Source organism: Lithobates pipiens, unplaced genomic scaffold, assembly GCF_037356315.1.
Source record: "Lithobates pipiens isolate NorthernLeopardFrog02 unplaced genomic scaffold, aLitPip1_a1.2 Scaffold_25, whole genome shotgun sequence".
Lineage (NCBI taxonomy): Eukaryota > Metazoa > Chordata > Amphibia > Anura > Ranidae > Lithobates > Lithobates pipiens.
Genome location: NW_027507787.1, coordinates 76,578,777 through 76,650,865, shown reverse-complemented (window position 1 = coordinate 76,650,865; position 72,089 = coordinate 76,578,777).

Sequence of the window (72,089 nt, the reverse complement as noted above, 5' to 3'; positions counted from 1 at the left end):
AGCACATTGACACAGGTACATACACTGTTGATTCTGGGGTACAAGAATAAAACAGTACAGTAGTTTCATCACCAGCTGTCACTAAAGTGCTCAAGAAGACATAGCAAATCTCAGGAGAGAAGTAGGAGTGTGTGGGATATGCCTTAGATGATCTTGCACTGCAGAGTTTTAGACACTGTGACATGGCAGTAAGTACACTACAACTTCATGGCACAGGCTATACATTTTAGGCCAGTGGTCATCAACCCTGTCCCAGGGCCCACCAACAGTCCAGGTTTACAAGATAACTGAAATAGATCACAGGTGATATCATTTTCTGCTCAGTGATTGAAGTATTCTAGTCTGCATCTCCCCAAGGTAATACATAAAACCTGGCCTGTTAGTGGGCCCTGAGGACAGGGTTGATGACAACTGTTTTAGGAAAAAACTTTTCCACAATTATAATTATATATATTTTTTTTTAAGTCAGCCTATCTTCATTCTTTTGAGTATAGGCCAAATAAACATACTATGTATAGGAAACAAACTACTAAAAACTTGAGACCTGTGTTTAAATTTGGCTCAGAAAATTAAAAGTTTTTTAGCTTTATTTAGAATCATATCTTTTTACTTTAAAATTACATAACAGGATCACTAGTCCCAGCCTCAAATTGCCTTTTCTAAGCCATCTGCTTAGCGTTGACAGGATGATAGTACTGTCACTGCGTGTACCAAGCATCTGCTTTTATCTCTTCAGCTAACAATGTAAATTTGGACTGTAAATTATTCAAATCGGTATGGGGATACTAGACCTGTAAACCTGAACAAACGTGCTACAGTATATGATTTATTGTCCTAAATGCTACTTTTGTTTTTCTGGCTGATGTCAAACAGTTAGGCTAAAATGGCATCGTGGAGAAATTGTGCGTAGTCAGTAGCATGGTCACTGTGAAGTTCCTAAGTAACTGAATCCTTTTGGAAACTAAAAATAATGAAGGGCATAAACGGTCTTTATCTAGTTGTATTGCTTTATTTTTAGAGCATAACTCCACTTCAAAATCATCTCCCTGTCAGTTATATGTATTTTAAGCATTTTTACAAATATCAATACCCTATCTTATGTCTGGCTGATTGTTTAAAAACTTATACCTACATAACTTCATTCCATTCAATACATCTATGTACTGATGAAAAAATAAGAACTGTTATTAACCACTTGGCTCCAAATCATATACCTATTTATCATTTGGCTTCAAGTGGTTGTACCAGAGTGATGCCTGCAGCTACTGTCATCACCCCATTACCATTGTTTAGAGCTGACGGTTGGCTCTCTTGTAATAACAACTGATGTGGCTAAGCAGCGGCTTGATTTTTATTACAGCCTTCCGTTGCTTGCCTGGGTCTCCCATCCAGTATAAAGGAGGGATTTGAGCAGGGGCGGCCCATGCATTGTGGGTGCACTGGCGCTACCCCCCTAATCCCTGCCACCACCTACCGATCCATGCACCTGGCCCCTTTCAGGACGCCAGATGCATTCACTCCTATGGCAGTGTGGGCGGGGGTGGTTATTTTTGAAGCACCTGATTAGAGCCTGAGGCTCTAATAGGCTTCAAAAAAGGGTGGGCTCTCTGCGCCCTGATCTCACCCTACTATCTGACCATAGTAATCACATTTTCACTATTTTTACACCCTAGTGCCTCCCCGCCAATCAGAAAGTAGCTCAGTGAGACCTGTTTCCCGATTGGCCTAAGCGGCAAAGCTTTAACAGAAAAGACACACTCACAGGGGAGGAAGCTGGAGGATCGGACTCCTCCACTGCCGCCGCTGACACAGGAGGAGAGGATGAGGACACAACAACCCAGGACTGGAATGGAGAAGGAGATGCATGGAATGCAAGAACCTATGCCTGCCCATCCCCCAGCTCGTTGCCCCCACCTGGATGGGGTAAGTGCCGATCTGATAGTGGGTAAGCGGGGGGCTTGTCACAGTGGTCTGATGGCATCATCCGTATTTCTTTCTTTTCAACCAATGATATCCTGTAATGTAAAAGCTATCCTAGCACATGATTATATGCTGGATTGCTTTTACAGGCAGCAGGAGGAGACACCCCCTCCCGCTACTCACCGGTGCCTTCCCGGGATCTCCCGGATGATCAGAGAGCCCGGGATCCAATCCGGTGGGGGTGGCAGGTTACCACAGATGGTATGGTTACCAGCCATCTCTATGATCCTGGAAGGACCAGAAGCGACTTCAGGATATCACTTCCAGCTATGGCAGATGAAAACACTGCCATTTTTTCCCTGCAATGCAGAGATCAAGGTTTTTATATCTCATGCTTTCCAGGGTAGAGGAGAGATCTGGGGTGTTATAGACCCCATATGTAAAGATGACCTGTCATGCCACTGGGGATGTTTATATTTCTTGTGATTGGAATAAAAGTGATTCAAAAATTGAAGGGACAATGTAAAAATGAAAATAAAATAAATAATACTAATAAAATCCTTGTGCACAGAAGCGCACATATACATAGGTCACACCCGCATATATAAACGCTGTTTGCACCACGCGTTAGGTATCGCCACAGACATTATAGTGAGAGCAATAATTCTAGCACTAGATCTCCTCTGTAACTCTAAACTGGGAACTTTAAAAAAAAATTAAACTGTCGCCTATGGAGATTTTTTAGTACTGTAGTTTAGCGCCATTCCATGAGCGTGCACAATTTTAAAGTATGACATGCTAGATATTTGCTCTGCGTTACATCATCTTTTACATTTTAATGGGTTACAAAAAAAAATGGGTTACATATTGTGTTATTTTGCATTCATATTCATCAAAGTGTATTTTCCCCAAATAATTACATTTGAAAAATCACTGTGCAGCGGGCGTGTGTGGATATAGCTGCCTAGTCCCTGCATTCCGTGCCGCCCGGCCACTACATAGTCGGCTAACAGAGCACTATTCACCCACAGACACAAACAGCCAGGCTCCCAAGCTTAAAGAGCTAGGCCACCGCACAAACCAGCTAGAACAGAGAATGGATTAAACCACCACAGTGCTGGAGGGCCATGAAGATGAAGTTGATAAACTCAATGTTGAGCTGGAAAGCCTGCGTGACAAATTAGAGGACTCTGAAAAAAGGGCCCACAGGCACAATCTTAGCCCCTGTACACACGGTCGGAGATTTTGACAACCAAATCCGTCGGATTTTGTCCGTCGGATCTTGTCCGAAACTGTTGCATACACACGGTCCGACTACGTTGTCGAAAAATCCAATCTTTCAGAACGTGATGACGTAATTTCGTTACGATGGGACTAGATTCAAGCTAGTCGCCAATAGATTTGATGTAGGAATTTGATCTGAGCATGCGTGGCACTTGGTCCGATCAAAATTCTCTACACATGATCGGATTACGTCCGACCGGCCCAGTTGGTCGGGAAATATTTTCAACATGTTGGAAAATTGGGTCAGACAGAGATTCGAACGGAATCAGTCCGATGCATACCACACACAGTCGGATTATCTGACGACATGGTCCGATAAGACGCATTCCGACAGATTCTCTGACCGTGCGTACGCGGCATTAGAATCCGCGAGATTCCAGAGGTCATAACTAACTTGCAAGGCAATGCCACTGCTTTCTTCCAGGAGCTGGCCCTTGAGATTCCCCTAGAGCATCTGGAATTCGACTGCATCCATAGGTCCCTTGTCTTAAACCTATGGAGGGCCCACTACGGGATGTCATTGTAAAGCTACATTTTTATTGCAACTAAAGTGAGACTCATACAAGTAGCAAGGGAACGCCCAGATCTCTCCTTTTGAAATGATTCCCTTCAACTGTTCACAGATCTATCCCCGGTCACGATCGCAAAATCTACAAACTTGAAACCCTACCTTCAAATTCTGCAAACCCAAGGTATTAAATACAGGTGGGGGTTCCCCTTTAAGCGGCCTTTTCCCACCGGGGTCGCCAAGACCAGGCATCCTCCCTGCCCGACCTGTGATGCCATTTTCAGGACCTACAGTTGGACCTTCCTCCATCCCAAGATGAACCATCCTCATCGTCATCCAGCTCGCGGCTGGTACAGCCTCCACCCAAATCAACACAGGCTTCCCAACAAGGATGAGGAACTGAACCACTCTATACTCAAGATCTCCACTTCACCAGGGGCCTGAGCTATGTCTCCGAAGTTTTTTCACAATTGTGACCTACTTTGACCAAGACTATGGAAGACAACTAAATTTCCCGCGGTCTTGGAGCTGCTCTCCACAGCCATGTTACTGGTATCAAACCTTTCATTGCCTTTTTTTTATTTGTTTGATTGTTTTCAGGTTCCTTGTTTTACATTTTCTGTGGCCTGCCCTGTCGGGTGCGGGCCCGCCACCCTAGGTCGCCCAAGTAAATGGATGGGGTGGTGGGTGGCCTGTAGTTAGGAGGCAGGTTGATGTCCTGGAGCCATTCATGGCCAGTTGTCACTCACACGGTTTAGAGGCCTGCCCGGTGCTCATTATGGGCAGCGGGGTACGCTCGTATCCCCTATGGCTCCCATGTATGGTCTCTGACAATTCAGATAGTGTACATTTATCATTGGTTATTATGGTTTGATACACCATGTTTTCTAACTGGTAGCTGACTTCAGCGCTAGAACTGCTTATGTTCTATGCCAAGTGCCTTCCCCGGGCCCTTCCTGGACTTTTCCGGGAAGCCCGTGAGAGGACTGTCCAAACGTTTGCCTGAACTAAAGGTACTATTTGTTTGTTGATTGTTCGTGTTGGTACTTTGTTTTTACGTTGGATGGCGGCACTGTATGCCACCTCTAAGGCTAAAATTAAATATTATGGTTTTGAATCCTCTATTTTCCCTATTCGGAGGGGCACCCGGCAGGGCTGTCCACTTTCACCACTCTTGTTTGTCCTGGCTATGGAACCGTTGGCAGAGGCAATTCGTTCACATCCAGATATAAAAGGTAGTGAAGTGGCAGGCTCTGTTCACAAAATCTCCTTATTCACGGATGATATTCTATTGACAATGATATCATCTAGAATCTCATTACCTAACCTTTTCTCCCTATTGGAGACCTTTGTGTCTCTTTCGTGTCTACAGGTTAACCCTACTAAATCAAAAGTTATGTCTGTAAACCTTTCCCCACCGGAATTATCCTCTATAAAAGAAAACTTCCCATTTCAATGGCTCCCCTCGTTGTTCTATATAGGCATACGCCTCATGCCTAAATATGATGTCTTGTATCCCTTACAAAGAGCTCTAGGAATGTTCTTACTCTAGAAAATGCATACAAGGTGTTCTATAGATGGTATTACACGCCTGTGAGGATAGCTCGATTCATCCCTTCCTACTCTCCTCATTGTTTCCAGGGTTGCTTGCTAGAAGGTACCATGGCACATATTTGGTGGACATGTCCAAAGGTATGTAGGCAATGGATCAAAGTTTATACTCTTTTACGCAATATGTTCCACTCCAACCTGAGGAGGGACCATTATGAAGCTCTTCTATGTAAACCGATCCTTGAACTTCTCTGCCCGGAACGTTAATTAGCCCTACACCTTTTTAATGCAACCAAGCTGACCATTGCACGGTTTGGAAAACCCATGTACTTAGCTTTGAGGCAGCGAAAAATCGAATGAATGATATAATGATTAATGAGAAGCTAACATCTTTGGCTTCTGAAACGCACAGTAAATTTCTTATGCCGCGTACACACGATCGGAATTTCTGCCAGCAAAACACAGATGAGAGCTTTTCATTGGAAAATGTGACCATGTGTATGCTCCATTGGAATTTAGTTGGCCGAATTACTGCCAAATTTGATAGCATGTTCTCAATTTTCCCGATGGAAAAACTTTCTATCAGAAATTCTGATCGTGTGTATGCAATTCCGACACGCAAAAACTCACGCATGCTCAGATTCAAGATGGCAGCTATTGGCTACTAGGTATTGAACGTCCTTTTTCTAGTCCCGTCATACGTGTTGTACGTCACCGCATTGTTGGCGGTCGGAATTTGGTGTGACCGTGTGCAGGCGAGACAAAACCATTAGAGCTTTTTCCGACGATAATTCCAATCGTGTGTACGTGGCATAAGAGTCTGGCAACCATGGATATCATACAATCAACCCTCTAGATTCAATAATCAGCTTTTATCAATCTAAAAGCCTCCGGATGCACCCCCCTCACAATGGACTCTCCCCCCTTTCCTTTTCTTTCTCTCTTTCTCTCTTTTGCCTCTTTTTTCTGCCTCTTTTCTTTTTCTTTTATATTCTCCCCATCTTCGCTGCTGTCAAACCATTCTCTTCTTTTCGTCTTTTTTATGTATTCTTCTCTATGATTCTTGCTATTAAGGAATCAATTCACTACTGATGGTTACAGTGCTGCGGGACAAACAAATTTGACAGACTGGAATATTCTCTTACATACATACATAATCAATTTGCGGTTGATATACGAATGTACGCACCCTCTTATGTTGCTTGCTCCCCCTTTATTATTTACTTTACAAATGCACACAACAAACAACATGTTCTGGGACATTATTTGAACTTTATTATTAAACATTGCAATTGTTTTTTTTCTGTTTTACTATCTTTTTATTTTTCTATAATTTTGTATGGATGAACATTGTACCTCATATATAACATCCCTCTGTTGGGATTCTCTTTTTCATTTCATGTCCAATGTAACCATCACACTGTTGCATATACTTGTATTCAATTTCTCTATCAATAAAACTTTTGTAAAAGAAAAATCACTGTGCAAATACTGTGTGACATAAAAAATTGCAACTGTCATTTTATTTTCTAGCATCTCTACTAAAAAAAATATAATGTTTGGGGTTCTGAGTAATTTTCTAGCAAAAAAAAGATTTTTACACGTAGGAGAGAAATGCCAGAATTAACCTAGGCTGGAAGTGTTAAGGTTGGAGAAATAAATATGGGGTGGTTTTGAATTTCCACTATTTATTATAAATATGTATTCTCTTGTCTATTCCCATAGTTAGCTACTAATAAAAGACTGCAGAGCATATAAAACAAAAGAACATGCATGATACTTTATGTAAAGGTGTACTCTTTATTCTGTGTCTCAGCTATGGTCAATGCAAAAGAGAGAAAGAGGCAGACCTGGTCTTCTCAGACACAGAATACTCAAACACCCTCTGCCCGCCTGTGTAGTGCTCTGTCCACTGAGAATCCATAAGAGGTCATCCTTCAAACTTCTTGACCCAGGTCAGCACTCCAGCAACAGTTGGCCTTTGATGTCATGAGTGCAGGCCAGGCAAATAGGCACTTTAATCTTCTCATTACCAGGTAGTCCAAAGCAGAGCTCATCAGTCCCCATATTTCACCACCAGGGGGTATGCCTGAATCCTTTATTCCAGGTGAAGGTTCTGATATGCATTCTTTAGTCACACACACCCTACCGGGTAAACCCACTTTACTGGCATCCAAGGCTACCCCCAACAGTATCCAGGCTAGATGCAACCAGATTTCACAGTTCAGAAGCATCTGATATTAGAAAAAAAAAACATTTTGCCATCCAACAGACGGAAAGAGCATTCAGCTGGGACATGTATTGCATCTGTGTAGAGTGATTGCTTTACTGGTTCCTGAGTGTAACTGAACCTGTTGCTGAACTTTTTACTGAGTGCTACTGAATCTACCACAAAAAGGGATACGGCATCTGTGCAGGATAAAGCTGTACTCCGCAAGTATAAACCCCCATACACACTATCAGATTTTCTGCAGATTTTTTCCTTCAGATTTACCAAAACCATATAATATGAGGTCAAACCTTAGGAGTTTCAATTTGCATGCAATCAGGCATGCCCTTAAGTGTTATTGGTAGAACTGCATTCAACTAAAAACAATACTGTGAATCTTCCTGGGGGTCTGAGTGTTCTGCTTCTTCATGCTGGGTACTATACTGCTGGCCCTGCACACAAGCATGCCACAACACACAGTGAGTGCACTGTAATGCATATATTTGTACAAGTTGATCATATCATATCCCCCCTAAGCTCCTCTTCTCAGAATAAATTCAGTATCTCCAATTATTCCTCATAGCTGAGCTCCTCCATGTCTCCTATTAGTTTGGTTGTACTTTCTCCAGTTCACCAATATCCCTTTTGAGAATTGTTACCCAAAACTGAACTGTGTATTCCATATGAGGTCTTACTAATGATTTTTACAGGGGCAAAATTATATCTCTCTTTCTGGAGTCCATACCTCTCTTAAAGCGGAGGTCCACCCTAAAATGGACCTTCCGCTCATCGGAATCCTCCCCCCCTCCGGCGCCACAATTGGCACCTTTCAGGGGGGAGGGGGGTGCAGTTACCTGGATAATCCAGGTAACTGCACCCACTTCCGGGATAGCTCTCTGCGGAAAAGGGTGTAGATTACGCCCCTTTCCGCAAGTGCCCGCCCCCTTCCGCAAGTCCCCCGCTGCCTGCTGGGAAACACACAGATCCCAGAGGCAGCGGGGACCGTTCTTATTGCGCAGCGCGACTCGTACATGCGCAGTAGGGAACCGGGAAATGAAGCCGAAAGGCTCCATTTCCTGATTCCCATACCCAAGATGGCGGCGGCAGCACCCGAGTGACGATCTAGAGATCGGCTTCGGGTGCCGACATCGCGGGCGCGCTGGACAGGTAAGTGTCACTATTTTAAAAGTCAGCAGCTGCAGTATTTGTAGCTGCTGGCTTTAAAAAAAAAAAAACGCGGAGTCCCGGCGGACTCCCGCTTTAATACAAAAAAGGACATTGCTCACTTTGGAAACTGCAGTGTGGCAATGCATGCTATTATTAAGCTTATTATCTACCAAAACCCCAGATCTTTCTCCACTATGGATTCCCCCAGTTGTACTCCGCCTAGTATGTATGATGCTTGCACATTCTTAGCCTCCAAGTGCATAACTTTACATTTATCAATAGGGATGGGCGAACGGTTTGGCCGCTAGAACACCGTTAAAGTTTATGGGACACTAACATGAAAAATCAGAAGTGCTCATTTTAAAGGTTTATATGCAAGTTATTGTCATAAAAAGTTAGGGGACCTGGGTCCTACCCCAGGGGACATATAGCAATGCATTTTTTTTTTAAACTGATGTTTTTACAACAGTACCACAGCAAAATGACATTTCTAAAGGAAAAATTGTCATTCAAAACTGATCGCAGCTGTAATGAATTGTCAGGTCTCGGCAATATAGATAAAACTCATTGAAAAAAGAGCATGGGTTCCTCCCAGACCATTACCAGACCCGATCAGTTTTAAATGACAATTTCTCCTTTAGAAATATAATTTTGCTGCGGTACTGTTCTAAACACGGGAACAATGCGCCACTTTACAGGCATACTATAGACACCCCCCAGGCACAATAATTAAAGAAATATTTCATTTTTATTGTTTCACTTTAACCACTGGCCACTTAAACACCCTTAATAACCAGACCAATTTTCAGCTTTCTGTGCTCTCACATTTTGAATGACAATTACTCAGTCATGCAACACTGTACCCATATGAATTTGTTGTCCTTTTTTTCACACAATAGAGCTTTCTTTTAGAGGTATTTAATCACCGCTGGGTTGTTTATTTTTTGTGCTATAAAAGAAAAAAGACAGAAAATTCTGTAAAAAAATGAATTTTTCTTCGTTTCTGTTATAAAATTTAGCAGATTAGTAATTTTTCTTCATAAATTTTGGCCAAAATGTATACTACTGCATAGCTTTGGTAAAAATAAGTACAAATTGGTGGATATTATTTAGTCTTTGTGAAAGTTATAGAGTCTACAAGCTATGGTGCCAATATCTGGTATCTGTGATGAAAATTGATCACACCTGAATGACTGATGGCCTATTTCAATTCTTGAGACCCTAACATGCCATAAAAGTACAAATACCCCCCAAATTACCCCTTTTTTGAAAGAAGACATTCCAAGGTATTTCGTAAGAGGCATGATGAGTTTTTTGAAGTTGTCATTTTTTCCCCACAATTCTTTGCAAAATCAAGATTTTTTTCCTTTTTTTTCACAAAATTGTCATAATATCAGTTTATTTCTCACACACAGCATACACCCCAAAACACATTCTGCTATTACTCCCGAGTATGAAAATACCACATGTGTGAGACTTTTAGACAGCGTGGCCACATACAGAGGCCCAACATGCAGGAAGCACCATAAGGCGTTCTGGAGCACCCAGGCCAATTCTGACATTTCTCTCCTACATGTAAAAATCATCATTTATTTGCTAGAAAATTACATAGAACCCCAGAACATTATATATGTTTTTTTTTTTTTTTTTTAGCAAAGACCCTAGAGAATACAATGGTGGTCGTTGCAACTTTTTATCTCGCATGGTATTTGCGCAGCAATTTTTTGAACGCTTTTTTTGGAAAAAAAACAGTTTTGTGCTAAAAAAAAAAAACAGTAAAGTTAGCCCAATGTTTTTGCATAATGTGAAAGATGAAGTTACAACGAGTAAATAGATACCTAACATGTCACTCTTCAAAATTGCACACCGTCGTGGAATGGCACCAAACGTCACTACTTAAAAATCCCCATAGGCGACGTTTTGATTTTTTTTACTGGTTACATGTTTTGAGTTACAGAGGAGATTTAGGGCTAGAATTATTGCTCTCGCTCTAATGTTCACAGTGATACCTCACATCTGTGGTTTGAACACCGTTTTCATATGTGGGCGGGACTTACGTATGCGTTCGCCTCTGCATGAGAGCACATGGGGACAGAGACGCTTTAATTATTATTATTTTTTTATTGTTCATTTTACTTTATTTTAGTTTGCCTTTTTTTCCCCATAAATAAATTTTTTGATCACTTTTATTCCTATTACAAGGAATGTAAATATCCCTTGTAATAGGAATATGGCATGACAGGTCCTCTTTGCAGTGAGATATGGGGTCAATAAGACCCCGCATCTCACCTCTAGGCTGGGAAGCCTGAAATAAAAAAATAAAAAATAAAAAAAGATTCTGGCTTCGATCGTATTGGCGAGTCGGTGAAGCACTGGAGGGCGGCGGGAGGGGGGGACGTCCCCTCTGGCCTCCTGTAAGCCCTTGTACACACGGTCGGAGATTTCGACACCCAAATCCGTTGGATTTTGTCCGACGGATCTTGTCCGAAACTGTTGCATACACACCGTCGGACAAAGTTGTCGGAAAATCCGATCGTTCAGAACGTGATGACGTAATTTAGTTACGATGGGTCTACGTTCAGGCTAGTAGCCAATAGCTTTGATGTAGGAATTTGATCTGAGCATGCATGGCACTTGGTCCGATCGGAATTCTCTACACATGATCGGAGTATGTCCGATCGGACCAGTTTGTCAGAAAATATTTCCAGCGAGTTGGAAAATTTGGTCCGGCGGATATTCCAACGGAAACAATCCGATGCATACCACACACAGTCGGATTATCCGACAAAACGGTCTGATATGACACATTCCGACGGATTCTCCGACCGTGTGTACAAGGGCTAAGAACGATCAAGCAGCAGAACAGCTGCTATGATTGTTCTTACGGTGTAGGGAATCGCCGGCTGAAAAATCTGATATCTGAATGATGCCTGTAGCTACACCCATCATTCAGATATCCCCGCACAAATTCAAGGACATCATATGACGGCTGGCTGGGTATTGCAGGATATCACTGACTATGGCTGGGTATTGCAAGGTATAACCGACTATTGCTGGGTATTGCAGAGTATCGCCAAGTATGGCTGGGTATTGCAGGGTATCACCAAGTATGGCTGGGTATTGCAGGATATCACCGACTATGGCTGGGTATTGCAGTGTATCACCGAGTATGGCTTGGTATTGCAGAGTATGGCTGGGTATTGCAGGGTATCTCTGAGTATGGCTGGGTATCTCGGAGTATGGCTGGGTATTGCAGGGTATCTCCGAGTATGGCTGGGTATGGCAATTTATGGCAGAGTATTGACAGGGTATTGCAGAGTATTGGCAGAGTATTGCAGAGTATTGGCAGGGTATTGCAGAGTATTGACAGGGTATTGCAGAGTATTGCAGAGTATTGGCGGGCATTGCAGAGTATTGGCAGGTCTTGCAGAGTATTGGCGGGTCTTGCAGAGTATTGGCGGGTCTTGCAGAGTATTGTCGGGTATTGCAGAGTATTGGCGGGCATTGCAGAGTATAGGCGGGCATTGCAGAGTATTGGCGGGTCTTGCAGAGTATTGGTGGGTCTTTCAGAGTATTGCAACATATTGGCGGGTATTGCAGAGTATTGCAGGGTATTGGTGGGTATTGCAGAAAAAGAAAAGAAGAAGGGGGCGCCTCTGGGTGTAGATTTTTAAAAAGCAATTTATTCACAGGTAAAACAAAAGGATTATGCACTCACATTTTCCAAGGCATAAAAAGGCATGTAGAATAAAAGGGGGGGTTTTTCATCTGATTCGTCCGTCACTTAAGATCCGGTCCGCAGGTGTCATCTTGTCCTCTCCTGGCGTTACCACAAGTTTGTTGTTTTAAAAGAGCCGGCTTGGTGGACGCAGGGGATGTATTTCCAAAGCGAGGCTTGGTTAGCTGTGACACGCGGGTCGCGGGGTTGTGACGTCACGGCGGGCGACGCGTTTCCTGAGCGTTCGGGTCGAGGTGGAGAGACGACCGCGCTCTTTCATCAGGCCAATCACTGTGATCCATGATGCGCCGGGTCCTGCGGACCCGGTGGTCACGGATGCTCTCGAGTGCGCACCGAATTCTAGGAGGACGTCATATATCTCTCAGAGTTAAGCAACTGCCCTGTAGCCGTCATTTGGCTATGGGGCAGTTGTTAAGGGGTTAAGCATTAAAAAAAAATCACTGCTCCCAAAAAAACAACATTGTTATGACAATAACTTGCATATAAGCCTTTAACCACTTGCTTACTGGGCACTTAAACACCCTTCCTGCCCAGACCAATTTTCAGCTTTCGGTGCTCTCACACTTTGAATGACAATTACTCAGTCATGCAACACTGTACCCAAATGAATTTTTTGTCCTTTTTTTCCCACAAATAGAGCTTTCTTTTGGGGGTATTTGGTATTTTATTTTTTGCGCTATAAATAAAAAAAGACCGAAAATTGTGAAAAAAAAACGCATATTTCTTTATTTCTGTGACAAAATTATGCAAATTATTAATTTTTATTCATACATTTTGGCCACAATTTATACTGCTACATATCTTTGGTAAAAATAACCCAATTAGTGGATATTATTTGGTCTTTGTGAAAGTTAGAGAGTCTACAAGCTGTGGTGTGAATCGCACAAAATTGATCACATCTGAAGGACTGGTGGCCTATCTTGCTTCTTGTGACCCGAACACGCCAGGAAAGTACAAATACCCCAGAAATGACCCCTTTTTGGAAAGTAGACATTCCAAGGTATTTAATAAGGGGCATAGTGAGCTTTTTGATGTCATTTTTTTTCCCACAATTCTTTGCAAAATTAAGATTTTTAATTTTTTACATTTTTTTCCACAAAATTGTAATAGGTTATTTCTCTCACATGGCATGTGTATATCACAAATGACACCCCTAAAAAAATTCTGCTACTCCTCCTGAGTATTACAATACCACATGTGTGGGACTTTTTCACAGCCTGGCCACATAGAGAGGCCCAACATGCAGGGAGCGCCATCAGGTGTTCTAGGAGCATAAATTACACATCTAACTTGTTGACTACCTATTACACTTTTGAAGGCCCTGGAGTACCAGGACAATGACATGTGACACTGATGACAGATGGCACTGATACGTGGCAATGATGACACTTATACGTGGCACTGATGACAGATGGCACTAATATGTAGCACTGATGACAGATGGCACTTATACGTGGCACTGATGACACTTATACGTGGCACTGATGACACGTGGCACTGATGACAGATGCCACTAATATGTGGCACTGATGACAGATGGCACTTATACATGGCACTGATGACACGTGGCACTAATACGTGGCACTGATGACAGATGGCACTAATATGTGGCACTGATGACAGATGGCACTAATACGTGGCACTAATACGTGGCACCGATGACAGATGGCACTAATACGTGGCACCGATGACGCGTTACACTGATGACAGATGGCACTGATAAGTGGCATTGATGACACGTGAAAACTGACAACAGATGGCACGTGACACTGACAGGTGGCACTGATGACAAATGGCACTGATACGTGGCACTGATGACAGATGGCACTAATATGTGGCACTGATGACAGATGGTACTATGTGGCATTGATGGCACGTGGCACTGATGACAGATGGCACTTATACATGGCACTGATGACAGATGGCACTGGGGACAAATGGCACTGACAACAGGTGGCACTGGGGACAGATAGCACTAACAGGTGGCACTGGGGACAGATAGCACTAACAGGTAGCACTGGGGGCAGGTAGCACTGGAGTGGATGGCACTGGAGGAGGATGGCACTGGGGCAGGATGGCACTGGGGGAGGATGGCACTGGGGGAGCATGACACTGGGGGAGGATGGCACTGGGGCGGATGGCACTTTTTTACTTATTTTTTATTTTCCCACTTACTGCCGCTGCAGTCGTTCATCTCTCCCCTCTCACACGCTGTCTGTGTGAGGAGGGAGAGCGGCGCTGAGAGATGATCTCATATGTTTACATATGAGATCATCTCACATTGGACACGCCGATGGTGCTGTAAACGGCCACTGTGATTGGCCGTTTACAGCGATCTGTGTTTGCCTGTCTCCGGGGGACACGGCAAACACAAAACTTCCCCGATGCGCGCCCGTGGCGGCGCGCATTGTGGAAGTAAACACGAGGTCATCCAGGTACGGCCTCCCGGACGAAAGCGCCTGCTCTATAGCCGTCATTCGGCTATAGGGCAGGTGGGAAGAGGTTAAAATTAGCACTTTTGATTTTTCATGTTTGTGTCCTATAGACTTTAACGGTGTTCATGTGTTCTTCTGAATTTTTGGCCTGTTCATTATGTTCTGGTGCCAACCGAACCGGGGGTGTTTGGCTAATCCCTATTTATCAACATTGAAAAGAACAAGAGCCCTGGGACTTTGAGTGAGGTGGGAGAAATTTGGCAAACGTTCACAAAAAAATGCAATAAGGTCAATTTATTAATTACAAAATGTTACATAACCAATGGGAACAGCAATAAATGTGCGTTGCCCGGCATAGTGGCCCAGTTAAGAACACAAGCAGAGATAAATATCAAATCATTACATTAAATACACATCCATTAAATAATAAAATTGATTTACATTGGTAAAAACAATTGATATATATACATATCATAGGAGGTAGAAATTATACATGCGTAAATGAAACTCTATGTAAACAGTAGTAACACACTGCAAAAAGTGCCCAGCAGTGTAAACATAACAGGAAGCATCGATCGTTCCCTACGCGTTTCGCGAGTCTATTGCTCGCTCTTCAGGGGCAGATGCATTATTCTCTGAAACAAAAAATATAATGCAGAATTAATATAAGAAAGGGGGGAAGGTTTGGTTGGCAGGAGGGGTCAAAAAGACGAGAGCCTCCTACTTACCAATCCGCTGGGCTAGATCTCCAAAACCTGATGGCAAGACAGCGGCAGTAGAAGTGTCCAAGTCGGGGACTGAGGGGACGCAGCAAGTGAACCGCAGAAGAAAGGAACCAGGACGTCCTGGTTCCTTCCTTCTGCGGTTCACTTGCTGCGTCCCCTCAGTCCCCGACTTGGACACTTCTACTGCCGCTGTCTTGCCATCAGGTTTTGGAGATCTAGCCCAGCGGATTGGTAAGTAGGAGGCTCTCGTCTTTTTGACCCCTCCTGCCAACCAAACCTTCCCCCCTTTCTTATATTAATTCTGCATTATATTTTTTGTTTCAGAGAATAATGCATCTGCCCCTGAAGAGCGAGCAATAGACTCGCGAAACGCGTAGGGCACGATCGATGCTTCCTGTTATGTTTACACTGCTGGGCACTTTTTGCAGTGTGTTACTACTGTTTACATAGAGTTTCATTTACGCATGTATAATTTCTACCTCCTATGATATGTATATATATCAATTGTTTTTACCAATGTAAATCAATTTTATTATTTAATGGATGTGTATTTAATGTAATGATTTGATATTTATCTCTGCTTGTGTTCTTAACTGGGCCACTATGCCGGGCAATGCACATTTATTGCTGTTCCCATTGGTTATGTAACATTTTGTAATTAATAAATTGACTTTATTGCATTTTTTTGTGAACGTTTGCCAAATTTCTCCCACCTCACTCAAAGTCCCAGGGCTCTTGTTCTTTTCTGTGTATTGTAAAGATGGAGGTGGTAGAATGGTTTTCCAGACCCTAACTTTTTCTTTTTCATATTTATCAACATTAAACCTCATTAAAGCTTATTTGCCACATAGTTGCCCAATTAAACAGTGCATTGAGGTTGGCTTGTAAGTTGGAGACATCCTGTAATGATGTTATTCCACTGCATAACTCGGTGTCATCTGCAAAGACTGAAATGGTACTTTTAATCCTTGAGCCTATATAATTTATAAAGATATAAAAATGTAGGAGTCCCAACACTGAACCATGGGGTACACCACTGATAACCCTAGACCAGTGGTCATCAACCCTGTCCTCAGGCCCACTAACAGGCCAGGTTTGCAAGATAACTGAAACTACATCACAGGGGATATCATTTTCTGTTCAGTGATTGCAATATTCTAGTCTGCATCTCCCCAAGGTAATACATAAAACCTGGCCTGTTAGTGGGCCTTAAGGATAGGGTTGATGACCACTGCAGTACATCATTCAGAGTAAAAATCATTAACCACTACTCTCTGAATTCTGTCTTTTAGTCAGTTTTCTAGCCATTTACAAACTGGTCTTTCCAAGCCTGTAGACTTTACCTTACATATAAACTGTGTGGAGAACTGTGTCAAGCGCTTTTGAAAAATCCAAGTATACTATGTCCACAGCCACCCCGCTGTCCAAGGTTTTACTTACCTCCACATAAAAATAAATCAGGTTTGTTTGAATCCATGCTGTTTGGTGCTCAAAATATATTTTTCCAGCAAGAAAAATATATAGCTCCACATAGCTCCTCTATGTGGTCTTTTATTAAACCCTTCAGTATCTTCATGACTATAGAAGGCAAACGAACAGGTCTATAGGTACTTGGCAAAGATTTTGATCCCTTTTTAAATATAGACACCATATTGACCCTACTCCAATCCAGTGGCACTATCCCAGTCATTAACTGCTTACCGACCAGTGTGTGACGATATACGACGGCACAATGGTACGGCTGTGCAAATGGGCGTACATGTACATCCCCTTTAAGAAGTGGCATTGTGGGCACATGTCCGTGGCATGCTCCGTGACTGTGCCCATGGAACCCGCGGACTGCTACCCATATTGTTCTTTTTTATGAATATTGGTAATAAGCTATGCATAGTTTGAGATTACCAGGTCCAGGAGGGCATCATTCCTAGTCGGGGCCTCAATAAGTTGGAACATAAATTTATCCTGTAATAGTTTTAAAAATGTTTGCCCTCTAACTGTTCCAGCAGTGTGGACCTAATTCCAAAACCAACTTTGTAGATTGCGACCACCTCTGGGAAGGAAAAAAAAAAAAGAACAACAACAACATTCAGAAGAGAATATCACACTATAACTGCTCTGGACATTTGCCCTTGAAACTTCACAAAAAAAAGGGGGTTAAAAATGAAGCTCAACAACAAAAGCCGCAGGTTTTACTTAGGCTATTGAGAAATAAGCCGAGCCCTAGGTGTTAAATAAAAATACCAACCTGAGGCCAATTTTTTTTTGTTTTTTGCCCAGGGCTAGCGCAACACAGGGGACTTTTTTTTATTTTTATTTTTTTTTACACACCCGTAACAAGAGAAGATACCAAAATTTAAGAGAGAGCAGAGACAATCCGGTGACTATTACAAGAGACTTGCGTCCAGCACAGAAAGACTCTAAGACTTTATTTTTCCCGGTTGAGGAGGGTAAAATATAGGATAAAATTAGTCCCCGACCCGAGGAAGAGGAGAAAGTGGAGGAGCCAAGCGGCCATAGGATTGACCAGAGAAAACCCTGGGAAGAACCCCTTGGGACTACACCCGAGAATTCAACTAATTTTTCACTTCCTCAAAATACTAATTACTAGAAGAAGGGGGGACAGTTGATTGTGGTTGTGTTTATGGTTTGGTGTTTTATTGTACTCCCTCTGGGGTGTCGGGTTGTTTACGGAAAGGTGGGCTAGACTAGATAATTATTAGACCACAGAAAGGAGAAAGAATGAGGGGGAAGGCAAAATCAGGAAGAAACGTTCCACCAGTATCTAGCCCAGGAGGGATTCAGAGATATATGGCAAGTAATACTGCCAACACCAGCACGACAGAGGAAGGACAAGAAAGTCCTAGACAAGGAGCTGGACGGAGATCGGGCCAGGGCAGACAGAAATTAGCGGAGGAAGGCAAAGGGGGGAAGGCAAACGGATTAAAAACGGGGGGGTCGAAAGGAGTAAATGAAACATCACAAAGTGCCATCAATGGGCTACAGGAAAGGGAGGGGGGAAGGATAGCTGAAGAAGCAGTGAGCGAGGAGAGGACTCTAAGAATTCTCCCCCAAGAAGAATCTTCACCTATAAAGGAAATGTTAGGGGAAATGTTTGCTAAAATGGAGGCGACCTTTAAGATAGAAATAGCAGGAGTACGGGCAGACATTGGTCGAGTGCTGGAGAGGGTTGAGGAGATAGAGGAACGACTAGATAGCCATGAGCTAAGGCTGGAGGAGATAACAGAACAAGTACAGAGTCTCCAGAGAGCAAATAGAACCCTCCTTTATAAATTAGAGGATCAGGAGAATAGGAGTAGGAGGAAGAATGTTCGTATTAAAGGTCTCCCAGAAAAATATGGTAGTGTGGAGTTGGGCAGAATAGTACAGCAGGTCTTTAATCCGATATTGCAAAGAGAGCCATCTGAAGCCCTAAAGATAGATAGAGCCCATAGGATTGCAAACCAGGGGGTAGCAAGGGTGGACTTCCCACGTGACGTGATAGTAAGGTTTCATTATGCAGAGGAGAAAGAGCAAATAATGGAGAAACTAAGGGCACTGATGGAGATCACCTTTGAGGGCGCAGAGCTGCGGGTGTATTCAGACTTAGCCCCTGAAACACTGAGGAGGAGGAGACTATTAAAACCTTTAACAGAATGAATGATTGCGTCGGGAGTCTCCTATCAGTGGGGCTTTCCAGCATGTTTGAGGGGGAAGAGGAATGGAAGATCCGCAGTTCTGCATTTCCCTGAAGATTTGAGAGGGTTCTGCGAGTGCCTGGATATAGCACCCCCCCATTACCAGGTTGGCAGGAAGAAATAGAAGTTAAGCCCCCCCAAAGGAATCTAAGATGGCAAAGAGGAGTACTGATAAATGAAAGGGGAAAGAGTAATTAGCAGCTGGGAATAGATAATGAAAGAGGAGTGGAGGGGTCCAGGGAAACAGGGGAGAGGGGGAGGGGTGGAGGGAGCCACCTCATATTTGTCTGTCTCAGGGGTGAGCCCCGGGGTAAATATGGAGAAGAGACGATATCATAGAGATAGAAGTCAGGTCCATATACCAAAAAAAAAGGGGGTGAGACCCCGACCAACTACTGCGGGTGCAGAGTTGGGAGGAGGGGAGGGAGGGGGGAGGAGGGGAGGGAGCAATGTGGTTCTAGGGTTTTTTTTTCCCGTCCTCTCTGTACCCCAAGAAAAATTCCCTCTGGGTCAGGGTAAGCAGAGTGGCAAACCAACAAAACATAAGTAAATAGTGGGTATTAATGTGATCACATATAATGTGAGGGGTTTAAATACAAAGGAAAAAAGATATAAAATTAATAAAGAACTCCAATTTATGGGAGGGAATGTAATATGCCTCCAAGAAACATATATCACCCATAATTCAGGGATCAAATTGACATCTCCACAATTCCCACTTTGGTTTTATGGTGACACTCCGTCTGCCCACTCAAGAGGAGTGGCTATTGGTTTTGATAGATCATCAAGGTTCGTAATGGTTGACCCAGAGGGGAGATATTTATTCTTAAAAGGTAAATTGGAGGAGATGCAATGTACTATTGGTAATGTGTATGCGCCAAACAGAAACCCAGATACATTTTTAATGAAAGTACTAAACAAATTTGGAGAGTTCAGATCAGGTAAAGTGTTGTTAGCAGGTGACCTGAATTGGTGTTTAGACCCCAAGATAGACACCTCTGGGGGTGGGCTACGAGTGGCGGAACAGAGATATAGAAGGGTAATAAAAGAATTGACCAGGGCCCAGTTACATGATGCATGGAGGATTAGTCATCAGAGAGAATGGGATTATAGTCACTTCTCCGCAGTCCATAAAACTTTTACACGATTAGATTACATACTGATAGGACAACAACTAGTGGCCAATTTGAAAAAAGCGGAAATTAAACCTATCACTCTGTCCGATCATGCCCCTATAAAAATTCAATTACAAATACAGGGCTATATGGGGACAGGAAGAACTTGGAAACTGAATGACTCACTAATCCAAGAACAGGATGTAAGTAGTAAAATCTTACAGGAATTGAAGGATTTCTTTGAGCTTAATGACAAGGAGGAGGTTTCAAAAGCAACTATCTGGGAGACACATAAGGTGGTTATTAGAGGGACGCTGATTGGTATCGGAGCAGGAAAGAAGAAGGAAAGGGAGAAAGAGAAAGCACAATTATATAGAGAGATCGAGGAATTAGAGCAAAAAACTAGACCCAGGGGGCTTCAGGAGAGACAGGATTTACAAAAAAAAAAGGGAGTTGGAAGAGCTACAAGAGCAAGAGAGAAGAACAGCTTTCCACAAAATAAACATGGAGAGATATCAGTGGGGGAACAGTTCAAGCAAGTGGTTGGCAAGAAGAGTAAAGGATCAGAAAAATAGGACCTATATTCCGAAGATAAAAGGGGGGAGATGAAGTTCGCTACTCCGGACATCGCAGAAACCTTTCATGCTTACTACAGCTCCTTGTATAATTTAGAAGAAAGAGGGGGCGACGGAGGGAAAAAGAAGGAAGCCATCAGGGAATATCTCAAGAACCTTGACTTTGTAAAAGGTACGGGGGAGGAGATGGAGGAATTAGAAACCCCCATATCAATAAGGGAAGTAGAGAGCGCAATTAAAGATATAGCCCTTGGTGGAAGCCCCGGCCCAGATGGATATTCCATCCTATACTACAAAAAATTCCGGAGTTTTTTGGCACCAAAACTATGTGAATATTTTAATGCAGTGGGAGAGGGGGAGGTCTTCCGAGAAGAGGCTCTGCTCGCCCATATTGCATTGATTTTGAAGGAGGGTAAGGACCCGGCAGCTGTGGAGAGTTATAGGCCGATATCATTATTAAATGCGGACGTGAAGATCTATGCTAAAATATTGGCCAAGCGTCTGAAAACATTCCTCCCCGATTGGATACATACCGATCAGGTGGGATTCGTACAGGGACGGGAGGGGAGGGATAATTCCTTGAAGTCGATCATTCTGATTCAAGAAGCAATAAGAAGGAAGACCCCTACACTATTACGATCTGTTGACACCGAGAAGGCTTTTGACAGAGTGGATTGGGAGTTTATAAAGGAGACCCTAAAATATATGGGATTAGGTGAGAGAATGATGAGATGGGTAAATGCGTTATATGCTCGACTGACTGCTAGGATCGGGGTGAATGGATCTCTGTCTCGCCCCCTTGAATTGTTCAACAGGACAAGACAGGGAGGCCCTCTATCGCCAATTCTTTTCGTGATTATTCTGGAGCCCCTTCTAGCAGCGATCCAAAGGAACCAAGATCTTAGGGGAATAGAGGTGGGAGGTAGAGAATATAAGGTATCGGCATTTGCAGATGACTTATTGCTATATATAACAAACCCCAGAACATCAATCCAGTCGGCACTTAAAGAAATGGAACAATATGGACGACTCTCAAATTTTAAAATTAACCTGTCGAAGTCAGAAATCCTTAACTTGAACCTATCAGAGACAGAGCAGAGAACTCTCTCCACAGCTCTGCCTTTTAAGTGGTATAGTGGAGAATTGAGTTACTTAGGGATAAAATTAACGGCACAAAGGTCTAATTTGTACGAAGCCAATTACATGCCTCTCTTAAATAAAATCAAAGGACAAATGAAAATGATGACGTACAAAGCAGTATCATGGATGGGCAGAATAAACCTTATAAAAATGTTTGTATTGCCAATTGTAATTTATACATTTCAAATGATCCCCATTTCGCTACCGGGAAGTTTTTTCAGAAAATTAAAATCTCTGGTCTTGCTGGACGCAGCTGAAAATGGCAGCTTAATTTCCCAGCTCCCGCTGACGAGGAAACACTCGGCTTACTACAGAGGTACTTTGCCCTTAATCTTACCCGGAGATCATGGGAACTTCATCCCGAAGCTCCTCAGCGTCTCGGTCCAGATCCCCGAGAGGCGACTCAGGCAGGATCTCGCAAAATATCCCGGAGATGTTCCGCTCCTATAGCTCAAACATGGCGGCCGCGCGCAGTCAATCCTCTCAGGCCGCACAGACCACGAGTCCCACGCAAAAGAGTGCCCCGAGAGCAGAGGACATTGTCCTCTCCCCACATCATCAACCGAGCCTTCAGGATTTGAGATCCATAGCAGAGGACATTAAAGAGTCTCTCACTGCGGCCCTAACTGGAGCGATAGCTGATCTGAGGCTCGATATACAAGCTATGGCATCCCGAGTGACTGATGTGGAAAAAACTGCTGCCACTCACTCATCTATTCTGAGGAGATCTTGTCAGATTATTGACACCCATACCCTACAGCTGCGAGACCTCAACCGTCACACAGAGGACATCGACAACCGTGCCAGACGCCATAATATTCGCCTGAGAGGCCTACCGGAATCTTCTGACCCGGACAGTCTGCCCACGGAAGTCACCAATCTTTTCAATACTATCCTGGAGAGGCCGCCTGATACTCCAATTGGTATAGAGCGTGTGCACAGAGCCCTTCGACCTAAGGGGAAAGAAACTGACCCGCCACGCGATGTTGTATGCTGTTTAATTGACTACAATATAAAAGAGGAGATCCTCCATAGAGCTAGACGAGCACCAGGTCCGCTTTCTTATAATGGAGCTACCATCTCTTTATTCCAAGATCTCTCAGCAATAACTCTGCAAAGGCGCAGAGAGCTCCGCCCCTTGCTGGAAACTCTTCGCGCCAGGAACGTTCCGTATAGATGGCGATTCCCGTTTGCTCTTTCGGCCACCTCTGGTGGGAGATCTGCACTGCTATGAGTTCCTGAGGATCTTCGTCACTTCTGTGACACTCTCGCTATACCAGTGACTGAGGTCCCGGATTGGTATGCGGAATTTCGACCCCCGATGGCCAAACGCATGCACTCTTCGCAAGAGCCCATGGAGTACCAGGATTCTCGCTTTCGGAGACACCGTTCTCCTTCGGAGTCCAGAGCTCATCCTATCCGACTCAGAGTGGATCCAGATGACAGCCCTCAGAGAGCACCGCTGCCCCGGAGAGCCCGCAGAGACCGCTGAATGAGACATGCATCGTGAACAGACACCTTGATTGTTCATTTACTAAGCTCATTCCTTTTCCCTCTTTTTTTTACTTTTTCTCACTTGCTATCCCCTTTTCCTTTCTTGTCCCCTTTATTACTGCTCCCTTTCCTTGTCCGCCATTTTTCCCCTTTTTTTTCGTTCGTTCTGCTTGACGTGCTGCGCCTCTCCGGATGTCTCCCTTGCTAAGGTGACTGACTACCGTTCGTGTTAGTCACGGACACCGCCTCATCCTACCCCAAGCTCGGATGACCTCCCTTGCTGTAACATATACGACATATTTTTGGGGCTGACTTAAGCACAGTTTCTCTGTTTGTGTTTCATGTGGTATTATGCCCTCCCGGGGGGGGGGGGGGGGAGATAGAGGAGTGGAGCTCAGATAGGGCATTTCTGTATCTTATCGTCTAACAACATTTTTTTTTTTTTTTTTCTGTAATTAGCCCTCTCAAATCACGCATGAACTAGGGGTATCATTTTGAGTACCCGAATATGTTCCTTTATACACGTTTATCCATGCATATAGAGATACCGCTCATTTCTCAGCCTATGTGCATTGCTTACAAGCTCCTTTCCTCTGTCTCACCCTCCGCGGGGTAAGTATGCCCAATATTATAAATGTCATTAGAGATTGATAACTGTGTATCCTATGTGGGAAAACTGAATAAGTTGAATAAGTACTCGGGGAGGCTTCAACAGATACTCCCCTCCAGTCTCCCTTTTCTTTTACCCTCCCTTCCCTCCTCCCGCCCCCCCCCTTGTTTCTTTTTCCCTTTTTTGAACAGAAGAACACTCCCATACTTTTGGTTATTACTTTATTTACTTGATGGGTTGCCCAACCAGTTAACATGGTTCTCAGGTTGGAAACAGATATGCTCTGCATTTAACGTTATCTAACGGTAGTATTTTACCACCCCGCCCTGGTTGTTGCCTACAATAGGGGCAACCCAAGCGTTCAGATGGTTTGGCTTGCATTTGGGTTACAGTTTATACTTATTTACGAATTCTTCTTATAACAAATAATTGCTGGTCTCAATAATGTGATCCTCTAATACTCCACTCGGTTTGATAGTCTAACACACTAATATATATTGTTTGGAAAGTTACATGCAATTATTCCTTTGTTCTTTTCAGCCTATCCTCAGATAGCCTCTCAGATTGCGGGGCCCCCGGTTACAGGGGGCCCATGTTTTACATTCCTCTGTCAGTGGGATATGTTATGTCTTCCACTCTTCCCTATTGTTTTGGTTGCTCCAGAACCCCACGCCTCACGGTGGTATTCATTAGTATAGTCTCCTCGGCTCATTTACTCGGACTAGACACCGATTTTTTCCGGATTTTGGTCGATTTCTACCCGTTTAGAAATCGGCAGTGGAAGTGTAAGCAGGTCTTACACCTCTCCGGAGTACCTTTGGGGGAGCCTCCCCCGCACCTCCTAGTGCCTGCTATCTGCGCGTGATTTTTCAGCGGTGTCACTGTATTTCATTTTTTCCACTTCTAGTTGTAGTGGATTTACTTCGTTCTAGATATCTGACTCACCCCCCCCCCCCCCCCTCCTTTTTTTTTTTTTTTTTGAGGGTCCATAACCCTTACACATTTGCCTACCACCTATCTCTTTAGGCCCTTACAGAACATAGCGTGGTGAGAATCCGGTTTCTTGCCCATAATCTTCCATAGTAGTTTTCTACCTCCCCTCCCCCCTTGTCGACAGTTTACATTCGCAATTGGCTCGTCCCCACTCATACTTGCTCATCTTGCCCCTAGGGACACTTCTCTACACAGGGTAATTTCTAAACCTTTACCGAGTTCTTAGTATGGCTCCTTCACACCAATTGAACACTCGAGATGCCCTTAAAATAGTTTCTTTAAACGCACGAGGACTTAACCTACCTGAGAAGCGGTCTCAAGTGTTACGTTTCGCTCATACTTGTAGGGCGGATATAGTCTTCCTACAGGAAACTCATTTTAGGACTAACCACACCCCGAAATTTTCCAACCATCGTTTCCCGTCGGGCGTGCATGCCACCAACCCGACATCTAAATCTAAAGGGGTTTCTATACTCCTGTCACGTCACTGCCCACTCCAGATTTTGGATACCATCCTGGACCCAGAGGCGAGATTTATCTTTGTTAAAGGCAAACTGAGGGGTAAACTTTTCACACTAGCCAACATTTATGCCCCCAACACAGGACAACCTTCTTTTTTCGGGACAGTCAGTTCCAAACTTGCTTCCTTCCAGGAGGGTATCCTTATTTTGGGGGGGGACTTCAATGTCACTCTCAACCCGCTCCAAGACTCTTCCAACGGTTCGTCGGCACTCCCATACAAAGCGCTGTGCTCCATTAATCAACATCTACAAGACCTAGGCCTTCACGACTCCTGGCGTACATTGAACCCACAAGGGAGAGATTATTCCTTCTTCTCCACACCTCACAATCGGTATTCCCGATTGGACTACCTATTTCTCTCGCAAAGAGATTTACCACACCTTAGGAACACATCTATTGAGCCAATGTACATTTCTGATCATCACCCGGTTACTATGACCTTACAAATAGCGGATAACCCCCACACGACACCGATTTGGCGATTAGACCCGTCTCTACTCTCTGATCCCGTAATTGCTGACTCTATTCAGGACAACCTAACCAACTATTTCAAAGAGAACCAATCACCACATATGGACCCCATGCTAGTGTGGGAAGCCCACAAATGTACGATTCGGGGGGAGCTGATTGCAGCTGCGGCCAAACTTAGAAGAGAGAGGAATAATCATATAACTCAGCTCACCAACCGCATTAAAAAATTGGAAAGGGCTCACAAACTTACCAGACTTAGAGATACCCTAACTGACCTAACTCAAGCTAGACAAGAATTGCTTCAAATTTTGAATGCCCGCATCAAGAGGAACTATATGCTCTCACGTAAATTCTTCTACGAATACAGTAATAAATCAGGTAAATTTCTTGCCAGAGCACTTAGAAAGCAAAGGGCCACTAGAACTATCCATTCACTCACTGATCCTAAGGGTAACAAAGTGGTCTCAAACCAGATGATTGCAGACCAGTTTGTCCAATATTATTCTAAATTATATAACCTTAGGGAACATTTACCACAGATGGGCCAGACACACAGAAGGGAGATAATTGCTGAATTTTTACACAAGTATGCTCCTGCCCCTATTTCACAGGATGCAGCGACTTCCTTGGAAGGTCCACTCACTGCCTCAGAACTTGAGGCGGCTCTCAAACAGCTGAAACCGGGGAAGAGCCCCGGGCCCGATGGCCTTACTTCCAGCTATTATAAAACTTTCATAGTTTCTTTAAAACAACACTTCTTAGCGGCATTTAATTCAATATCACCGGATAAACCACCTCCCAGAGATACTCTTAGGGCTCATATAACGGTAATTCCCAAACCTCATAAAGATGAATCACAGGTGTCAAACTATCGACCCATTTCCTTACTTAACGTGGATTTGAAAATCTACGCAAAAATGTTGGCTAATCGCCTTCTCCCCCTCCTTCCCCAGCTGGTTTCCCTGGATCAGGTGGGATTCGTACCGGGAAGGGAGGGCAGAGATAACACGATAAAAGCGCTCTCTATACACCACTGGCTGACCTCCTCTTCCACACAAAAGGGTTTTTTTCTCTCGCTGGACGCGGAGAAGGCGTTCGACAGAGTGGCCTGGGACTATATGGAAGAGGTTCTGCGAAAAATAGGATTACCCGACCGCCTGATCTCACTTATCATGGCTCTATATACGTCCCCTACAGCCCAGGTCAGGGTTAATGGTCATCTGTCGGACGCCTTCTCCGTGTCCAATGGGACTCGTCAGGGTTGCCCACTTTCTCCCCTATTATTCCTCCTTACCTTAGAACCCCTCCTTCGTAAATTGAACTCGAACCCGGACATTAAGGGGATTCAGATTGGTACTATGACACATAAAATTGCCGCATTTGCGGATGATATTCTCCTTTTCCTCTCCGAACCCCTCATTTCCCTACCTAACCTTCTTTCGGACCTTGACGTCTTTAATGTACTATCCAACCTAAAGATCAATTTTTCAAAATCTGAAGCCCTAAACATATCTTTAAGCTCTGAAATGATTGATTTATGCCGCCAAAACTTTCCTTTTCGCTGGAATGATAAAGCCATCACTTATTTAGGCATCCAGTTACCTGCCAATCTAGGAAACTTATATTCAGCCAACTTTGTCCCGCTCCTCCGAACCATCAGGGCAGACCTGGCCGCCTGGTCTGCCGGGCTGTTCTCCTGGTTTTGAAGAGCATCGATTATTAAAATGAACATCTTACCTCGTTTGTTATATCTCTTTCAAACGATACCGATAAAACTACCTCCGGCCTTTTTTAAATCTTTCCAATCCCTCTGTACCGATTTTATTTGGAAGGGACTAAGAGCCAGGTTAAGCTTTTCCAGATTGTCTCTACCAAAAGTCAAAGGTGGTATCAGCCTTCCAGACATTAAGAAATACTATTTAGCTAGCCATGTAGCCAGAATTGTTGATTGGAATGTCCATTCGGAGACCAAAGCTTGGATACACATAGAAAGCGCTTTTTCCCAGACCCCGCTTAAATCTCTACCTTGGTTACTCCCTGAACATGTTCCTCAAACCTGCACACTACATCCGCTAATTGCGGGTACTTTACAAGCATATCGCTCGGCATGTCGAGCTCATCACATTTCTACTCCTCAGGGCCCATTGACCCCTATTAAACACAACCCAGCCTTCCCGGCTGGACAATCCGATACCTTCCTCTCCGACTTATGGAATACACCCGAGGTTAGGGTTCAATTTTTTTTCTCTAATTCCAGACTATTATCGATTTCTGATGTCCCTACGCTTCCCTCGGGACGTCCCTTTCCAATGTGGGCCTACCTACAAATTAGGCATTTCCTGACTGACCGCCAATTTAAACCTGATTTTGCTAGACAACTTACGCCTTTTGAACAATTATGCACACAATCGGAACCGCAACGCCACCTCATTTCAGTCATATATGCACTTTTCTTTTCGGCTCATAGCGCGAAGGACAATTTGGCAGTTCGCAGTTGGGAAACTGAGTTATCTCTATCTTTATCAGAATCCGATTGGTCTAATATTTATAATCACATTCACAAGGGTTCATCCAATGTCTCGGTTCAAGAAAATAGCTTTAAAATTCTTACCAAATGGTATCTCACACCTACCAATTTGCACAAACGTAATCCTAACTTATCCGCGGTTTGCTGGAGATGTGCAGACGGCGATGGTTCCTTCCTGCACATTTGGTGGTCATGTATACAGTTGCAACCTTTTTGGAGAGAGGTACACCGCCTAATCTGCCAAATTACCACACACCATATCGACTTCACCCCGGTCCAAATGCTCCTTCATCACTCGACACTTCCATTCAAAACATATCACCGCTCTCTCGCATTGCATTTACTTAACGCCGCTAAAATGTGTATCCCTGTTTTGTGGAAATCTACCATACCGCCCTCCATCGCTAATTGGATTAACAGAGTCTCCAATGTAGCTGCAATGGAAGATTTAATCAGTCAAGCTAGGGATAACCCCTCTAAATACTGGGCGACTTGGGCTTGTTGGCACCACTTCCGTAATTCAGCGGAATGTCACCAATTGTTAACCGGAGTCTCACCACCATGATGTTTCTAAATCTATCAGATGTCCACTGTATCTCCCTTCATGGGGGGTTTTTTTTTTTTTTTTTGATCCTTTTAGTCTCCTTAAACTAGCTACATGTCGCACGTGCGGGCCTCTTATAAATACGCACCGTGCTAGAGTGGGCGCTGATTTCCCTGCCCGCTTGATCCTGCTGTAGACCCCTTTTTATGTAGTCCCCTCCTATAGTTATTTTTCTAGCCATTCCGTCAGTGATCGGAGTCTAGTCCTCCATGGATGCTTTTGAATCTGCGTGGCAATCGTTGTTTAATCTAGGTTTTACAATTGAAATATTGATTGGCTATTCAAAATGGCGGTTTTACAGCCAGATACCAACTACGTGTTGTTGTATAAGTTGTTTCTGTCCGCTAAGTTCAGTTGTAAGCATTGTTCTTAAACCAATTTATGTTGCTCAGCTGTTTGTCAGTATTTACACTTTCTGTACCATGTGTATGCTTCAATAAAAGATTTTGCAACGAGAAAAATAAAATAAAAAAATCTCTGGTCTTATCATATATATGGTCACCAAAAAAATCTTGAATCGCGTATAAGGTCCTAGTAAAGGAAAAGGAAAGAGGAGGAGTGGCACTACCTGATTTTAAAAAATACTACGAAATGATAGTAATATCTAGAATAGGGGATTGGCTGCATAATCAGAAAGAGAAGAGTTGGGCGAACCTAGAAATTAGACTAAGCAGGACGGAACTGGCAAAAATGATTTGGATACCACAGCATGCACGTAATTTAGGAGTAAGCACTAGCAGCATAACAAGACACACATTTAAAACATGGGATAAAATAAATAAGTCACAAAATTGGTCATATAACTCCCCATTAATGTCACTGTTGGACACAGAATATTTTTTACCAGGGAAAGAGGAAAGATTATATTTTAGTAGATGGGCAAAGAGAGATGAAATACTATTAGGGGAGGTGATTAAAGGGAACAGGATATTCACATATAAGGAAATCACTCAAGAGTGGGGGCACAAACCATTAGATAGATGGAGACACAATCAACTAGCACATTTCACAGAGGGGCTTGCACAGCCCTTACGAGTACCGGCTCAGCTTAGACCACCAGAGAAATTGTTCAAGGATGCACAATGTTTGGTGAAAAGAATATCAAAAATTTATAAAATACTAAGATATGAGGGAGATCTGGAGTTACCAGCATATTTAGGGAAATGGGAAGGGGAATTGGGGTCACTAAGAAACGAAGAGCACAGGATGAAAATATTGAAAAGGACACATTCGCTTCCAAGCGACTCCCGATCGATCGAAATGTCATACAAATTAATAGCGAGGTGGTATATGACGCCCCATAGAATGCAGAAGCTCAGAGGGGAAGAGCAGTCAACCTGTTGGAGGGAATGTAGTAAGCAAGGGTCCCTTAAACATATATGGCTGGACTGCCCGAAAATATCCCCGTTTTGGGACAAAATCCTCGAAATGATATTCTTTGTGACAGGAAGGAGGATTAGGAAATGCCCATGGGCTTGTCTGTTCCATGATTCAGAAATAGGAGTGAGACAATACAAAAGTTCAATAGTCCCTCTTCTGTTGAATGCAGCGAAAGCCTTGATCCCGTATTACTGGAAAAGTACACAGGTTCCAACAATTCTGGAATGGGTGAAGAGGGTAGAGCAGGGTAGGCGAATTGAAGAATCGATCCAAAAACTCCAGGATATAGAAGGGGATGGCCAAGGGAAATGGCAAAAATGGCTGGCATTCTTGGCGAAGGGGGACTGTCGGGCGTTGGTCATGTGAGAAGGGGACAGAGATGATGGTGAGGGGGAAGGGGGAGACAGCGGGGCACATCCCCCCTTTTTTTTTTTGTGCCCTGGAGGGAGGGGGGTGGGACAAGAGGGACATTATAGGGTGGGTTTTGTATTAGGTAATGAAGAGTGATGTGAGAATGTGAGAAGACCCTGTTATAAAGTCTATTGTTGGTTCTGTATTTATGAATGAATATGTATCAAGTGGAAAAAAGAAAATAAAGAATATGTAAAAAAAAAACTGTTCCAGCAGTTACTTCAGGCAATTTCCAGGCAGCTAAAATTCCTCATTATCACTGTGCCAGCCCTTGCAGCCCTTTCTATTTGTGTAAGGAGCTGAGTCTCCACCTCCTCATTAATACTGGGAGGTTTATAACAAACTCCAATGATAACCTTTGTACTACAAACACCCATGTACAGTTCCACCCATAATGCTTCAGACTCATCACTCTCCATGAACTGGGTTCTCTTTCACACTTGCTTTGAGATCACTTCTCACATAGAGACAGACACCACCCCTCTGCTGTACCCCGTCTTTCCGAAAGAGAGCATAGCCAGGAATATTAATAGCTTAGTCATGTGAAGAATTAAGCCAAGATTCAGCAATACCAATTAAATCACAGTTCTCCTCATGCACCATAGTGTTCAATTTACCCTTTTTTTCTTGGCAGACTTCTGGCATTGATAAACAAACACTTTAATTCATTGTCACATTGTTCACACTTATTTTGCATATTTTTTGTTTTGGTACAATCATGGGAACCTCCATATAACCTGCCATAGCACTCCATCATCTTTCCCTATTTCACTCACCATTAGGGACTGACCCCTGTCTGACCTGTCTGCCCCATTATAATCAAATTCACCCTCCCTTCAATCCTAGTTTAAATTCTTCCCCAGCCTTCCCATAAACCTCTCCTCAGCACAGCAGACGCCATTACATTTAGGTGCAAACCATCTTTAGCATATAGGTTGTAACCCAGTACTCTAAAAACCCAAATCCCTTCTTCTTACACAATATCTTTAGCCATGCATTCAGTTCTCCAATCCAGCAATTACAGCAAATGTAACAGTGTCAAGTACATATTGAGTATGAAATGACAGATTCAAAATGTATGTGCAGATATTTCTGGCACCTCAACATGTGCATTAAGACAAAAATCAACGTATTTATCTTATCACCCATTAACAAGGTTTTCATTTTCAACTAGACACAGGTTCTTTTATAAGTTTCTGCACTTATGACTAATGCTGCAAAGTTTAATCACAATTCAGTGTGTCCATTGAGCAAGATTGCTGTCTTTCAAAGAAATATTGTTCTTTATCATTTTACTATGCTCTCTGTGGCGACGGTAAAACATCAAAACGTCACATTCGATTATTTCTTGGAATGATAGACCCGTGTTCACATTGAGAATTGTGTCCTGCCTTCTGTGCTTGAAATCCATTATTCACATCACAACAAAGAGAAACATGAATATGTCATTAAAGAAGATAAACACCACCTCATTTCAAAAGGGGCTAATTGCTTTCTTTTTCTAAGAGATGATCTAGGGGAAAGAAGTAGACATTTGCTGCTTTCAAGACATTTTTAGACCTAATTTACTATAGAGGAATTCTATACAAAACATGGCTGCATTGGCAATAAACCAATTTTACTTCATATTTTCATAGCTAGGATATATTGACAGCAGTGTTTCCAATGAGGATACTAATATGTCTAGTATATTAAAGTACTTTATCAGTTGGACGGTTTTAAAGAACTCTTTAATCACTTGAATGGTCATACTTATTTTTTGTGCTATTGCTTCAATAAGCCTCTTAACAATTTTTTTGGTTATAAAATACCTGCTTTAGTTCTTCACACCAGTAAGAAGGCTCAATGCTCAAATTAAGATACAACTGGAGTATGAACATCCTTTACCTGCTTGGCTGTGTGTGGAGGGATCTGGCACTTTACTTGAAATCACTTCACTCTTTAATCCATGGGACACTGTAGGCTGACAGTGCATGGACCTGCACTGATTTATTTAAGTGAATAAAAAACACTATAATGTTGATTTCTTCATTTTAAAATAACTGGTGTGAGTCCTGATCAAAATGGGCCCCAATACAAATGATTTAATATTTTGCATGTAGGCATTACATTGCATTGGATTTGGAGGCACATTTTAGTGAATAAATTATATTCTTATGTTGATTCCTTGATTTTAAAATGTTTCATGTGGGTCGTATTCAAAATGGTACATGTGATTCAAAACTGTATGTATAGAAACTTCATTATTTTAGTGGCTTATTTCAGTGAATAAATTACACTCTAATGTTGTCTTCTTGAATTTAAAATGGCTAGTATGGGTTCTGCTCAAAATAGGGCCTAGTACAAGTGATTTAATGCTGTGTACATGGGCACCACATTATTTTGGGACTTTAATTGAGCAAATAAATTATACTCCAAAATCGATCTTCTTGATTTTAATATAGTTGGTATGGGTCCTGCTGAAAATGGGGCCTATTAAAAATTATTAATTACAGTAAAAGGTAAACTAGACCCATATTTTTACTGTTTTGTAAATATCTTATAAACCACCATACTTGTACTTTACATTATGTTGTAAACATTGTTTGGTGTGTTATTTTCAAATATTATGTAACCCTACTAATAATTGTATTTTGCTGACTGAACTATTTCTTTTACCCAAGAATCCTCAGATATAGATGTGCTTATGCAAGTGTTCTTACAATGATTGGAATATATTTACACAAACATTAGTCAACATGGGGCCCAGTACAAGTGAATATTTATGGTACATGTAGGCGCTACAATATTTTGGTGGCTTATTCCAGTAAATATATTACATTAAAGCTGAATTCTTGATTATAAAATAGGGGGTGTAGGTACTGTTCAAATGGGGCCTAGCAGAAGTTTTTTAATACTGCCTGTTCCCCCATTAAATATGGTGCATATAGGCGGAGCTGTTTTCACCAAGAGATTATATTCTTTATTTTTTATTCTTTATTTTAAAATATCTGGGGTGAGTCACCCTGTGTCAACAGGGGTGTTTAAAGGTCATGGAAATGAGGGGAGGAATCTCCCTGATCTACTTGGCTTTGGCGGAGCCCTCTGAGAAAACATCCTGCATGTTGGGATGGGAATGGGATCTCAAGATAGTTTGGGATATTGACATCTGGCACCAATGTTTTTCTTGTTCATTTTAGGGGATTAACAATGTCTCTTTGATTGAAGTTAACCTTAAGGACTTGTCTTGTTGGTACCTGGTGCCTGCTCACCTTGCCAAATTACATCCAGAAGTTTCTCCCCTATACTTCGGAGGCTGCAGGCATACAGGTTTCCTGCTTAACACCCTCTGCAACGCCCCAGAATTAGGGGGTTCTGGAATTAAATCTTTCACCTAATATGCAAAATTACTGAGATTGACCCAGGACCCACTAATTGCCCTTCTCCACCAATGCATCCCTAAGATTCCCAAATCCTCCCAGGCCCTAATTTTCTACATACTCCCAGGGGCCAAATTAACGATTACTCAAGCTTAGGAGAACCCTTCCATCTCCTGCTACTTGACAAAGCGCAAAATATCCTGGATCATGTCCCAGAAAAAGATTACTAGTATAATTCTGAGCATTACCAAATTATTTGAACTAAATTGGGAACCATGTCCTCGTCGATATATAAGAGTTCCCTATCTTTTTTTTTTTTGTAGCAAAGTGCAGATGTTCTGCATAGGCTTTCTCCTCCTTCCTCTCCCCACTTTTGCTCTTTCTGCCCTGCTACAGACTTGGCTCATCACTTCCTAATGAATCCTATACCTTTCCCTTTTTGTTACTCTGGCCTAACCAGCTTCCACTCCTCCTATTCCTGCTTGTTAGCTAGATTTGTACTTTTGCTTATAATGGATTCCCAACTGGGCCCATAGGTCCTCTCCCTGACAAACTAGGTTAGGCTCCTAGACCTACTGGGACAGGACCCCCCATAAATGATTACCGGTGTTGTGCACATTTTGTCATGTTACAACCAAAACCATAAATGTATTTGTTGGGATTTTATGTGATAGACCAAAACAAAGTGGCACATGATTGTGAAGTTGAAGGAAAATGATAAATGGCGTGCATTTGTATTCAGCCCCCTTTACTCTGATACCCCTAATTAAAATCTAGTGCAGGGGCAGGCAACCTTGGCCCTCCTGCTGTTGTGAAACTACAAATCCTATTATTCAGCCCCCTTTACTCTGATACCCCTAACTAAAATCTAGTGGAATCAATTGCCTTCAGAAGTCACCTAATTAGTAAATAGATTCCACCTGTGTGTAATTTAATCTCAATATAAATACAGCTGTTCTGTGAAGCCTTCATATGTTTGTTAGAGAACCTTTGTGAACAAACAGCACCATGAAGGCCAATGAACACACCAGTAGCTCAGACATAACGTTGTAGAGATGTTTAAAGCAGGGTTAGGTTATAAAAAAAATCTCCCAAGCTGTGAACATCTCATGGAGCACTGTTAAATCCATCATCGGAAAATGGGAAAGAGTATGGCACAACTGTAAACCTACCGAGACATGGTCGCCCACCTAAACTGACAATCCAGACAAGGAGAGCATTAATCAAAGACGCAGCCAAGAGGCCTGTGGTAACTTTGGAGGAGCTGCAGAGATCCGCAGCTCAGATGGGAGAATCTGTCCACAAGACAACTATTAGTTGTGCACTCCAAAAAATAACGCTAAATGAAAGAGTGGCATGAAGAAAGCCATTTTTGAAAGAAAGCCATAAGAAGTCCTGTTTGCATTTTACAAGAAACCATGTGGGGGGGGGGGGGGGCACAGAAAACATGTGGAAGGAGGTGCTCTGGTCAGATGAGACTAACTTTTTGTCCAAAAAGCAAAACGCTATGTGTGGCAGAAAACTGACACTGCACATCACCCTGAACACACCATCCCCACCATGAAACATGGTGGTGGCAGCATCATGTTGTGGGGATGCTTCATTTCAATAGTTACAGGGAAGCTAGGCAATCTTAAAAGAAAACCTGTTAAGAGTCTGCAAAAGAATTGGGACTGGGGTGGAGGTTCGCCTTTCAGCAGGACAATGACCCTAAACATACAGCAAGAGCTAAAATGGTATGGTTTAGATCAACGCATATACATATTTTAGAATGGTCCAGTCAAAGCCCAGACCTAAATCCAATCCACTTAAGAATCTGCGTCAAGACTTGAAAATTGCTGTTTACAGATACTCTCCATACAATCTGACATAGCTTGAGCTATTTTGCAAAGAAGAATGGGCAACAATTTCCCTCTCTGGATGTGCAAAGCTGGTAAAGACATACCCATAAAGACTTGCAGCTATAATTGCAGTGAAAGATGGTACTACAAAGTATTGACTTTGGGGGGCTGAATACAAATGTATGCCACACTTTTCAGGTATTTTATTTGTAAAACATGTTGAAAACCATTTATTATTTTCCTACCACTTCAAAATTATGTTCCACTTTCTGTTGGTCTATCACATAAAATTCCAATAAAATATATTTACGTTTCTGGTTGTAACATAAAAAAATTTGGGAAATGTCAAGGGGTATGAATACTTTTTAAAGACATCTCTGAAACAAGGAATCCCAGGTCTATTTGGAATCTCTATCCTGAAAGAGTTCTTAGGAGAGTCTATTAGAGAGTGAACTACAAAAGTCAGGATTGATTGTCAACAGGGACAAAGAACAGAGATCAAGGAGAACTGATGTAGGCTATTTAAAATATTCAGCACAATCTAATTGCATTTATAGGATTTATCTTAACACAGGTCATAGATTTGAAAAACTTTTTTGAAGTGAAACGCATGATTATGTATCCTAGAGGTAAAAATCTACTTGACCGTCTCATACATAGTTATCTTAAAGGGGTTGTAAACCCTCATGTTTTTTCACCTTAATGCATCCTATGGCAGTGATCGGCCCTAAAGCCCCCCCCCCCCTCGTTTTACTTTCCTGAGCCCAGTATTTCTGTCCCTGGAAATAAGCTCTCCCTCTCTCCACCTCCACAGGGTCAAACACTTGATTGGATAAACTGATAGCAGCACAGCCATTGGCTCCCGCTGCTGTCAATCAAATCAAATGACACGAGTGCCGAGGGGTGGGGCCGAGTCCGGCATATGTGTCTATGGACGCAAATACTGGACATTGGAGCACACCTGCAAGGTAACCCCGCGGGAGAGCACTTCTCCTAGGGAGTTATCTGATGTGAGGTTCAGGGCCACTCTGTGCAAAATGAGCTGCACAGTGGAGGTAAGTATGACATGTTTGTTATTTAAAAAAAGAAAAACAAACCCTTACAATCACTTTAAGAAAACCCAGACTTATGAGAAAAAAAGAAAGGTAAAAATTGTCTTACGTGTTTGGTGGGACTGCCCAGTACTTCAGCCGTTCTGGATAGCAGTCCACGACAATATAGTGAAGATCACGACATACACTCCGAACTACTCTCCAGCCCAATATCTCCTTCATACACGCAGATCCCACAGAGCAGCTATAAGAAGTCTCTTGCCCTACATATGATAAATGCCGCCACGATGTGCATCCCCAGACATTGGAAAACCGCCAAAGTTCCTACCTTGATTGACTGGTATAGACAAATCAACCATACTGAAGAAATGGAAAGACTTATACATCAAGCCCATGACACACACTCCCGATTCACTCACACCTGGGCATGTTGGATACATTTCAAGCTCTCCCCTACTTATACTGACGCTTGCTTACCACCCTCTTCATCGTCCTAAATAGACAATGGGATACTTACATAATCTTGGTATTTTTAGCCTTGGTTAAAAATCCTCCACCTTCCTTCCCCACTCATTCCTCCTTGCCCCCCCTCTACGTTCTATATTAGGTTAGGCTCTAACTTTTGTTGTCCTTTAAATCCTTCTTTCACAACAAAAATAGTTTGTACAGTTACACTGTTTCCCATCAAGTCTCCACACAAACTCCTCGGTTGTTCCACCGAGTGTGTTTCTCCCATCCACAGTTAGCTCCCACATGGGGTGGATGCCACTACCAGAGACTTGGTGCATGTTTATAGGTTTGCATTTTTTCCTCCCTGGCCCGTAATGGGTTTCAGTAGCTAATGTTGCTTGGGGTACTCATATCCACCACTCTTACACCCACTACTTTTATACCCTCGTCATCCAAGCTACGTGACAGACAGTAGTGGACCCCATGTAATACATTACCCCGCTTATATTACTCAGTTATTGTTTCTTTTCCCTTTTCGGAATAATATCTGTTCAAGGTTTGCTCAATCACCGAATCTATACACCTCGGTATTACATTGACTATGCATCTGAATTGTTTGTCTCTGAGATGCTATATTGCTGTTTTATCTTTCTACATATGTATGCCTTGTTTGTTATATTTCAAAACTACAATAAAATATTTTGAAAAAAAAAAAAAAATTGTCTTACGAGTCCACCAAAGAGATCATACAAATGTGGACATTGTAGGGCTTGTAATTTCCACTGTGAGATAATTTGAAAATCCTAAGAATGGAAAAAAATATACTAGTCTAGTCAACTCCTTTTTGAATTGCAGCTCATTTGGAGTGGTATATGTGGAGAGATTACCATGTAGTTTATCTTTTGTGGGTAAAACAATAGGACCACCAAGGAGAAGAATTTTGGAGCATATTAGAGATGTTGCCCTGAAGAGGGTAAACCAATCCCACATAATATGTGGGAGAAATATGGTGGTAAAAATGAATGGCCTTGCAATTCTGAGGACTCCAAATGGTACAATTAGGACCAAGAAAAGGAGACTTAAATGGAAGTTTATTACAAAAGGATGCTGAGTGGATTTTTACCCTAGGTTCCAGGAGTCCAAATGGTCTGAATTAGAGCTTTACCTTAGGCCCATTTATCTAGAATTGGTCATGAAAAGGTTAATAAGATAAAAAGTTAAGAGATTATAATGGATATATATTTGCTTTTGTTTTCCCCACAAATAGAGATTTAACACAGATTGCATTGAATAAACATGTAAAATATAGTGTATATAATTGTGGTGGCAGTGTAAGTTAAGAACACTAGAGGGTGGCAAGTGTACTATTGGGACATGTGATAGACCAACACAAAGTGGCACATAATTGTGAAGTGGTAGGAAAATAATAAATGGTTTTCAATTTTTTTTACAAAACCAATTTGAAAAGTATGGCATGCATTTGTATTCAGCCCCCTGAGTTAATACTTTGTAGAACCACCTTTCACTGCAATTACAGCTGCAACTCTTTTTGGAAATGTCTCTACCAGCTTTGCACATCTAGAGATTTAAATGTTTTGCCCATTTTTCTTTGCAAAATAGCTCAAGCTCTGTCGAATTGGATTGTGAACAGCAATTTTCAAGTCTTGCCACAGATTCTCAATTGGATTTAGATCTGGACTTTGACTGGGCCATTCTAACACATGAATGTGCTTTGATCTACACCATTCCATTGTAGTTCTAGCTGTACAGTATGTTTAGGGTTGTTGTCCTGCTGGAAGGTGAACCTCTGCCCAGTCTCAAGTCTTTTGCAGAGTCTAACAGATTTTCATCTAATATTGCCCATCTTCCCATCAACTCTGACCAGCTTCCCTGTCCCTGCTGAAGAATAGCATGGTGGGGAAGGTGTGTTCAGGGTGTTGTGCAGTGTTAGCTTTCTGCCACACTTAGCCCTTGTACACACGGTTGGAGATTCCGACAACCAAATCCATCGGAGTTATTCCGACAGATTAATTCCGGACGAGGTCCGGAAGTGATGTTGCATACACACGGTCGGACCAAGTTGTCGGAATTTTGGGTTGCCAAGAACGCGGTGACGTAAGCCGCATATGGCGGGCCTAGAAAAGGGAAGTTGAGCACCACGTCCGGCACCCTTTGGGCTCCTTCTGCTGATATTGCGTGTTAGTAGAAGTTTGGTGAGAGACGATTCGCGCTTTTCAGAAATGTGATTCAGTTCGCTACTGCTCTTCAGTTTCTGCTTGTTTTTGCGTATATCTGATAATCAGTGCGTGTAGTCAGTAAGTATTTGTTTCTCATTGTGGACTATATCTTGGTATAGTACGCTTTGATTTACATTGCTTATTGTCTGCTTGCTTCTGCTATTCAGGTCGTTCTTTCAGGCATTGCTGTTTATCAGTGCTTTCTGTTGTCCGTTCTGACCAGCCGACCGTTTTCAAATCATGTTTCATCTAGGTACTCGTCGTAGAGTTTGTGCTGTGCAGGGGCTTTGTGTTGGGGTTCTTACTTTGACACAAGCCCGGTCCATGAACAGGGAGGGGAGGCGTTTGTGGACCAAGAATTGGTTGTGCCAGCGTGACCAGTTCTCACACATGCCTTTGCTCGGTGAGATCCGTGAGAATAATCCTGATGATTTCAGGAATTATCTCCGGATGACGGGCCCCGTTTTTCACCATCTGCTGGCTTTTCTGACCCCTTATATCAGCAGGCAGGATACCTGCATGAGGCAAGCCATCACTCCGGAGCAGAGGCTAGTCGCCACGTTGTGGTGCTTGGCGACAGGGAGAAGCCTTCCAGACCTCAAGTTCTCGACAGGCATCTCCCCCCAGGCTCTGGGGATCATTATCCCAGAGACCAGTTCTGCCATAATTCAGGTCCTGTAGAAGGACTATATCAAGGTATTCTATGTATTTAATGTTTGCTAATGTATTGTATTTCTTTCATCATTCCCTAATTACCATGATTGTATGTAAAAAAGGAATAATTAGCACACAGAGGGCAGAAATAGGAATATGAAACATTGCTTGGAAGTGTTGTACAATTGTGTTTTTTGGCCGAGTTCAAAAGTGAGAACATTTTTGAGGACACTTTGTTAAGCTGGAATACTTAGCTGCAGAACGATGTTTCTTACGAATGAATGAAACCATGACCTTGAAAGTGGCCATTTTAAAATGCACAGCATGAAATCAAAGCACATGGAGAAGTATGCAAGCAAGAATAATCATATGAACACACGACAACTACTTACTTTTTTCAAGAACACGCTTGATCCTTCTGTACTGATCGTGCTCCCTCAGTTTCAGTTCTGACCAGCGTTTTCTCAGTTGATCCTTGGATCGGCGTACTCCAAAATTCTTCTGAAGACTCTTCACAAATTTATTCATCTTGGCCTTTCTGATATTTGTGTTTAGGTAAGGTTCATACTTCCCATCATAGTCGGTCCTGTTCAATATGTCCCCCATCTCCAACATCTCTACAAAAGACATATTTGACATATTTGAGGCCTTAAATCTTCTCTTCCTGGATCGGGACGTTTCAGGCTCCGGGCTTTCCTCGCCCTCCTCCTCGTTAATAGAACTCTGATTGCGCACCTGTGTTCTCTCCGCCATGTGCTCTCCCCACTGCGCCGAAAGCGAAGGGGCGGGGAATAGTCTAGAAAGAATGTCAGGGGCGGGCGGAGTTTCACACATGCGCACTGTATATAAAACGCAACACGCGTGTGTCGTCCGTACGATCTGTGAACAGAGGGAGAAGCTGACGCGACGATCGTGCAAAAGAAGGTAACATTTTGAACTTGGTACATCACTAGGCTATACTGCTTCTAGATTGAGGCCTGCATTAGTGGAGTTTAGCCTGACATTAGGGTTTGTCTTGTGTTGTGTCTTGCAGACATTATGGATGGTTTCAATGATCATAGCTTCCTCCCTCTGTTCATCGTTAAATACAGGGAGCTGCCCTGCCTGTGGCAAACGACGCACCCTCATTATAGTAACAGACAAAAGAGGCAGGCAGCAATGGAGAAACTGGTTGAGTTTGTGAAGCCGGTGGTCCCAAAGGCAGACGTCAACTATTTAAAAGTGAAAATCGGGGGCTTGTGGAGTACTTATCTGAAGGAGAGGAAGAAGGTGCTGCAGTCCATGCAATCTGGAGCTTCAGCAGATGACGTTTATGTCCCCAGGATGTGGTATTATAACAGGATGCAGTTTCTGTCAGACCAGGCTGAGGCCAGGGAATCACTCTCTACTCTTCCTTCCACGCGTCCTATGCTACATTCCACACCCGCTGAGTCTTCCGACGCCCAACCTGGACCTTCCACTCAGGAAGAACTGGGGGAGCCCAGCTTGAGCCAGGTATAGTATTGTTGTACATATTTTGGGAGTATAAATGAATGATGTTAACTTGATTTTTGCTCACTAATTGGTGATTTTCGAAAGTGTTTCACATATCAATAGACAGTAGTGGCCAACAAGTAGTATTGCTTAACAATTTGCAACAGTCTTGATGTGAAAATTGTGTATGTTTGATGAACCAAAAACTAAAACTATGTCCCTTTTTCATACACAGGAAGACATCAGCCAGGAGGAGGGTGTGGAATGCAGCAGCCAGGAGGTGGCTGTGGAAAGTGGCAGCCAGGAGGAGGCAGAGGTAAGCGGCAGCCAGGCGGTGGGCGGGCAAAGGAGCCTGACAGAATGCCAGGTCCCTCCCCTCCGCAAAAGGGCGAGAAAGGGGGGGAATGTGGAGGGGTCGGCTCTGAGGCTGATCGGGGGGGGGGTTCAGCGGCCCTCCAAGCCATATCCACCTATCAAGAAGCCTTTGCCGCCTTGGCTGCGTGCAAACTGGAGAAAATGGAGGAGGGGCAACAGCTCTTGTGTGAGGAGATAATTATACACACCCTCAACAAGGGTCTGTTGGGCCAAATGACACAAACAACACACTTGTGTGATTTGGCCCATGCCCCTCCTCCTCCTCCTCCTCCTCCTCCTTCTGCCACACCTCCAGCACCACAGCCACAGCCTGGAAGGAAGCATGGAATGAAGACCAGAGTGTGATGACCTGGGTTCAGTCTGGTCTGACAGAAGATGCAACCTCTTGTAGTACCACAGCCTGGGAACATAGATGTCATCTACTGCTGTTCCGGGTTTCTTGGACTTCAGGACCAGAATTCTCTCCCTCAGATATGTACTCCTCAGGCCACCAAGTTTTGCGTTTAAATAGTTGATGTGTGCCCTGGGGGCCAAAGTCTTCGCTAATCTCCCCAGTTTCTCCATCGCTGCCTCCCTCTTTATCTGTTACTGACACCTAAATCAAGGTTTTTTGTTTGAAGAAATACTTGTGTATGTGTTTGACTTCAAAAAGGCCAGTTTATTTGTGAGCAGGCAGGTGCATTTCAAAAATACAAAGTGACATGAATAACAAGGGGCTAAACAACCTCCTGTAGATTAAAAAAGAAAATACAAAAAAGATAATAATGTTGTTGTGGTAAGTTGACACACAAAACACACCCCAAAAAATGGAAAGATGAGCAAACTGTCAAAAAAGGAGATGTTTATGAAAAAAAAAAAACACAAAATTCACCCAAAAAACTATTTAAAAAAAATGGTGTAGATGTGACGATTTCAAAAATTGTATTGCTGAAATGAGTAAAAAAGAGTCATGAAATACGTTCGGAAGAAGTGTGTGTGACTATGAGCATCAAAAGAAGTTCATTCTTGTAGCATTGTAAAGAACAAGAGGATGTGCTTCATGAAAGAATTTTCAACATTGCAGCGTGACGAATGTGCTATATCAATTACGAGCAGTAGTTTTACCTGAGCGAGCGCTTCCATGTCGGAATTTGATTGTGAGCATGCGTGGCACCTCATCCGTCGGAGTAGGTTACACATGATTGGAGTATGTCCGATCGGAGAATTTTGTTGGAAAATTTTACCGGAAAGTTGGAAAAACAGTCCGATGCAGACCACACACAGTCGGAATATCCGACAAAACGCTCCGATAGGAAACATTCCGTCGGAATCTCCGACCGTGTGTACAAGGGCTTAGCGTTTTGCTTTTAGGCCAAAAAGTAAAATTTTGGTCTCTTCTGAACTCTATTTACTAATTAGGTGACTTCTGAGGATAGTGGTTCCACTTTATCAGGGATAGGCAACCTTGGCCCTCCAGCTGTTTTGAAACCACAAGTCCAATGAGACATTGAAAGACCCTAACATTAACAGTCATGACTCCTAGAGGCAGAGGCATGATAGGATTTGTAGTTTTACCTCCGCAGGAGGGCCAAGGTTGCTTACCCCTGCACTAGATTATAATTAGGGTTATCAGAGTAAAGGGGACTGAATACAAATGCATGCCACACTTTTCACATTTTTATTTGTAAAACATTTTGAAAACATTTATCCTTTTCCTTCAACTTCACAATTATATGCCACTTTGTGTTGGTCTATCATATAAAATCACAATAAAATACATTTACGTTTTTCGCTGTAACATAACAAAATGTGGAAAATTTCAAGGGGTATGAATACTTTTTCAAGGCTTTGTACATGTTAACCCTAATGACGTCAGGCAATGAAACATGTTGCATTTGGAAAATTTTACTTTGACTTTATATGTTGTTTTAGTTTCAGGATTGCTTTATACAGATATTTTTTTGTTGTGTTTATAGAGGAAAAGTTTAGAATAGATAAGACAGAAATATAGAGAATAACATGAGAGAGGACAATAGTGAGAATACTTTGGAAATATGAATAATGAGAGATGGATAGAAGTAAGATGAAAATAATTATTTTAAGAGACATCATTTTTAAATTCTAGTAACTCTTAGATAGTATGGAAGATTTATAGTTTATTATTATTATTATTATTATTATACACAATTTATATAATGCAAACAATTTACGCAGTGCTTTACAATGTATAGTGGGTGGGGGGCAACACAATTACAATACAGTTCAATACAAAAGGTACAGGTATAGTTTAGATATTTTATTATATATTTTTTACTAGTCTGATATAAAAGGCCAATTTTAATAGAGAGCATAGTTTTGGAATCATGGGATTGGTCCATATCTGACAGAGGCCAGATCTAATAGAGCACCCATCAAAGTAAATAATATGAACAAAAAAAAAACACCAATACTTTTTAATTATGAAAATAAAATTTTTATTACACTGATGGGGAAGGACATGCATAAGCATGCATGTCATACCTTGTATGCAAATAAATAAAACAGAAATACATTTTTGATTTTATTTTTTATATTTTAAATATATATTGGGACTAATTGGGGATAAAGGAAAGTGAAGGGTTCAGTAAATGTGGGGTTGTGATTGTGAAGTGTTTTAATACACTCTGCTTTGATAGTCAATGCTGTATGCATTTGCAAAAAAGGAACACACAAAAAATGTTATCAAGCTTTTGTGTCATTGGCCAATTTGTACAAAGTTGAGGATTTTATGAAATTTCTATAACATTTGGAACTGTTGTAACTACTGCTCTCCCACTGGTCCATCCATGCTTGTTACTGAAGTTGCATCCACAATTAGCAGAATCTTTTTTACTAGTTATTACTAATAATAATGAAAAAGTAAAAAAAAAAAAAAGAAGAAATGTATTACACATGTAATTTCTGTAATACCATAATGTGGTTTACCTTGATGATCATACTGTTTTGTAACACCACATACATCTGAAGGCATCTCCCAAAAATGTATGTAGTGGCGGCTCCTGAAGAGCACACGCTATGCGTTTTTCAAAGTTAAACTTTGCCTAAACTGCAGTTTGGTTTGGAATTATTTACTAAATTGGACTTCTGTATCAGTCTGGCTGGACTGTGAGATGTTCAGTCTGGCCACAGGGGGCACTGTCTCTTGTGGCAGGCATGGAACTATGGTCTGGTTAGGTGCTTAATTTACTCTCTTTCGGAGCCAGGTCAGTGGGAGTGGTCCTCTCGCTGTGCCCTCTGGGAGAGGGTATTTAAGATGCGGACATCACGTGGTTCTGGGTTCCGGTCCAGTGTGATGTGCTGACTTCATGGTCCTGATCCTCCTGACCAGTCCCCAGGAAGGCTATGGCCTGGGGTGTGGATCCACCCAACTTTAATGCCTCAGGGCTGGCTAGCCCGAGGCAAGGAAACTAAAGGAGGATTCTGAGGTGGTTGGGTGCCATCTCCGGTTCGGGAGAGACCCCAGAGTACTTCCAAGGCAGGACTTTTTAGAAGAACACCACATACGGGTTGGTTTTCTTAACAAGAGCCTGGAAGGGCTGAATTAACCGAGAGAATCCGGTCTTGTGGATATCGCCAAGCAGGCTGAAAGAGCCAGGTATCCTACAAGTGTATCAAGTTTAGTTTCCCTATATGTTCTACAACAACGTCTGTGGCAGAGACATTATTTTGTATGTTCTACAACAACGTCTGTGGCAGAGACTTATTCCTGAGTAAGCACCTTGTTGGCTGCTAGGCCTTGTGAGAGAGGGACTGTCCAACCAGGATGACCATCCAGCTGTGAATGGCTATTCTCTGGATGCAGTCAAAGTAAGCAAGTTCTTCAATTTTTTTTGACTTTGACACTAAGAGTACCTGAACTTCCTTCCCAACCCTCTGATCCCAAGTTGAAAGACTGTTCAATTGACTGAGTTTTGCAAATAACATCCATTCAAGTGGATCTGTTGTCAGTCTCAAGTTACTGGGCTATTTACCACGGGACATCCCCTAGACATGCCACAAGGAGAACAGAAGGTAACGGTAAGCCCAAAAATAACCAGCAGCTCCTTCGAGGGTTAGTGCTACATGTAATTAAAAGGAATTGTGTTTTTTTTTCCATTTTTGCCCTAAAAGGAGTACTCTCTCTCTTGTGAATAGTATTTTTTAAGTGTTGTCGTTTGCTTTGGTACATTTCTCCCAGATCAGTACACAGCAACTCATGTCCTTTATTAGACAGACCTTGCATGTTAGTTGTAAACATTCCCAGAATTAATCTCCTAGATTTGCTCCTAAAGACCTTACAGATTTAGATTCATAACTTCTGATGAGGTTGCATCATTCCATTTGATTGACAGCAGCAGGAGCCAATGGCTGCCCTGCTATCAATTTATCCAATCAGGAGCCAGGAGTGAGTGCTTGATGCAAAACAAACCATGCTAGAGTATTTATTTTGCATTTTTCAGCCTACTCCTGTGTTCTATTAATCCAGAATATTCTTGGCTATTATCTCTCTGAAATAGTGTACTCTCAAAGTTACTTTGCCTTAAAACTTGCCTGGTTTCTCCACAAAAATATAGTGAACCGGTAAGTGCTTATATATTGTGCATACACAATCATTTTCTGACTTGTTTTTGGTTAAATGATGCACTTTAATGTTGATATTTTAATTTTAAAGTGGTGGATAGTCTTTTTTTTTATATATAATAAGGCTTACCTGTAGGTAAAAAAAAATCTCCTAAACCTGTATGGTTTAGGAGATATTCCCCTCGCAATAAGCCGCTGACTGCAGCAGCGCATGCACACAAGGGATTCTCGGATGGAAGCCTGGCAGACGCCGGACCCTGGCGGAAAGAAATCCCGCATGCATGTGCAGGATTGACGATATTGCTGCTCCGGCCACTCACAGCGCCGGAGCCATGATATCTGGAAGACACACCGAGGGAACATGTCAGCTCCCTCGGCATGTATCGGGTGAGATGACGGGGCCTCGTTCTAAGGTAAGTATTTCATAATGAGCTAGTATGCGATGCATACTAGCTCATTATGCCATTTCCCTTACAGGTCTGAAAAAAAAAATCAGCGGGTTTACTCCTGCTTTAAGCTGTTTGCTGTCTCTCCTGTCAACATAGAGACAATAACTTTTTTTACTATTGTGTGGCAGGTCAGTACAATATTTTACTTTTTTTCTGTAGGAAAAAAATCTCTAAAGTTGTTCAAAATGCAACTGATTAGCAGTGCAGCCCCAACATTGCCCACCAGTACTGCTAATCAGTGCCCACCCCTGCGGTCAATCAGTGCCCATCAGTGGCCCCTCATCATTGTCACTTATCAGTGCTGCCTATCAGTACCGATCAGTTCTGACTGTCAGTGTCCATAAGTGACGCCTATCAGGGTAGACTCATCAGTGCCTCCTCATCAGTGCCCCCATCATCAGTGCAGACTATCAGTGCCCATCAGTGCCCCCTCATTACTTCCACCTCATCAGTGCCCATAAGTTCAGCCTATCAGTGTCCATCAGTGCAGCCTCATCAACACACATCAGTGAACCAAAAAAATTACCTGTTTGCAAAATGTTATAACAAACTATTATGCCGCATACATGGCTTTCCCCATAATGTCAGATGGGGCGGGGTCACCCATTTACGTAAATGAGTGACCTTGCCCCCTCTGATATCATGGGGAAAGCCATAGGGAAGTCCCCGTGCATCAGAGGAGGGCAGGGTCACCCATTTACGTAAATGGGTGACCCAGCCCCCTCTGACATTACAGGGAAAGCGGGTAGCCCCTCCGATATTTAAGAAGGGTCAGAAGAATCGAAGAGTCACACAGCTGAAGACTCCCCCAGAGGCGGATCGTGCGGACAGAGCGGAGAAGAAGCCAGAGCAAGATGCGGGACGATTAGAGCGGAGGAAGAAGAAGAGGGGGATTTCTGCAGCATATTTGGTAAGTACAAAATCACAGTATATATAAAATATACAAAGTGGTTGGAGCGAAGCTTCAGAATGGCAAAGATGTTTTTATTACAAATGATGTGAGCAGACTGCAGTTCCTCTTTAAAGTTTGGCCTACTTAAACAGCTGAAATCCTCACAATGTAGTGTGGACAATATTTCTTAATTTACATGTGTCATATATAGATGTGTCATTTATAAATGGTAGTTTGTAGGATGAAAATCTACTACCGTGGCTTACATGATGTTAAAATGTGCCTCATCTCTCCTTCTTCAAATATAGCCTATTGAAAAGGACTACAGGAAGTTCAGCATGTGTTTTTTTTTATAATCCTACCCCATGTCTCTGACATAATCTGCTATCATTTTTTCTTTTCTTTTCTTTTTTCTTTTATCTTCCTTGTCTTACCACTATTTGTCCCCTTTCACATGGGCATCTCCGTATAGTGGATTCCGCTTGCTCAGCGAGCAATTGCTCCACTGATCCCCGCTGAGCAGAAGGATGACAGGTCCTGTCCACTCCACTGTGCAGGGAGGATACAGACACAGTCCCACTCTCCTCTATGGGGAAATTGGATATAAATGGACTGCCTGGTCATTTTCATATGATCCTATCCAATCCGCCAGATGGATGGAAAATAGGAACACCATCTAGACATGTGCGATTAGTTTCGTATGAATCGAAAATTCATACGCATTTCCATAATTTCGTACATTTGGGAGGATCTGAAATACAAATTGCTATGCTTCCGAATTTTGTACGAAATTAAATTTATGAATTTCGGATCCAAATTCTGTTACAACAGAAACGTGACTGGTGTTTTGGTTGGGAGAATTTCCTTTTTTAATATAGGAGTGGGAGACTGGTACCGGTAGTCGATGGGAGATTCAGAATTGGACAAAATTGTTTTTTAATTACGATTATTCATTATGATGAAGTTAAAAACCCAGCACAGGGATGGTGGGAGCCCCTCATAATGATAAATTCATCATAATGAACATTTGTAATTGTTACGAAAAGTTAACAAACCTAACCAAAATGTGTATTTCGTAGGAATCCAAATTGAATTTGACAGTCAGACAGTCAGATGTAGGGTGCAGGCAGGAGCGTAGTCAGGAAAAAAGCCAGGTCTGGAACCAGATGAGTGCGAACAAGAGCCAAGGGAGAAGGCAGTAAAAGGGTCACAAGGCAAGCTGAGGTCAATGCAGGTGGCATTCAAGGGATGGTCAAAACAAGCCGGGTTAACACAGAGATCAGGACACAGGTATCATGGGTAACAGAGCACACAGGATCTGAGACGAAGCAGCACTGGAGGCAGGCACTGGCTGGGTTTAAATAGGCTGTTTGGTGCCAGTGACAATCACGGGCTAATCATTGGGGTTAATCATTGTAGAACCCTAATGATTAAGCCTCATTCGCGAAACATGTCTGGGTGTGGCTACACGGCAAATATTAGGAGCTTATAACATTCGGATACCGGCCATTGAGTGTGCAGTGCATCTGAAGTGGAGAAAAGTGGAGTGGATAGGAGAGCGAGCAAAGTGGAGGGTGAGACTTACATGTTATTTCTGGGTTCGCCGAGACCACACTACATCGCGTTAACCACCCCGAATTCCCCACTTTGGAAAGTTTATGTTGAAGTGCCTTTGTGTGATAAAAAGGATGTAAGTGCAATAATTGAAGGTTTCGTGTGCTGTTTTAAATAAATGGTTTTACTATACTTCACTATTGGAAGCACTTTTTATCATACACATGTGGAGTGCAAATTGTCTAAATAAAACCTTTGGAATTATTTGATACCCTTGGGGGATATAAATACTGTGGAGCATGAGAGTGCAAGGCATGTTCTATTGGTGAGTGTATTTCTTAAGGGAGCGGTGACACTGAACACATATGGTGTGGTGGAAGATTGCTTCAAGTCACTTCAAGATTATCTGTTCACTTTTGGAGTCTAATCACTTGGATGTATTAATGATTTAATTACTCATGGACTTGAGTTTGAATTTATGAACACTATTATTATTGATCACTTGTTTCACAGGGTGATTGTTTAAGTTTTATTCATTTAGTTGTAAATATTAGCCATACTATTTTATTCATTTGAAATCACATATTCATATATATTGACTAACTATAGATTGCAGAGATTTGAGATATGAGTTGGATAATGGGATGGGAAGTGTGTGAAATGTGTAGAGTATTCTAGGTAGTATGAGCATTTTGAAAGCTGGTAGCCTACCTGATCAGGAGAACTCAAATTTGGCCAATTTGGTGGTTTCTTAGCATTTAGCATTTGTTTGTTTTCCAAGTAATTGTTTCTGAACAAACCTATTACTGATTTGGTGAGTGTGATACCCAAGTAAGATACACCATTTTCAGCCGATGGGTATATATAATGGTTGCATAGAATATTGCTGGTGATTGCATCAAGACCTAGGTCTAAAATGTAAGGCTTTGTTTCGTTGACTTTGTAATACGAAATAGAGCTGAATTTCATTAAAACATTTTGGACTGAAGCCAGGGAAGAGACTGGGTTAGTGAGCATCATTATAAAATCATCAGCGAATAGGTTAATTTTATGTTCTATGTGGCCTATTTTGAATCCAGTGATATCTCTATTCATTCTGATGTGTTCCGCCAGGGGCTCCATTAACCACTTAAGCCCGGACCAATTGTCAGCCTAAGGACCAGAGGTTTTTTTACAATTTTGCACTGCACTGCTTTAACTGGTAATTGCGCAGCCATGCAATGTTGTACCCAAACAAAATTTGCGTCCTTTTCTTCCCACAAATAGAGCTTTCTTTTGATGGTATTTGATTGCCTCTGCAATTTTTATTTTTTACGATATAAAGGGAAAAAGACTGAAAAGTTTTAAAAAAATATATATTTTCTACTTTTTGTTATAAGAAAAATCGATTAAACTAAATTTTAGTCATACATTTAGGCCAAAATGTATTCAGCCACATGTCTTTAGTAAAAAAAATGTCAATAAGTGTATATTTATTGGTTTGCGCAAAAGTTATAGCGTCTACAAACTAGAGATCATTTTCTGGAATTTACACAGCTTTTAATTTATGACTGCCTATCTCATTTCTTGAGGTGCTAAAATGGCAGGGCAGTACAAACCCCCCCCCCCCAAATGATCCCATTTTGGAATGTAGACCCCAAGAAAATTGCTGAGTGGCATGTTGAGCCCATTGAATATTTTTTTTGTCCCAAGTGATTGAATAATGACACAAAAAAAAAAGTTTACAAAAAGTTGTCACTAAATGATATATTGCTCACGCCATAGTTATATGTGGAATTGCACCTCAAAATATATTCTGCTGCTTCTCCTGAGTACGGGGATACCACATATGTGAGACGTTTTGGGAGTCTAGCCGCGTACGACACCCCGAAAACCAATCACTGCCTTCAGGATTTCTAAGGGTGCAAATTTTTTATTTCACTCCTCACTACCTATCACAGTTTCGAAGGCCATAAAATGCCAAAATAGCACAAACCCCCCCCCCCCCCCCAAATGACCTCATTTTGGAAAATAGACACCCCAAGCTATTTACTGAGAGGCATGTTGAGTCCATGAAATATTTTATATTTTGCCACAAGTTGTAGGAATATTATAAACTTTTTTTTTTTTTTGCACAAAGTTGTCACTAAATGATATATTGCTCACACATGCTATGAGCATAAGTGAAATTACACCCCAAAATAAATTCTGCTGCTTCTCCTGAGTACGGGAATACCATATGTGGGGGACTTTTTGGGAGCCTAGCCGCGTACAGGACCCCGAAAACCAAGCATCGCCTTCAGGATTTAAATATAAAACGCTACCAAAAATACTGCAGTTATGTGTTTAGTGTTTTGTAAGTGACAGTGATCGATAGATACTGCACTTGGGTGGGCTGGGCGGAGGGGCAAAACGCAGGTGCTAGCAGGTATCTGGGCTGATCCCGCTAACAATGCGTTTTTTGGAACCCTAAACTGCTGGGGACACTAGTATAGATCTGATCAGATCAGATATTGATCTGTTCAGATTATATACCACTACGGGAGGTGTATGCTTTGGGCGTGGGTGTTAGTGGTACTGGCACTAACCTAGCGCTGCCTGGGGCGACGCAGACCCTGACCCTAAAACCTAATTGATATCACCCGCCGGGTGATCAGGGTGTTAAACCTTTATTGGGTAATAAATGGTGGGTGCCCTGATGCTATAAAAAATAAACTAACTAAACAGTCACCCGTAACACTTATACAGTGATCACTGGTGAAAGGGTTAACTAGGGGCAATCAGGGGGTTAAAATCTTTATTAGGTAGTATATGAGGGTCCCTGACGCTATATAAAAACCTGACAGGGAACCTAAATAACTAACTGGCTAACCCACGTCACCAGCGACACTTATACGGTGATCGCTGGTGAAAGGGTTAACTCTAGGGGCAATTGGTGTGCCTATGTGTACCTGCGTGTTAGGGTAGTGATTGGTGCACTTACTATGTGTTCTCCTCGCAGTCCGGTCAAAAAGACCACCCCGAGGAGAGTGACATCAATTCCTCCCTGCCTGTGTTTACACTACACAGGCAGGGGAAGCTTCTCATTCGCAAGGAGCGATTGAGAGGGGATGGCCAGAAACCAACGGCCATCCCCTCATCCCGGATCGCTCCTGAAGCAAAATGGACCACCGCAGCCAGTGGGAGGGGGTCCGATTAGCCATGTGGACACATGGCTAACAGAATGAACTTCTCACACCAAGGCTCACTACAAGACACAGCAAGAGAGCATAAACGTATAAAAATAGTGACCCACCTGATGCAAGAATATATATAAAGAAGAGAGAGAGAGAAGGTAATCCTGGTATGTTCTGCGGGGTCGCCTTTTCTTACCGTAATCATATCCCTCCTTTTTCAACCCTCCAAGTCATTTCAACTGCTCCAGTGGGTTTTTGGGTACTAATGATCAGCATAGAAAGAGGCAGCCGTGGAGGCTCTTGATTTCAATGTCATAACAATATCGGCAACTTGTGAGTGTGATACTTGGCTTTTTATTTATTTATTAGATTTAATAAACGTTAATGCACTAGCGCTGGTGGGCATTCTCTCTTGCTTTGTACTTTATAGATTTGTCTGCCACCCAGTGGATTTCAGAAAGAGCAGCAACGCCCGGAGTGGATTCAATACTTTTATTATTAGATGCACCCTAGTGGAACTGTATAGGTGGGGACAGCGCCGTTCTTGATTTGGATATACAATTTTGCATTTGCTATCTCAGTATGCAGGGAGTTTTGTAAGGAGATGAGCATCTCCTTCATGGTAGTGTCTAGTAAAGGTTGGTCAGATGTGGGGAAAGCTGCTATGGCAGATGGCTGATGTGAGGTAATAAGAGATGCAGGGCTTACCTCAGCGCCAAATCTAGCTGAATCCAGTCGCATCCTCGCTTTTGCTGGACTGTTGCTGGCTGATGTGGAGGTATAATGTAGGGAGGACTTCGATGAGTGCTGCTGAGGTGTCATTTTGTTTTCATCTGTATCAGGGAGATCTGTGTAAGCAGATGAATCTTGAGCAGGACCGCAGGCGCCATCTTGGATTTCTGTGTCCGGCAGCTGTGTGAAGTAATCTGTTTCTTCAGCGGCCAGTATTCTTTTCGTTTGCGGTTTAGATGTGATATTGCTGGGTCCTGAGGTAGTGTCCCTGTTTGTTTAGGAGGTGCTAGGAGCTGTCTAGGAGGCAATGTCTCCGTTAATCGGTTCAGTCGGTGCAGGAGCTGAGGATTCAGGCATCCATCATGCTCAGCGGTTAGCCCCACCCCATGACAGGTACTCTTTTTGAAAAAATTGTCTGCCCTCAAAGCATTTGGCCACACCAAGATCGGTGTGATAAGATGCTTTCCCCATTTCCCAATGGCGGCGCTAATATCCGGCGAAATCGAAGTTTTTAAATGCTCCTCCAGTTTCCTAGGCCATAAAGATGATTGGAGCTCTTCTGGTCTCCAATTAGGTATATGGTCAGTTGGTGGAACCACTGGCTGCATTCTGGGAAAAACATGGAAGACGGCGAGAGTGGGGGGATTTTCCCTCCCACTGCTTGTAAAAGCAGTTTAGCAGCAAATTAGCCACTAGGATTGCTTTTACATGAAAGCCGACAGCTGAAAAGAATATAACCTGCAGGCATCATTCTGGTATAACCACTCAAAGTCCAGCAACATATAAGTATGTTGCTGGTCCTTCTTGGGCATATATTGTAATGTTTTTTTTTTCATGCATCCTGTGGGCTGAATGAAAAAAGAGATTGATTGGTGGGTATGCCCACCATTAGAATACCGCTCTGCATCCACCCACGTCTCATGATGGGCATAAATGCACTGTTTTTTTAAACTGTGTTGGTGAAATCATCTCCTACAGTGCTGGAGTCACTCATTTATGTATCATGAGAGCAAACTCTGTTGCTGTCAAAATAAATAAAATAAATCTGTGCTGCAGCTGAATGGTGTACCTGAAAAGCAAACAATTGTAACAATACAACTTTAACTCAATAAAACCAGGTTTTTTTATTGCAATCTGTGCCAGAAAAAGAATAAAAAACATATGCCAAAGCATGGGGGAAATCCACCCCTAATGTTAAGGGAAAATTGCCCCTCTATCCCTGCCCTTATGCTTCGGCATATATGCTCCTTTTTTTACCTGTGGTGGTGAAATCACCGCCTACAATGCTGGAGTTGCTTATTTACATATCGTGAGAGCAAACGTTGTTGCTGTCAGGATAAATAAATCAGTGCTGCAGCTGAATGACATACCTACAAAGAAAATAATGGTTGACAATAAAACACAGTAAACAGTAAAGTATAAAAGAATTACATTATTAGAGATAGAATAGAGAGATAAAATATATTCATTTATTTTTATTTTATTTGTACTTTTTTTGTTTGTTTTTTTTACACTTTTATTTGTAACTGTAAAGGTTCCAGATTCATGTCTCTCAAAATGCGATGGCATCTTTCAAGACCCTGTGTATGTGTGCCCTAGGACTGTGCAGTGCTGTGCCCTATGCTAATACCCCACTAGTGTGTGGTAGTGACGGAAACAGTCACTGATGCAAAGACCAGGTTGGTCAGGACAGGAAGGACAATAATAGCGGTTGTCACTCCTATATCCGCGTTCCCTACAGACACAACATGTTCTTTGGGGTGCTTTTTGGGTAGGGGTACCAGGGAGGAGATCTGGAAAATGCCCCTCATGCAGCCAGCTCACTGCATTTGCACTGGGAAGTTAGGCCACAGCACCATCTGGAAACAGAAGGGCTGTTAGGATCTCTTCCTGTGATTTAAGGAAGGAATCAGTTCAATCTGATGCTTTGTATAGCACAAAAGCATTCAGCAGAGCCAATTGAAATAGATATACAGACACTTTTTTATACCAACGTCTGGCTCTATGGGAAATTAACTATGGTGCCATCAACTATTCTTTGATGTCCACCCCTCTCATGATAAGATTGTAATCGTGGACAGGGAGGAACTTCTCATCAACACCAGTTACCGTGGCAATTTGGACGTGAAGGGAGAACAGAACAAAAGCATTCCGTGTGTCCCTCCACTTCACTGCAAGCAAATCATTACATCTCAAGTAGGCTCTCTCCCCCTTTCTGAATAAGGGTGACAACAAGTCCCAAACAATCTCGCTGCTGCTCCCTATGTAGTCTGGGCAGTTGGGGGGTGGCTCCACGTGACTGTCTTTTCCCTCGTAAATCATAAAAATATATATGTATAGCACCTTCAGCTCAAGTGAACTTATCTGGTCTGATAACAAAAACCTTTAACCACTTTCAGACCGGACCATTTTGCTGGTAAATGACCAGAGGTCTTTTTACAATTTGGCACTGCGCTGTTTTAACTGGTAATTGCGCGGTCATGCAATGTTGTACCCAAACAAAATTTGCGTCCTTTTCTTCCCACAAATAGAGCTTTCTTTTGATGGTATTTGATTGCCTCTGCGATTTTTATTTTTTGCGATATAAACGTAAAAAGACCGAAAATTTTGAAAAAAAATTATATTTTCTACTTTTTGTTATTAGAAAAATCCAATAAACTCAATTTTAGTCATACATTTAGGCCAAAATGTATTCAGCCACATGTCTTTGGTAAAAAAAAGTCAATAATTGTATATTTATTGGTTTGCGCAAAAGTTGTCACATCTACAAACTAAGGTACGTTTTCTGGAATTTACACAGCTTTTAGTTTACGACTGCCTATCTCATTTCTTGAGGTGCTAAAATGGCAGGGCAGTACAAAACCCCCCCAAATGACCCCATTTTGGAAAGTAGACACCCTAAGGAAATTGATAAGTGGCATGTTGAGCCCATTGAATATTTTATTTTTTTGCCTCAAGCGATTGAATAATGACAAAACATTTTTTTTTTTTTTTTTTTTTTACACAAAGTTGTCACTAAATGATATATTGCTCACACATGCTATGGGCATATGTGAAATGACACCCCAAAATAAATTCTGCTGCTTCTCCTGAGTATGGGGATACCACATATGTGGGACTTTTTGGGAGCCTAGCCGCGTACGGGGGCCCCGAAAACCAAGAACCGCCTTCAGGTTTTCTAAGGGCGTAAATATTTGACTTCACTCCTCACTACCTATTACAGTTTTGAAGGCCATAAAATGCCAAGATGGCACAAAACCCCCACAAATGACCCCATTTTAGAAAGTAGACACCCCAAGCTATTTGCTGAGAGGCATGTTGAGTCCATGGAATATTTTATATTTTGCCACAAGTTGCGGGAAAATTACAAACTTTTTTTTTTTTTTTTTTCACAAAGTTGTCACTAAATGATATATTGCTCACGCATGCCATGGGCATATGTGAAATGACACCCCAAAATAAATTCTGCTGCTTCTCCTGAGTACGGGGATACCACATATGTGGGACTTTTTGGGAGCCTAGCCGCGTAGGGGGCCCCGAAAACCAAGCACCGCCTTCAGGCTTTCTAAGGGCGTTACAGTTTTGAAGGCCATAAAATGCCAAGATGGCACAAACCCCCCCCCAAATGACCCCATTTTGGAAAGTAGACACCCCTAAATTTAGGAGTACACTAGTGAGACTAGGTAATAAATGGCGGGTGCCCTGAAACTATAAAAAAATAACTAACCAACCAGCGTCACCTGTAACAGTTATATGGTGATCACTGGTGAAAGGGTTAACTAGGGGGCAATCAGGGGGCTTTATGCGGTAGTATATGGGGGTCCCTGGCGCTATAAAAAGCTGCGGCGAACCTAAATACCTACCTGCCTAACTAGCGTCACCTGTGACACTAATACAGCGATCAGAAAAACGATCGCTTATTAGGCTGGGTTCACACTGGAGCGATGCGGAAACGCCACGAATCCGCGGCGGGTTCCCGCATCCCATGCCTCCCGGCGGCAGTTCACACTGCCCTATGTGAACTGCTGGGAGTGTCAGTGAAATGTTAATGACACCCCCAGATCAGTTTGCATATCGCAGTGCGATCTACAAACTCGGATCGCATGGTGTGAACACCCATGCGATCCGATTCTGCTGCGGACCAAAAAAAGGGTCCCGTGCGAGTTTGCGGCGGGTGCTTTGGGTGCGACACGAATTCAGCCATACTATCTGTATGGCTGAACTCGAATCGCACAGAGATCGGATGTGATTTGCACTGCAGTGCGGTGCGAATCACATCCGTTTTCATAAACCGCTGCAATGTGAACCCAGCCTTAGTGACACTGGCGATGGGGGGTGATCACGGGGTTAAACCTTTATTGGGGGGGTTAGGGGGGTACCTTAGAACTAAAGGGGGCTAACCCTAACTGCCCTAACAGTTATTACAGTCACAAATGACACCCGCCGGGTGATCAGGGGGTTAAACCTTTATTAGGTAATAAATGGCGGGTGCCCTGAAACTATAAAAAAATAACTAACCAACCAGCGTCACCTGTAACAGTTATATGGTGATCACTGGTGAAAGGGTTAACTAGGGGGCAATCAGGGGGCTTTATGCGGTAGTATATGGGGGTCCCTGGCACTATAAAAAGCTGCGGCGAACCTAAATACCTACCTGCCTAACTAGCGTCACCTGTGACACTAATACAGCGATCAGAAAAACGATCACTTATTAGGCTGGGTTCACACTGGAGCGATGCGGGAACGCCACGAATCCGCGGCGGGTTCCCGCATCGCATGCCTCCCGGCGGCAGTTCACACTGCCCTATGCGAACTGCTGGGAGTGTCAGTGAAATGTTAATGACACCCCCAGATCAGTTCGCATATCGCAGTGCGATCTGCAAACTCGGATCGCATGGTGTGAACACCCATGCGATCCGATTCTGCTGCGGGCCAAAAAAAGGGTCCCGTGCGAATTTGCGGCGGGTGCGGCGGGTGCGATGCGAATTCAGCCATACTATCTGTATGGCTGAACTCGAATCGCACAGAGATTGGATGTGATTTGCACTGCAGTGCGGTGCGAATCACATTCATTCTCATAAACCGCTGCAATGTGAACCCAGCCTTAGTGACACTGGCGACGGGGGGGTGATCCCGGGGTTAAACCTTTATTGGGGGGTTAGGGGGGTACATTAGAACTAAAGGGGGCTAACCCTAACTGCCCTAACAGTTATTACAGTCACAAATGACACCAATGCAAAAAAAAAAAAAAATGACATTGGTGTCACTGTGACTGGGGGGCAGGGGTAATTGGGGGGGTGATCGGGGGGGGGGGGGTGTGAGTGTGCCTGGCATGTTCTACTGTGTAGTGTCGTGTTGGTGCAACTCACCGATCCTCTCTCCTCGGTGTCGGAACGAAAAATACCGACACGGAGGAGAGATTACATCACTTCCTCTCCTGTGTTTACATTACAGGAGAGGAAGTGATGTCACGGAGCATTTTCATTTCGTCGGGAGCGATCGCGAGGGGGTGGCCATGAATGAATGGCCGTCCCCTCGTCCGGGATTGCTCCCGAACGAATACCGACCGCCGCAGGCACCGGGCGGGGGCCCGATCGGGCCCCCGACCCGCGGGCAGGCAAGGACGTACATGTAAGCCCTTATGCCTGCCCGTGCCATTCTGTCGACGTACATCGTCGTGCGGTGGTCGGGAAGTGGTTAATATAACTAATGATACTAGATAGGGGTGCCATCTATCCCCGTCCATCTTTAATCTAATGATGGAGCCCCTGGCAAAAGCAATCTGCTCCCACCCAGATCATTTCAGGCTTTAACATTCACAACTCTGTCCACAAGCTAAATCTTTTTGTGGATGACGTCATCCTCCTTGTTACAAACCTGGAGTCTTCACTGTCACAGATTTTTCAAACCTTTACTCAGTTTAACCAAATCTCATACTATAAGATGAATGCTGTCAAGTCATTCTTTTTGGACCTGGGAGTCCGGGCCTCCACTAAGTCAATACTTTAGAGCAAATTCCTCTTCACTTGGAACTCAGAAGGCATCCCATACCTGGCCATTACCCGTACTGCCTCCCCCTCTTCTCTGTCAGCTGTCAATTTTGATCTCTAAAATAGGTAAAGAATTGCAACAAATGTCTCAATTTGAGCTCTCTTGATGTGGAAGGCTTGCAGCACTAAAAATAAACATTCTTCCTCAAATAATTTATATTTTCAGATGCCTACCTATTCCTATTCCAATACACTTCATGACATCATTGACAAGAATCTTCAAATCAATCCTATGGAAAGGATTAAAGGCCAAATGCTCTCACTCCTGCTTGATTAAACGCAGGTCCCTAGGTGGAGCTGGTTTCCCTGATATTAATGACTAATATTGGGCAGTCCAACTAGACCAACTCAAACACTGGTTCCACACAGAGTGAACTCCTCTGTGGGCAGATTTAGAAGCAGATTTTGCCCATGTTGATAATTTTTATCTATTTCTTCACAGTGATTGGCGGAGGCCTTGGGATCCCAAAGCTCTGACATTAACTATGCAAACATTGTTGCTGGCCTTGAGACATCTCAGCTCCCCCTCTTCCAGCTCCAAGACACCAATTCATATTGTATTCCTTCTACAAATCATTGAATCCAAGATTCCATTCCTTTTGATCAAACCTCTGCATGACATTGGCATTAACTCTGTTAAAGACCAGTATAAAGGTAATACCCCATATTCCTTACAGGACTTGATATTGAAATATCAGGTTTCCCCGCAGAATCAGTTTACATGGATGAGGCTGCTACATTTTATGGCCAAATACCTGTGTCCAACCATCTCATTCCCCCAAAAATGTTGAACTTCTGGACCAAGCTCAAGCCTCATCAGCAGGGAGCTCACTTATTTATAACACCCTGCAAGACAAACAAACCTTTTACAAATCCAGCCCCATGCTAAAGTCTGTATCTGACCTCCATACCTCATTTTCCGCAACAAAATGGCGTGCTGTATTCCACTGGACCACTATAGCATCTCGCTGCACCAGTCACTCTGAGATGAAGATTACGTTTGTCAATAGATGGCATTACCCTCCACTTAGATTAGCCAAAATATTCCCAATTTTTGCACTGTCTTTGGAGCTGCCCCTGCTTCTTTTTGTCCAATATATTCTGATTAATTTTTTCCTGTACTGGCATAATAGCTAGGTCCCAACCCGCCAAGTGTATATAAAGTGAGAAAAAAATGCGCTATCCACAAACAACAAATAAATAATAGCTGCCAGCACCGCAGACTTACTGCAACAAACAAAATGGTGAAATAATAAAAAAGGTGTAGCGCTTAGATTATGACAACATCTATATAATCTTTTACCAGTGTAAATAATATAATCAACTTTAATAGTGAAAAAAACTCTGCATAAATTAACACTATTAATGATTCTATGTTTTAGACAACACTATATCCAAATATACAAAAAAAATTGATATATGTATATCCACCAAGGTGAACGTGTTAAGAGTCCATAAGGGAAACAATATAGTGACAAAGTGCAATATCTTGAGAAGTTATGGTGACTTCAGTGAATACTTTGCAGAAATCCACCACCACTTGAGAGGAGGCTTACCAGATGTAATGGACCCAGTTAGGTATATACCTAGTGAGTCACAGGAGTCACACAAGTTTATTGATGTAAATCCACACGAAAAAACAGCTGGCAAAACTTGTAACTTCTCATGGGTACCAGAGTAGACAGAGAGATGACCCAAAAATAGATGAAATGGCTATCCACCTTTTGGGGTGACTGAGGACAGAGATTCTTCCACGTATATTATAAGCCAAAAAGAAGAAAATACAGCCTCATAGTGAAATACCGTTTAAAATTTTTATTAACATTAAAATCATAAATGGGTACATATTACAGGCAAATACAAGCATGGAAATGAAATCTGGCAACGCAGTGGCATCAACGAGCCATTACTGACGCGTTTCTCCTAAACAGGCATCATCTGGGGATCATCCTCAAGTGGTGGTGGATTTCTGCAAAGTATTCACTGAAGTCACCATAACTTCTCAAGATATTGCACTTTGTCACTATATTGTTTCACTTATGGACTCTTAACACGTTCACCTTGGTGGATATACGTATATCAATATTTTTTTTGTATATTTGGATATAGTGTTGTCTAAAACATAGAATCATTAATAGTGTTAATTTATGCAGAGTTTTTTTCACTATTAAAGTTGATTATATTATTTACACTGGTAAAAGATTATATAAATATTGTCTTTTTTATTTTTTTATTATTTCCCCAACCCGCCATGGCCTTGTTAAACCTGGGTATTGACCTTTATCCTGCATCCCAGGGGGCCAGTGATTACCCACATTTTCTTGGTGGCCCAAACATTTATCATTAAAGACTGGAAATCAAAGATCTTGCCTAACCTATTAGAAGTAGTAAATATGGTTAACTCAAATGTAAACAAATGTTGATCTTCCAGATGGTTCTTACTGATTGGAATGTAAAGAGTGTCAATAGGGGTCATTTTCCCCTTATCTTGTTCACTCAAACACTGATGTCTTACTATTAGCTGTGTGTTTTGCTTTGTATTGTATACTATGCTAAAATGTTTGCTCTGTTTACTTTTACTTTTTGAAATTTTAATAAAAATGTATTGCCTCAAAAAAAAAAAAAAAAAAAAAAGATCATGTCCTGCAGCAAAAACTACCCCAAAAAATTATTGTTATGATGAATTAGTACTGATGCCTTATGTAAGCCAAAGAATGTGCAATTAAAAATATGTATTTTGCATATAAATTATCAGATGCCTGAATACGGTGCTGTTGATGCTGTCCTGAAAAATCGTTTAGGCTTCTATGAAGCATATAATTTGAAGATCTAGTGTTTTTTTTTCAAATGTTGTCTTCAAATGTATATAGCATAGAGGGCCCTATCTACATCTAGAAACATTTAGTGTTAAGGAGAGGAACTCAGCTGTCCATGTGTAAAATGTTTAGAGTAAACCCCAAAAAATTGTAGCAGAATTAATAGGGTAATGGAAACATAATATAAGGTTTATTTTCTCTCTTTTTAATTTAAAGTAATTTTGGTCCAGACCAGTTTACGTTTATGGTGTGTGCTTTCCGGTAGGAATTATATTTATATTATATTTTTATAGGCCTTGTTTTAAATGCCAGATCAAGAAGGGACAATATTAAGATAGAAGGCATTCCTGAGTCTGTCAAAGCATCCCAACTGCAGCAATATGTTCATGATCTTTTCTCATCCTTGATGCCATCTCTCTCTGCACACAAGCTTACTGTGCATAGGGTACATTGTGTGCTGAAACTATCTTTTCTACCCTTGGAAGTTCCCGGGATGTACTTCTAATGCCGCGTACACATGACTGGTTTTCCCGTAAAAATAAACAACAAAGGTTTTTCCGACGTGTGTACGTCTTGCGTACACACCATCACACCAAAGTCCGATCGTTAAGAATGCGATGGCGTAGAACACGTACAACGGGACTAGAAAAAGGAAGTTCGGGGGGCGTGGCCAGCGCATGAGCTGAATGGAAGCTCTGTGAGAGAGCTCCGTGACACGAACGGGCATATTAGTGACAATTCACAGCGAATATCGGTAAAAAAGATACGAACAGAGGACGGAAGAGTTCCTGAATCCGAAGGTGATGTCGAAAAAGCGGAAAGACGAGTGGAAAATGAAAAAACTAACGACATTCTCCTCTCAGTCAGCGGGAGGGAGAAAAAAAGATGGAGCAGATCTTCTCACAGCTGCTGTACCAGCAACGGCCTCCTCAGGGAGAGCGCACTACACTGACATGCCTGATGCTGCTCTAGAAGAATCACCTCACAAAACACATCTGGAATCTCCTTATGAGGAAGATTGCCTCAGCCCTACATGTCACAGCCCAGCTAAAACTCGTATCAAACTGGATTTCACAGGCCAGGAGGTAAGCCATAAAATACCTCATATTAGTCAAGATAACACAGTCATAACTCCTATAGCTTCGCCTATAGCCACATTGCCCACTAATAACCAGCCTATTCTGGACACCCAGTTAAAAGAAATGCTATTAACTTTACATACTTCACTTCATACGGATATTTTACAACTCACAAATCAATTCTCCAAAGCAGTGAACTCCTTAGGTGAAAGAGTACACACTATTGAGAACTATGGGAGACATGACCAATACTATTAATGACTTAATAGATGCTCATGAAGAAAATAAAGCTGATAAAGAGTGGCTTAAATTTAAAATCGCAGATTTAGAAGACCGCTCAAGGAAGAACAATCTCAAAATCAGGGGTATCCCTGAAAATATACAGCAGTCTGATCTTAAAAAATATGCCACTGACTTATTCTCCAACTTGCTGCCAGCTATACCAGCCTTAGAGCTCACAATTGATCGTATCCATTGGATTCCCAAACCGTCATTTCTCCCTCCACAGATACCACGTGATGTACTACTTAGAGTACACTTCTACCATGTTAAAGAACAAATCCTATATAAAGTGCAACATCTAGGACAACTTCCACAACCATATAATACAATCCAGATTTATGCTGACTTGTATAAACATACTCTAGATATGAGAAGACAACTTTCCATGATTACAAAAGCTCTGCGTAATCATAAAATTGAATACCGTTGGAAACAACCATCTAAACTACTGATACAGAAGAACGACACCTACCATACAATCACTTCTGTGGAACAAGGCATTAAGTTACTTCACGCATGGGGTATTATCCCCGAACCAACTCCACCTATCGGAGCTAAGAAGAATCCGGAGAAACTTACGCCACAATGGCATTAGCTTTCATTTACTAGATCCGGTCAAAATACAATCCTATCTATAGGAAACCAATCTATCAGCTTGCCCGCCGTGCCGTGCGATACTAAATCTTTGGAACAGCTGACCTTTGAACTAATTCCCCATTCTAATGTTGCAGTATACATTGAAATGTTTACCACTGCAAGTTAAGTTTAATGTTTGGTTATATTTTTGTTTGTGCTTTTACTTTTATTTTTTTCTTCACAGTATCCTATACACAACTCATAGCATTCAAAGGGACAGGTATGTTGTGAACCTACAAAATTTGAATCAAAACTTTTCAGTCACTAAATTTTTGGACATTCATAGTCATTTCAGACTACAGATTGTTCACATGGAAGTAGAATTTAAAGCTATTATCAGGCTAGTATGTACTTACTTTTTCCATCTTATTAATATCCTTTTATGAGTATAAAGTTAATATCTTTAAATACTAATGGTCTTAACCATCCAGCAAAAAGAGCGTCGATGTGGCAAATGGCTAACGCCCAGCGATGTCAAATATTGTCTATACAAGAAACCCATTTCAAAACAGGCGCTATTCCCACTTGCACTCATAAGAACTTTCCTCACATATTTACAGCATCAGGCCAACAGAAAAAAAGAGGAGTACTTATTGCCATACATCATTCAGTTAATTTTCAATTACATGAATCTACTGTAGATACCAATGGACGATACCTCATATTAATATGTACCATTGATAATACACTTACTACATTGATAAATGTGTATGCGCCTAATAAAAGGCAATCCCATTTTCTGAATGGCCTGATGAGAAAAATAGGTAAATGCCGAAAAGGTGCCTTAATAATTTGTGGAGACTTCAACACAATACATGAACAAGAACTAGACACTTCTAATCCCAAAACCAGAACCAACTGTGTACTTAAAAATGTTTTGAATAAAAGCGATCTCTATGATGTATGGAGATGCCATCATCCTGGAGATCGTGAATACACATATCATTCCCTGGTACATAATACCTATACTCGTATCGATTATATTTTTACGGATAAGTGGTTATTGCAGCGGGTGAGGGAGTCTGACATTGCACCCATCACTTGGACTGATCATGCCCCAATTAGTATGGCTATTCTACCTAAACACTCTCAAACGACCCATTTTCTATGGAGAACAAATGCATATCTAATCAAAATGCCTACCTATGCTACAGCTATACAAAACCAGATAACTGAATTCTTTAAATATAATGTGGGATCGGTGTCAGACTCCGCCACCCCATGGGGTGCTCATAAAGCATTTAGTAGGGGAATCCTAATGCAACTGAATGCTCAATTCAGGAAAAATAAAATGAAACTCATTGAGAAACTTACTGCTGACATTTAAACATTAGATTCCCAAAACCAATGTCACCCATCACAACAACTGAAAACGAAACTACAAATATTACGACAGGAACTCAGAACTACTCTATTGGATACATTTGAAAAACATACTAGAAAACTTAAAGCTAAATATTACCATACTAGCAACAAAGCAGGAAAAAACATGGCACTTCGGATCAAAGGCAGATATTCCAAATCAAAGATTCCATATCTATACCACCCTATTACTAGAGGAAAATGGCAAGACCCCCAAGACATAGCAAATGCATTTAGCTGTTATTATAGCTCCCTTTACAATCTTAAAGATGATTCTCAAACTCCCACACCTACCCCAAAGATAATAAGTGATTTCTTAGATACTATTAGTCTCCCATCATTAACTACTGATCAAATCTCTGATCTTAACGTCCCATTTTCAGTGGAAGAAATTGCTAGAACTATAGACTCCCTGCCCAACAATAAATCTCCGGGCCCAGACGGAATGATAGGAGAATACTATAAATTACTTTGAGATATACTAGCTCCCCACTTATGCTCCCTTTTTAACGAAGCGGCATTCAAATCAGAATTTCCGGCTGAGATGCTTCTGGCCTTGATCATAACACTGCCGAAACCAGGCAAAGATCCCAACACTCCCCAAAATTTCAGACCGATTTCATTATTGAACATTGACATCAAAATATACGCCAAAGCAATAGCGAATCGACTGATGAACTACATACCAGACCTCATTCACAAAGATCAATCTGGCTTTACTAAAGGTCGACAATCTTCAGATGCAACAAGACGTCTGATTGATATTATACACTTCACTGAGAGACATCAAACGCCTTCTCTGCTCCTTTCTTTGGATGCAGAGAAGGCGTTTGATAGGGTCCATTGGGGCTATTTACAGTCAGTGCTTTTAAAATTCGGCTTTCATGGAAATATTTTATCGGCAATTTTTGCACTGTATAAGGGCCCCTCAGCGAGAGTATACACAAATGATATGATGTCTAGGCCCTTTGGCATCTCGAATGGAACACGACAAGGTTGCCCCTTATCTCCTTTAATATTTAATTTAGCCATCGAACCTCTAGCAGAACGTATACGATCTGACACAAAACTATCTGGTATAAAAATTGGGCAAATAGATAATAAAATAAGTCTGTTCGCAGATGACATAGTGCTTATAGTGTCTGATCCTATTTCATCTCTCCCGAATCTCCAAAATATACTAACGACATTTGGAGCAGCATCATATTATAAAATCAATGAAACCAAGTCCCATATTTTAGACCTAGGATTAGATAACACAACCAGGCAGTTATTGTCTAATAAATACCCCTACCACTGGAAAGACGAGGGGATTTCTTACTTAGGAATCACTCTCACTAACAAAACAAAACAAACTTTTTACCATTTAACCACCTCGCGCCCGCCCTATGGCCAAATGACGGCCGTAGAGCAGGCGCGTTCGTCCGGGTGGTCGTCCCTGGACGTCCTGATGTTTACTTCCGCAATGCGCGCCGCCGCGGGCGCGCATCGCGGAAGTTCTGTGTTCGCCGTGTCCCCCGGGCACAGGCAAACACAGATCGCTGTAAACGGCCAATCACAGCGGCCGTTTACAGCGTGATCGGCGTGTCCAATGGGAGATGATCTCATATGTAAACATATGAGATCATCTCTCAGCGCCGCTCTCCCTCCTCGCACAGACAGTGTGAGAGGGGAGAGATGAACGGCTGCAGCAGCAGCCGTTCTGCCTGTAGTAAAAAAAAAAGTAAAAAAATAAAAAGTGCCATCCTCCCCCAGCAGTGCCATCCGCCCCCAGCAGTGCCATCTGCCCCAGTGCCATCTGCCCCAGTGCCATCCACCCCAGTGCTACCTGCCCCCAGTGCCATCCACCCCAGTGCTACCTGCCCCCAGTGCCATCCACCCCAGTGCTACCTGCCCCCAGTGCCACCTGCCCCCAGTGCCACCTGTTGTCAGTGCCACCTGTCGTCAGTGCCATCTGTCATCAGTGCCACGTGTCATCAGTGCCACATAGTGTCATCTGTCATCAGTGCCACGTATCAGTGCCATTTGTCATCAGTGCCACCTGTCAGTGTCACGTGCCATCTGTTGTCAGTGCCACGTGTCATCAATGCCACTTATCAGTGGCATCTGTCATCAGTGTCACGCGTCATCGGTGCCATGTATTAGTGCCATCTGTCATCGGTGGCACGTATTAGTGCCACATATTAGTGCCACGTGTCATCAGTGCCACGTATAAGTGCCATGTGTCATCAGTGCCACATATTAGTGCCATCTGTCATCAGTGCCACATATTAGTGCCATCTGTCATCAGTGCCACCTGTCATCATTGCCATGTATCAGTGCCATCTGTCATCAGTGTCACGTGTCATTGTCCTGGTGCTTCAAAAGTGTAATAAATAGTCAACAAGTTAGATGTGTAATTTATGTTCCTAGAACACATGATGGCGCTACCTGCATGTTGGGCCTCTCTATGTGGCCAGGCTGTGAAAAAATCACACACATGTGATATTGTAATACTCAGGAGGAGTAGCAGAATTTTTTGGGGGGTGTCATTTGTGGTATACACATGCCACGTGAGAGAAATAACCTATTACAATGACAATTTTGTGGAGAAAAAAAAATGAAAAATCTTAATTTTGCAAAGAATTGTGGGAAAAAAATAACATCAAAAAGCTCACTATGCCTCTTACTAAATACCTTGGAATGTCTACTTTCCAAAAAGGGGTCATTTGGGGGGTATTTGTACTTTCCTGACTTGTTCGGGTCACAAGAAGCGAGATAGGCCACCAGTACATCAGATGTGATCAATTTTGTGCGATTCGCACCACAGCTTGTACACTCTCTAACTTTCACAAAGACCAAATAATATCCACTAATTTGGGTTATTTTTACCAAAGATATGTAGCAGTATAAATTGTGGCCAACATTTATGAAGAAAAATTAATAATTTGCATAATTCTGTCACAGAAACAAAGAAATATGCGTTTTTTTTCAAAATTTTCGGTCTTTTTTCATTTATAGCGCAAAAAATAAAAACCCCAGAGGTGATCAAATACCACCAAAAGAAAGCTCTATTTGTGGGAAAAAAAGAACAAAAAATTCATTTGGGTACAGTGTTGCATGACTGAGTAATTGTCATTCAAATTGTGAGAGCACCGAAAGCTGAAAATTGGTCTGGGCAGGAAGGGTATTTTTGAAACAGATCTGACAACACTTAGTAAATTCGAATTTACATGGGCTGGTCACATGGCAGCTTTCAAAATGATGACCTTACCAAAATTATTATATCAACTCAGGTCCCTTCCAATATGTATCCCTAAATACTACTTTAAATCCTTACAAAGCAGTTTGGGAAAATATCTATAGAATGGCAAAAAATCCAGTTGCGCATACCACATACTAATTAAACATAGAAATATAGGTGGTGCGACCGTACCTGATTTACAGGATTATTATGATGCAACTCTTTTGACCCAATTGCAAGAATGGTTCTTGCCTACTCCTAAAACTTTATGGGGACAAATTGAGAAAGACATCACACGACAGCCTAATATGCAATTCTGGTTACTTAGTAGGAAAATTAAGTCCACAATTACAGCTCAATACCCACCAACGGTGAAAGCGACGCTACACTCTTGGCAGAGAATCATCACATACAAATGGGATAAAACTCCAATCACGGTGTTAAACCCTCCTCTAACAATCATACCAACATTAATTCCTGGTGTACAAATACACGACTGGAATTTGGGTCGGGATATCAAACTTGGTTCCTTCTTCCAACAGGGCTCATTAAAGTCTTTTTCTCAGTTAAGTAATGAATTACAGCTTCCGAATTCTGAGCGATCTACATATATTCAAATAGAAAAGTGTCTGCTACACAATCCACAACTCAGAGCTTCAATCCCTGTTAAAATATGATCTTTCCTCAATAACCATGCCACCTCACAGAAAGGAGTAGCTACAATATACCCAATTCTAGGGGAAAAAAACATACCCTGCAAACTTCCTTCCTTCCTTAAATGGGAACAAGATTTGGGGCAAGACTTTTCAATTAAACAATGGATGGCTTCCCTACGAAGCATATATAGGGCCACTGCATGTGTTACACTATGGGAATTGGCACAAAAAATTGTTCAAAGACAATACCTGACTACACATATCCTAGCAAAATTCAAGGGGAACTCGTCACCTAATTGCTGGAGAAATTGTACCCAATTGGGGACCCTATTTCATATTATGTGGGACTGCCCAAGCTTACATAACTACTGGCAGGCAATCTCCCATTTACTCACTTCTGTAACAGGTATTGTCCTTCAACTTTCACCAGAACTAGCCATTCTGAATATAAATTTACATACGATTCCCAAACAATATCGTAAAGTAGTAACACATATACTTTTAGCTGCGAGACTATCCATAACTAGAAAATGGGAAACTGACTCTCTTCCTACTATGACAGAAGTTATAGAATTAACCCAACTCCACCACTCCTACGAATTGTTATTTCCTAATGACAAATCCCTATATATTAAGGAACAACAACTATGGGAACCTTGGAGTACATGGTACAAAAATTATACTTCCACAATTTAGATAATGTTGATTCTTTAATCATATAGAAGAAAGAACTCCTGTGCGTTTTAATATTTTTTGGATGGCTTTAAAAATAATTTCATAACAAAGTGACAAATATATCACATGTCTGTTTATCTGAATTGAGCTGCGGAGTAAGAATAGATCTTTATTTTCCTTCATAAAAGATAACTACTGTGTTTGAATTTCCTTTAGGATGTTGGCCTAGGTACTCCAAGACACAGATAGATCCCTGTGAGGGGTGTCTTGGGGTCCAGAAGTGGCCATTATCCATATCGCTGTTTATAAATCTTACAATAATTATATTACGGACTTTATTATACAAGTTCTAAGAGACTTACTCTTGTTCGAGTCCCTTTATGACTATGAATATTAGATACTTGGGAATACTACTTTATTCTTTATTGTGGACTATTTGTTTCTATGCTATATTGTGCTGAGAAAACCCTGTCACTACATTATACTGTGTTATGTTACTTTTATTACTATATATTATTTTTTTTGTTTTGTAACCCTTGTTGTAACTAACTCTGCTAAAAATCTCAATAAAAACATTTGAAAAAGAAAAAGGAAGTTCAATAGCCAATAGCCAATAGCCTCCATCTTGTACTTGCTTCAGAGCATGTGTCGTTTTTGGTCCGTTGGAACAGCATACAGACGAGCGGTTTTCCTGATAGAAATTGGTTCCCGTCGGAAATATTTAAAACGTTCTATTTCTACGTCCATTAGAATGTTCTTAAAAAGAAGTCAGATGAGGCATACACACAATCGGAATATACAATGAAAAGCTTCCGTCTGATTTTTTCTGTCAGACATTCCACTCGTGTGTACGCATTTCTACCACATGAAAGGAAAAAGAAATGACTACCACAATACTCCATGCTACCAGACCCATCCCAGCACACCCTGCAATGGTGGTGGAACCTCGCTATGGTTACTGAAACACTGAGGAACCATAACATTGCACACAGGTGCTAATACCCTGATATGCTTTCCATTACCCACAACAGTGTCACCACTTTAGTGTCTACCATCGAAGAAGGCCTACGGGTTCACCACCAGTGGGAAATGCTTCCTGAATCTTCTCCTTCGTCACAATCCTCTACGCACCCATCTGCTCTAAATTCAGACTGGCATGTAGTATCCCATAAACGCTCCTCCAAAAAACACACCACTGGATGCTTCTGAACTTTCTCACCACTACACAGTGATCCATTCCTCTCCCTGGCTCTAAAGAGTGATGACCATCTTCCTCTGTTTCCCCCTGTTGTTACTGTAATTTGACCTGCATGCAGACCCATCTCCTGGTCCTTTTTAAGAACAGAACCACTGTTCTTCTTTTTTTGTGTTGACCTTTTGATCTCTTTCTGGTCATTTTCATTTCACTTACACCTCTATAATGAATGCTACCTT